The sequence below is a fragment of the Perognathus longimembris genome, chromosome 11 (genome assembly GCF_023159225.1).
Source record: "Perognathus longimembris pacificus isolate PPM17 chromosome 11, ASM2315922v1, whole genome shotgun sequence".
In the NCBI taxonomy this organism is placed as follows: Eukaryota; Metazoa; Chordata; class Mammalia; order Rodentia; family Heteromyidae; genus Perognathus; species Perognathus longimembris.
In genome coordinates, this window is record NC_063171.1 from 36,315,229 (window position 1) to 36,387,049 (window position 71,821).

General features: G+C 43.1%; 1 protein-coding gene and 1 long non-coding RNA gene across 3 annotated transcripts; one reads left to right on the forward strand and one right to left on the reverse strand.

Moving 5' to 3' along the window:
- The first annotated feature begins 29,720 nt into the window (after positions 1 to 29,720).
- Positions 29,721 to 52,972, forward strand: Cd48 (CD48 molecule). Of its 2 annotated transcripts, none has more exons than XM_048357621.1 (4): positions 29,721 to 29,884; positions 46,298 to 46,603; positions 50,742 to 51,005; positions 52,648 to 52,972. In XM_048357621.1, the coding sequence occupies exons 1-4, from the start codon at positions 29,812 to 29,814 to the stop codon at positions 52,740 to 52,742; spliced, it is 738 nt and encodes a 245-aa protein (XP_048213578.1). In that variant the 5' UTR covers positions 29,721 to 29,811; the 3' UTR covers positions 52,743 to 52,972. The 2 variants fall into 2 exon arrangements, with proteins under 2 accessions (XP_048213578.1, XP_048213577.1); XM_048357620.1 differs by having other exon boundaries at positions 29,722 to 29,884; positions 46,295 to 46,603.
- Positions 38,183 to 48,310, reverse strand: LOC125359734. Its single transcript, XR_007212611.1, has 4 exons — positions 48,300 to 48,310; positions 46,276 to 46,284; positions 40,538 to 40,540; positions 38,183 to 38,451 (listed from the first exon to the last, which is right to left on the reverse strand). It is a non-coding gene; the product is annotated as an uncharacterized LOC125359734 (long non-coding RNA).
- Positions 52,973 to 71,821: the final 18,849 nt, after the last annotated feature.

Below are 71,821 nucleotides of genomic sequence, written 5' to 3' on the forward strand. Positions count from 1 at the left end.
AAAAAAAAGACCCCGAAGGATCAATTATTAAAACAAAAAAGGGGGGGAAGCCCCCAGGACCAGCTGAGGACAGCGATGTTTACATTGAATATTTTAAATTTCTCTAAGGACCAACTTCTGTCAGCTTTCCAGAGACACTGGTCAAGCCAAACACCCTACTTAAAAGTGGAGGTCCGGTGGAAGGATCTTCTGACAGGGGAGTGGCATGCCCAAGACCCACTTATCAGTGCCGGAAGGGGTTTCGCCTGTGTTTTCCCCACTGGGGAACTGAATCCAATCTGGATACCGGCTAGAGATGTAAAATATTGTCCATCAGAATGACCACCCAAGGGCACCTGCCCTTGAGGGATGTCTCCCCTTGTTTCCTCTCAGGAAAGCAAAGACCGAGGTGGAATTTTCTAAGGAGAAACGGGAAAGCCTGCCTGCACCAGCGATGGACCCAGTGTCGGCCCTGTTTCTTCCCTGGACCCTGCCTGATGCCCTTTGGAGTAACGTTTGCTGCATGACCCACAGCCTTGCACAAGGACCAAAGGGAAATGTTGCACGGTTGTTCCTCCTTTCGCTCCCCCCTTTGCTGCTTATCTCAAGGGTCCCCATTGGAGGGAAATAGGAGCTAAAGGACTTGGACACCTTAATGTTTTATGATAAATGTTTATAATAAGCAAGGGATTGGCACCTTACTGCAATGTTTACTATGAAGTGTTTACTAACCTCAGTTGTTAAGTTACCAGCATCCTGGCTGCCACATCGCCAGGACCTGAACCTGCCCCTCTACCTCACCATCGAGGGAAGGAAGAGCCATCTGTGCTACCTTGAGCGACACCAGACTGGACTATAATTCCTCTGTTTTTTATGGACTGACCCAGATAAGAGACCCTTCATTGCTTTGTGCCTGTGTTGTAATTGCTCATGTGTTACAGTTGCTCATTGTTAGGCTTTTAAAGTAGTTAGCCGGTAAAAGAGAACGCCACGCGGTCTTCAGGCAGGAGAGAAAAGTTTATTCTACTGACCTGCTCCCAAGCTCAAGGTGCACGAGGTAGGCAAGAGAGCGAACCACCCCCGGAGGGGGGGGGGGGATGCCTTATGTAGGGCAGGGATGGAGGGGTGTGGCCAGGATGTAACTTCAGGGAAGGGGGAGGTAACTGCCTCCAGGTCTGCTGGTTACCCAGGTAACTGGGTGGAGACTTAATGGGTGGGGGCATCTGCATGTATCCCTCAGGGAGAGGACCTTACATTCCAGCCTTTTAATAGTTATGAAAAAGGGCGAAGACTCTCTGGCTGCTTCCTGCTGGCAAGGGGTGTCGGCATTAGGGGTAAAAGGCAGAAATGTGTGGCCCCTCCCGAAGGCGAGCAGCAGGTGTCCCTTGGTGGTAGATCCTTAGGTAAAGTCTCCAAGAGGTTTCCTGAGGTTGGGGCTGGAAAATAATAAAAAGAAAAATATTACTGAAATGAAAAGAGAAAAATTGGGTACTAATGGCTTGGAGGACAAAGGGATGGGGAAGAGAGGTTTGTGGAAGACAGCTGGCTCAGTGTTACTGTTACTCACTCGGGTCTTCAGGTATTCGAGACAGCTTTACCTTGGTAAGCCCAAGGGAGGAACAGGTGTACCTCAAAGTCAATGTTGGTATAGAAGGGGCAGGAGCAGAAGCCCTTTTTATTCTTGACAGATGAATCCACTGTGGCTGTCCTTGGAGCTTGACTGCAGTGGGGGTGGTCAGCAGAACCTGGTGAGGGCCTGTCCACTTAGGATGTAAACCAGATGGATTAAGGGTCTTGAGAAACACTTGATCCCCAGGCAAGATTGGGGGAGTGGGAAAGGGACCTTGATGTGGCTGAGGAAGACATTGGTCAGCATGTTGGCGTAACATGTGCCTAAGGAAGGTTAGAACAGGAAGGTAGTCTATCAGTGGAGTCTTGGTACTGTCAGTAGGGAAATTACCTAGAAGAAAAGGCCTTCCATACATTCCATACATTAATTCAAAAGGACTGAGAAAAGTAGGGCTGTGGGGAGAGGCACATAAGCGCCAGAGGTAACAGTTCTGGCCAGGATTGCTGGAGCTCTAAAGAAAGTTTAGAAAGCTGTGTCTTAATGAGTGCATTAGCTCTTTCCACCTTTCCAGATGACTGAGGCCTGTAGGGAATGTGAAGATTCCACTGGATATTTAAAGAGGTGGCTACCTGTTGAGTCACCTTGGAGATGAACGCAGATCCATTGTCAGATTGAAGTGACCTAGGTAGGCCAAACCTAGGAATAATTTCTTTTATTAGGACAGAGGCAACAGTGTCAGCAGTCTCTGATGTTGTAGGATAGGCCTCAATCCATCCTGAAAATGTATCTACCATGGTTAGAAGGTATTTCAGCTGCTTACATCGAGGCATGTGGGTGAAGTCTATCTGCCAGTCTTCCCCTGGGGTATGTCCCCGGGCTTGGTGTGTGGGGAATGCAGCTGGTCGGAGACCACCCTGTGAGGAGGTAAGGGAACAGGTAGGGCAGGCTTGGGTAATGGCCTTCAGTCGAGCAGTTAGGCTAGAGCAATGAAGTAAAGGCTTGAGAAGGTGGGAGAGAGGCTTGTATCCAATGTGTAATGCCTGATGCACATGGGAAAGGAAATTGTCTGCTTGGGACTCAGGGAGAACAAATCGTCCTGCTAGGGACCACCATCCCTGTGCCTCCTGTGAGGCTCCCTGATGAGTGAGTTCCTCCAGCTCCTGTGGGGTGTAAGACGGTTGAACTGGAGGCAATACTGGAAGTAAGGATGCTAGAAGTTGTCTCTGGGCTGCTTTCTTTGCCTCCTGGTCTGCTTTTGAGTTACCCACCTTAATGGCATCAGGTCCCGTCTGATGTCCCTGGCAGTGAATGACAGCTACCTGTTGGGGAAGGGAAGCCGCTTCTAGGAGCTTAAGAATAAGGGAAGCATTAGTAATGGGGGTCCCTTTAGTAGACAGGAAACCACGCTCCTTCCAGATGGCTGCATGTGAATGGAGAATATGATAGGCATATTTTGAGTCTGTATAAATGTTAATCCTCTGGCCCTTGGCTAGAGTTAAGGCCCTGGTTAAAGCTATAAGTTCTGCCTTTTGTGAGGTAGTGCCAGGGGGCAGAGGGCTGCTTTCAATAATGGTGCAGTCACTAACAATGGCATAACCCGCAACTCGGCTGACTGAAGGGGTGAGTGTGGAACTGCCATCAATGTATCAGGTGTCTTCTGGGTCAGGAAGGGGGGTTTCTGAGATACCTGTAAAATGGGGTGTGACATCATCCAAGGTTTCTGTACAGGAGTGGACAAGAGGGTTAGAATTGGATGGAAGCAAAGTGGCTGGATTAAGAGGGGAGCAGCTTTCCAGTGAGAAGTCAGGGTTCTCAATAAAGGTAACATGAAGCAGCTGTCGGCGGGAAGGGGAGAGGCAAGACAGGGATTTATGAGATAAAAGGTCCTTTAGCCTGTGGGGAGAGCGAATGGTAGTGAGCTGGCCAAAAGTGAGCTTTGTGCTCTCCTGTGCTAGGGTGGCTGCTGCTGCCAGAGCCCGAAGGCAGGCTGGCCAGCCTTTTACCGTTGGGTCTAGTTGTTTCGAGAGGTAGGCCACAGGTCTAAAAGAGGGGCCTGACATTTGCCCAAGCACCCCAAGGCCAATTCCCCACTTCTCAGTGACATAAAGTAAAAAGGGTTCTTTAAGATTAGGTAGAGCCAGTGCTGGAGCCTGTAGAAGCGCTTGTTTCAGTACCTTAAATGGGGTGTCGATGGGCTTTGTGGGGTCTGGTGGCTCTTTTAGGGAGCCCTTGGCTGCCTCATAAAGCGGTTTGGCCAAGGTAGCAAATCCAGGTATCCAAATGCGAAGAAAGCCCGCAAGTCCCAAGAAGGACAGAATGTCCTCCTTGGTCTGCAGGACAGAGAGAGACTCAATATAAGCTTTTCTATCAAGAGTAATTCTTCTCTCTGTAGGAGTTATGGAAAGACCCAGGTACGTTACTTCTGGCTTTGTTATCTGGGCTTTAAAAGGAGAGACTCTATATCCTTTGGCCAATAGGAAGTTAAGGAGGTCAGCCGTGTGTTGGCACGCCAACTCGAGGGAAGGGCTGCAAAGCAAGAGATCATCCACATACTGAAGAATGACACTAGGGGATACCTGGAGAGAGAGAAGGTCCTTTGCTAGAGCTTGTCCAAAAAAATGGGGGCTGTCCCAGAACCCCTGAGGGAGGACTGTCCAGGTTAGCTGTTGTGCCATGGAGGTATCTGGGTCCATCCAGGTGAAGGCAAAGAAGTCCTGACAGTCGGGATGCAAGGGAATTGTAAAAAATGCATCCTTCAGGTCCAGCACTGAGAAGTGGGTGGTACCAGGAGGTATCTGTGAAAGGAGTGTATACGGGTTAGGCACAACAGGGTGAATAGGAAGGACTGCAGCATTAATGATGCTCAGGTCCTGGACTAGACGATAGGTTCCATCAGGCTTAATTACTGGCAGAATAGGGGTGTTGAAGGGGGAGTTAGTAGGTCTGAGAAGTCCTTGTTTAAGAAGGCGGAGAATGATAGGCTTTAAACCTTGCCTATGTCTGAGGGAAATGGGGTATTGAGATGTGCTGGGGAAATGGGTAGGGTTTTTAAGCTTAATGAGAACAGGAGTATGGTGTCTAGCCATAATGGGTGTAGAAGTATCCCAGATTAGAGGGATGACAAGATCTGGAGGGAGGGGGAAAGGGCCTAACTGGGAGGTTACAGGTGGGGGTTCATCTAGAGATAAAAGTAGAATAGGAGTTGGCTGCTTGGGGATATGGAATGAGAGGGAGACTTGGAATTTGGAGAGCAAGTCTCTCCCTAGGAGGGGGGTAGGGCAGCGGGGTAAGATTAGGAAGGAGTGTGAAAACGGAAAGTTGTCTATTTTGCATGGTACTGGTCCCGTAGATGGGGGACAAGAAGGTAGGCCGTCAACACCCACCACTGAGATCTGGGAGGGAAAAGTCTTCCCTGCATATTGAGATAACACCGAAAAACTGGCTCCTGTATCCAAGAGGAAGGATACTAACTTACCGGCTACATAAAAGCACACCCTGGGCTCCTCCATTGTGATGTTCTTGGGAGCCAGTGGCCCCGGGCACCGTCATTGTGTTGCTAAGCAGAGAATCTCAGTTGGGTCGGGCTCCTCCTGCCTGCGTGGTTGGGGCCGGGGAGGGACTGGCCTACCTCGTGGAGGTGAGGAGGGACAGTCGTCTGCCCAGTGCCCCAGTTGTCCACATCTTGGGCAGGGTCCAGGCGGTGGTCGCGGTGAAGGGCAGAATTTTGCCCAGTGGCCTTCTTGCCCACACTTGTAGCATGTTCCGGATGGCTTACGTTGGGTGCTTCTTCTCGGAGGAGGCCGGATGGCAGCAGCCAGGAACTGATAGTTCTCCCTCTCGCGAGCAGTCTTATCAGCGATCTCCTGCTCCTCTCGATTATTGAAAACCTTAAATGCCATGCTCACCAGATCTCGTTGGGGGGTTTGAGGACCGTCCTCAGCCTTTTTTAACTTTTTCCTAATATCAGGAGCAGATTGGGCTATGAAATGAGTATTGAGGATTACTTTAGCCTCTGCTGAATCTGGGTCCAGCTTAGTATAACGCTGAAGAGCTTCAGTAAGGCGGTCAAGAAATTCGGCCGGATTCTCATCCCCTCTTTGGGTAATGTGTCTTAATTTGTCATAGTTAACTGGGCAATGAGCCGCTTTTTGGAGGCCAGCCACTAAGCAAGTTATCATCCTATTTCTACTTTTCCTCCCAGGGGCATTACTTTGATAATCCCAATTGGGCTCCTCCCTGGGCATGGCTGTTGCTCCCACTGGGAAGTCATTATCTACGAGGTGGGCCTCGTCCGCATGTGCCTGGGCGGCAGTCCACGCCCTTTCCTTTTCCTCCGGGCTAAGAGTGGAGGATATTATTAAATATATATCATGCCAGGTAAGGTCATAGGCCTGAGCAAGGTACTTAAACTGTTTGACATAACCATTAGGGTCTTGGGAATATGATCCCAGCTTCTTCTCAATCTGAGCCATATCAAACATTGAAAATGGAGCATGCACTCTTACTATCCCTTCAGGCCCCGCCACCTCCCGCAAAGGACACAAGGAGTTTGATGGGACTCGAGTGTCACCTGTGCGAGATCGGGTGCGAGCCGCAGGAGGGGAGGGGAGAGGAGGTGAGGGAGGGGGAGAGGAAGGGGAAGAAGATGAAGGTGCTGAAGGCTCAGCAGGAAGAGGGGTGGAGTCAAAAAGGGGGTCAGAGATATCAGGTTCCAGAGGGGCCTCAGAGCTCTCAGAAACTGTGTGTCCACATGCCAGCAGAATGGGGAAAGTCAGACATGTTTGACAGAGAGCCGGGTTATTCCTGAGAGCAAAAAAGGCCTGAACATGGACGACCTCTGACCATTTACCATTGCGGCGACAAAAACTGTCTAAATCTCTGAGAACGATATAATCTAGAGTCCCATCTCTAGGCCATTGGGAGCGATTGTCAAGTCGGTACTGCGGCCAGACCTCAGTGCAATAATGAGTTAGCCATTTTCGGTCAATGCAGTCCTTAAGGGACAAGACGTCCAGCGATTGCAGAAGGCATTCCAAAGGGGTTTCCTGCTTTGGGCGTGACTTGCAGCACCCCATTAGAACCACAGAGGGAAATAAGTTTGGCAAGAACTGAAACAAGTGTCCCCACTTTGGAGGTGACCAGGCCCTGGGCCTGAGAAGTTCTCTGGCATGGTACCACGTCCAGAAAAAGCAACAGAAAATCTGCATAGCAGTTTCACTCACCGGAGTAGAGGAGTGGTATGGACGTGGATGCAGAGGCCAGCAATGGTATTGATGAAAAGTCCCACGTGGCGTCTCACAGCAGTTTGGTTCGCGGAAAAAGGGCCGTCAGGACTGGGGATACTCCCAGAAAAAGGAGAAAAATAGATGGGAATTCCGCCTGTCCTGACTCTTAAACCCTTCCCAGGTTTCGGCACCATATATGTTAGGTTTTATTTTTTTTTGGCCAGTCCTGGGCCTTGGACTCAGGGCCTGAGCACTGTCCCTGGCTTCTTCCCGCTCAAGGCTAGCACTCTGCCACTTGAGCCACAGCGCCGCTTCTGGCCGTTTTCTGTATATGTGGTGCTGGGGAATCGAACCTAGGGCCTCGTGTATCCGAGGCAGGCACTCTTGCCACTAGGCTATATCCCCAGCCCCTATGTTAGGTTTTTAAAGTAGGTAGCCGGTAAAAGAGAACGCCACGCGGTCTTCAGGCTGGAGAGAAAAGTTTATTCTACTGACCTGCTCCCAAGCTCAAGGTGCACGAGGTAGGCAAGAGAGCGAACCACGGGGGGGGGGGGGGGGGGGGGGGATGCCTTATGTAGGGCAGGGATGGGGAGGTGTGGCCAGGATGTAACTTCAGGGAAGGGGGAGGTAACTGCCTCCAGGTCTGCTGGTTACCCAGGTAACTGGGTGGAGACTTAATGGGTGGGGGCATCTGCATGTAGCCCTCAGGGAGAGGACCTTACACTCATGTTTGCATTTGCCTTGTATTACGATTGCTTATGCTCATGTCTGCTTGATGCTCCCATTTACATTATGTTTACATTGCCCTGTGCTAGACACATGGGTCTCTTATTGTAAGCGATGGGCCAGAGCTGTCTAGGTACCAAGCGGCCTTTGGCCTTCTAGCCATATAGGAACCCCATGAGGCTTGTCACTCAGCCCCTAGGACCTGCTGCTCACTGAGGTCCGCTGGCATGAGAGAAAATTATAAGGGCTTTCTTTTGAGTGCCAATCCCACTCTCTTCCGGCAGGAAGGTCAGCCTGAAGAGCTAGGGCGTTAGCCCAAGACGGGTAAGACTCCCCATGGGGGGGGGGGCAACCTAAGACATGGCGCGCTCTCAAGTAGGGCGCCTCCTGCTGTTCGAAAAAAAAATATAAAAGAGGCAGATGTTGGGATCCATTTTCCCCTTGATGGAAGGGGCTTGATGCACCTCCCCCAGCCCTGGGGAATGCGGCCCTTCTACCCCCTCTGGATTGGAATCCAGAGGAACCGGTTGGGCAAACAGCCCCCAACCTTCTAGCCAGCCCGGCGCTCTCGAATGACGTTAGCCCTTGGGGGTCAGGTGATACCTTTCAGCCTATCAACATTCTGGCCAAACCCCTCCCTCGGAATCATCTCCCCTTGTCCTTATCTCAATAAAGTCAGTTCGCTGTAAGAAGCTGGCCCCGTTGCATGTGTTCGTTGCAGGCGATCACACATCTACGGCAGATCACGTGCTCGTCAGGTCGGAGCGACCCCCACATCCCACTCTAACTTACCTGCAGGCCGAGAGTTAGGGGAGAGGACGAAAGGAGGGTGGAAAGAAAGAAGGAAGAGGGCTGGGGATATAGCCTAGTGGCAAGAGTGCCTGCCTCGGATACACGAGGCCCTAGGTTCGATTCCCCAGCACCACATATACAGAAAACGGCCAGAAGCGGCGCTGTGGCTCAAGTGGCAGAGTGCTAGCCTTGAGCGCGAAGAAGCCAGGGACAGTGCTCAGGCCCTGAGTCCAAGGCCCAGGACTGGCCAAAAAAAAAAAAAAAAGAAAGAAAGAAGAGTCCGAGCCGGGAGGGGCAAAAAACCCCAACAGGGCCATCTTTGAAAAGGGCAAGAGTAACTGAAAGGTGAGAGCCAGCTCTGCCCAGGAGAATGTCCCACTGCCCAGGCAGGAGGCTCCTGGGCTGGCGCTCATAGAGTCAGGTAAATTCAGCCAGAGGTGCCCTGCCCCACCAATGCTGTAGCTGCCCACTCTCCAGCAGCAGGAAATTCTAAAATCAAACCAAAAGTGGCGAGCAGCTACTGGCAGCATGGAACAATCAGACGGGAGAGTAAACAGTTACCTAGACAGATAAATGGCCCCTTTACAGAGGATGCCCAATTCCCACCAGCAAACAGAGCTGAATTCCACGGCCAGCTCTGCCCAGGAGGTCGTCCCACCCAGGAGGGAGGAACTTCCCCTGGGGCAAGCGGCACTGAGGCAGGTAAACTGGGCCCAAGGTGCCCTGCCCTGCTGAGTCCTCAGCCTATTCAGAGCCAGCCGTTCAAGGCAGCAGCCCCATAGCAGCTGGGACGAGCCACAGCGCCTGAGACTGTTCAGTGTCCCCCAACTACAGAGGACACCCAAGTCCTACCTGCAAGCTGTGTGACCCACAGAGCCTCGGGATGTAACAGGGGAGGAGGGTCAGAGCACATCTACCCCCTGCAAACTGAAAGCAAATCAAACCAGCCAACCAGCAGGAAAATAGACTGTAGACCATCACAAGGAAACCAGAGACTGGAAACGGCCCACCCAAACCAGGAAGATTCCATTTTTAAAATTTTTTTTTTATTTTTTATTTTTCATTTTTGAGTTGTTGTTTGTTTTTTTTTCTTCCTGTTTTTTATTTGTTTGTTTTATTGGTTTTTTTTTGTAATTTTTTTTTGTTTTGTGTTTTCCTATATTTTTCTTTGTTTCTCTTTTCACATTTTCTTTCTTTGAAAGTACTTTCCTTTGACTAATATCTGTACTCTTTTCTGTTGTCTCTCCATGGTCTATCATTTTAACCTTGTTCTTTATGCCAATTCTACTCTTCTCCACCTTTTCACTTCACTGAAACTAAACCAAAATGATCATCCCCCATTCATTTTACTCTATTCTCTTCAATACCCCTAACTTACCCTCCTACATTTACTTCCAGGACCTACAGACTCCATTGACCCCTGGTTATCGGATAGAGGGTATCCCTGTTCAATCTGAGTGAGTCAAAGGGGTTCATAGAGAAATACCACCAGTCCAAAAAGAACTAAATATAAGAACAAAAATTGCTCGTAGAGTTATAATGGTAAATAAGTAAATACTGAATACAGGGCTCAGGGTTGGTTGTTATGTTAAAATTGTATTCTTTGGGGACACCAAATTTGCTTTTATATGCAAAAAAGAGAGGGAAGGTATCTGTACATAATTGTGAACTTCTAAGATTTATACAACAGTGCTTGGTAAGGTCTGCTTTAGGTCTTAAACGGTGCTCACAGAAAATCCTACAATTCATGGAGGTTAAACAACACACTGCTGAACCATCGGTGGGTCATTGAAGAAATTAAAACATAAATTCAAATGTTTATGGAATTAAACCAAGATGAGCACAGAAAGTACTGGCTCCTTTGGGACACAGCAAAGGCAGTACTCAGAGGAAAGTTTATATCTCTGAGTGCCTACATCAACAAACTGCAGAAACAGCAATTCAACAACTTAAGGAAGCACCTTAATCTCCTTGAAAGAGAACAACAAGCCAAACCCCAAGCCAATAGATGGAAGCAAATAACTAAAATCAAATCAGAATTAAATGACTTAGAGTCAAAAAAGCCATCTTTGAAAGTTAAAAAGATAAACAGACCCCTAGCAAATCTGACAAAAAAAACGAAGGCAGCACACCCAAATAAACAAGATCTGAGATGAAACAGCTAACATCACCACAGAAACAACCAAAATTCAGAACAATATAAGGGAGTATTTTGCAAACCTTTATGCCAACAAATTCGAAAACCTGGAAGAAATGGACGATTTCCTGGCAAAAATTGATATCCCCAAACTCAATCATGAAGATTTAAACCTTCTAAACAGAACCATATCCAATATTGAAATAGAAATGGCAATAAATGATCTCCCATCCAAGAAAAGCCCAGATCCAGACGGATTCACAGCAGGATTCCACAAGACCTCCAAAACAGAACTCACACCAATATTTCTCAAACTCTTCAATGAAATTGAAAGAGAAAGTGCACTACCAAACACATTCTATGATGCCAGTATAACCCTCATTCCAAAACCAGGCTGGGACTCATCAAGGAAAGAGAACTATAGACCAACTTCCCTGATGAACATTGATGCAAAACTTCTCAACAAAATTTTGGCCAACCGACTTCAACAGGTTATCAAAAAAAAAATCATACACTCTGACCAAACTGGATTCATCCCCAGTATGCAGAGCTGGTTCAATGTATGCAAATCAATCAATGTAATCTACCACATCAACCGGAGCAAGGTGAAGAATCACATGATTATTTAGCTAGATGCAAAAAAAGCATTTGATAAGATCCAGCACCCATTCATGATAAAAGCTTTGGAGAAACTAGGATTCCAGGGAACATTCCTGAATATAATTAAGGCTATCAATGAAAAACCCAAAGCAAACATTATTCTTAATGGGGAAAAGCTAAAGCCATTTCCTCTAAAGTCAGTAGTAAGACAAGGTTTTCCCCTCTCCCCTCTCCTTTTCAACATAGTACTAGAATTCCTAACCAGAACAATAAGTCAAGAGGAAGACATAAAGGGGATCCAAATAGGAAAAGATGAAGTCAAACTCTCTCTTTGCAGATGATATGATCCCATATCTAAAGAACCCCGTAGACTCAACTCCCAAGCTACTTGAGCTGATCAAAAACTTTGGCAAAGTAGCAGGATATAAAATAAACCCTCAAAAATCAATGGCTTTTCTATATGCCAATGACCCAAAGACCAAGGCTGAAATCAGGAAAACAACTCCTTTTGCAATAGCCTTAAAAATGGTAAAAGACCTAGGAATAACCTTAACCAAAGAAGTGAAAGACCTCTTTGATGAGAACTTTAAAAGCTTGAAAAACAAAATTAAGGCAGAACTAAGGAAATGGAAAAACCTCCCATGGTCCTGGATTGGGAGGATTAATATAATCAAAATGGCAATATTGCCAAAAGCTATCCATAAATTCAGTGCAATACCCATTAATATCCCAACACCATTTTTTAATGAATTAGAGGAAGCAATCCAGAAATTCATATGGAACAATAAAAGACCCAGAATAGCAATAACAATCCTAAGTAGAAAGAACAGTGCTGGAGGAATTACTATACCAAACTTCAGGCTGTATTAAAAAGCTATAGTAATAAAAACAGCTTGGTATTGGCACAGGAACAGGCCTGAAGACCAATGGAACAGAACTGAAGATCCAGAAATTCTTCTCTGTAAACAGCTTGCTTAACCCGTTTGTGACTTGCTTTGACCACCCCCCCCCCGCCCTGCATTGACCCCTTGCATGTTCTAGGTGACCACTGCTGTAGAATGCATAGCTTCTACCTTTAAAAACCCAACCCTACTAAGGCTCAGTGCTGTCTTTTACCATCCCAATGGTGGAGAGGAGACACTGTGCACAGCTAAATAAAGACTCCTAGCTCAACTGACTGAGTGCTGGTGATTTGATTGTCATGAGTTTGAGTCCTGGGACACTAGGCTGCTACACTCAGTGCTGGCAGTGAAGTAAGCAATATATTTCATTTTGAAAGTACCCGTGCATTTTCACTATGCCTTACTGTGAATGTTTTAAGTTTTTTTTTTTCAATTTTTTATTATCAAACATGTACAGAGAGGTTACAGTTTCATACATTAGGCATTGGATACATTTCTTGTACTGTTTGTTACCTTGTTCCTCATACCCCCCTCCCCCCTCCCCCTTTCCCTTTCCCTTTCCCCCCCTGAGGTGTTCAGTTCACTTACACCAAACAGTTTTGCAAGTATTGCTTTTGTAGTTGTTTGTCTTTTTTTTTTACCCTGTGTCTCTCAATTTTGGTATTCCCTTTCAATTTCCTAGTTCCAATACCAGTATACACGGTTTCCAATATACTCAGATAAGATTACAGAGATAGTGTAGGTACAACCACAGGAAGGGGATACAAGAACATCATCAATAATAGATGCTACAGATACACATGGGTCGTTGAAAGTAGTTACAACTGTGTTATAACAAGTGTTTCCATAACATGGAGTTCATTTCACTTAGCATCATCTTATGTGTTCATAAGGGTATAGCTATTGGGCCTTGTGATGCTCTGCTATGACTTGCCTAAACCTGTACTAATTATTCCCAATAAGGGAGACCATAGAGTCCATGTTTCTTTGGGTCTGGCTCACTTCACTTAGTATAATTTTTTCCAGGTCCTTCCATTTCCTTACAAATGGGACAACGTCATTCATTCTGAATGTTTTAAGTTTTAAAGAATGTTTGTGCCACAGTTCCTTGGGATTTGGTATTAAGGAAGTAGGGAATCTGTTACTGTGATTTGTGACTCATTACTAGGTAAGACTGTCATTTTCAAATATCACAACCTCAGAAGTAACAAAAGGAAAACCCACTGGAGATGGGGTGTCTTTAAACAGCCACTCATTTTTAAAACATGGGGCAAAAAGCATAGTTTTCTTTTTCTTCTATACAAGATCTAACTTATTTATATTTTAATTGTTGGGTGAATTATATGTACTAATAACTGAACTCAAGTATCTTCTGTATTCTTGTTGCTGACAGAGCTAATGGATTTCTGGGTCACTTTGAGTCACTTTGAGAATGGCTGTAGAAAACAGACCCTCTGTGACTTGTTTTTACCTCCTTTTCCTCCCTTACTCTTCTTCCCATCTTGACCTTCCTACAAAGGTTATGTTAGGTGCTTCTGTTGCTGCTTTTGGCTTCCTAAAGATCAAGGGCTCAAGAAAAGGCTGTAGATACCTATTTCTCCACACCTACAAACTCCAGCTGGAGAGTCAGAAAGACCAGGGCTATATATGCTATCTCCTCTCTTTTGCCACTTATTGACCATTTGCTGTGCTGAGCTTTGCATAGAAGTCACACATTAAACATTTGTCTTTAAAAAATAATAATTATTTATTGTCAAAGTGATGTACAGACAGGTTACAATTTCATATGTAAGGCCATGGGTACATTTCTTGTACTATTTGTTACCTCCTCCCTCACTTCCCCCCTCTTCCTTTCTCTCCCCCAAAGGCCTCATATATAAAATATATGCAAAACTAAAAAAAATTACATTCCTCCAAAACAAACTGCAAAGAACCAATAGCCCACTCAACAAGTGGAATAAAAACTTAAAAAGAGACTTCTCTGATGAGGAAATGAGAATGGCCAAGAGACATATGAAAAAGTACTCTACAGACTTCACAAGAGAAGAGAGAAAAATGGCAAAGAAACATATGAGGAAATGTTTAACATCCCTGGCAGTAAAGGAAATGCAAATAAAAACAACCCTGAGATACCACCTCACTCCAGTTAGAATGGCTTATACTCTGAACTCAGGCAACAACAAATACTGGAGGGGGTGCGGAGAAGGAGGAACCCTTCTCCATTGTTGGTGGGAGTGCAAATTAGTACAACCACTTTGGAGAACAGTATGGAGGTTTCTCAAAAAGCTCAGCATAGACATACCCTATGACCCAGCTATACCACTCCTAGGCATCTATCCTGAACAACAGGCCTCAAGATATCAAAAAGACATCTGCACTTCCATGTTTATCGCGGCACAATTCACAATAGCCAAAATATGGAAACAACCCAGATGCCCCTCCACAGATGAATAGATCCAAAAAATATGGTACCTATACACAATGGAATACTACAAAGCAATTAGAAATGGTGAAATATTGGTATTCGCAGGGAAATGGTCAGAACTTGAACAAATAATGTTGAGCGAGACAAGCCTAGAACACAGAAAACAAAGGGGCATGATCTCCTTGATATATGACTGTTAAGGTGGGGGGAGGGGAAGACAGTAGATACCAGGTCTTCAAAACAAAAAACTTCTTGTCAAATGGTATTTCCCACAGGTTTGGGTCAGCGACCTTACATTATGTAACTAAAACCAAACAACTACTCAACATATAAAGGTCAAAAATAGACCTCTCAGTGGATCACAATAGCTCAAAAGCTATGTATGCATGATCATATAAGACAAGGATAAGCAAACTCTATTGTTGTTATATTTAATGTCCTAGGTGAATTTCCTTTGGCATATGCCACGTGGCCACTGTATATGTTTTTGGTATACTGTATATTGTATATATGTCTACCTGATCTAGGGAAGGGAAAGAAAAACAGGGTGTAAGATATCACAGGAAATGTACACACTGCCTTATTATGTAACTGTACTCCTTTTGCACAACACCTTGTCAAAAATTTTAATTAATAAATAAATGTTTTTAAAAAGAAAAAGTGCTCTACATCACTGGCCATAAAAGAAATGCAAATCAAAACAACATTGAGATTCCATCTCACCCCAGTAAGAATGCCCTATATCAAGAAAACTAACAATAACAAATGTTGGAGGGGATGTGGCCAAAAGGGAACCCTATTTCATTGTTGGTGGGAATGTAAGTTGGTTCAACCACTCTGGCAAGCGGTATGGAGATTCCTGAGAAGGATAAACATAGAGCTCCCCTATGACCCAGCAGCCCCACTTTTGGGCATCTACCCAAAAGACTACAAACAAGGACACACTAAAGCCACCAGCACAACATTGTTCATGGCAGCATAATTTGTCATAGCTAGAATATGGAACCAACCCAGATGCCCCTCAGTAGACAAATGGATCAGGAAAATGTGGTACATATACACAATGGAATTTTATGTCTCTATCAGAAAGAATGACATTGCCCCATTCGTAAGGAAATGGAAGGACTTGGAAAAAAATTATACTAAGTGAAGTGAGCCAGACCCAAAGAAACATGGACTCTATGGTCTCCCTCATAGGGAATAATTAGCACAGGTTTAGGCTAGTCACAGCAGAGGATCACAAGAGCCCAATAGCTATACCCTTATGAACACATAAGATGATGCTAAGTGAAATGAACTCCATGTTATGGAAATGATTGTTATATCACTGTTGTAACTACTTTCAACGTGCTATGTGTAACCTTAGCTTCTATTATTGATGATCTTCTTGTATCCCCTTCCTGTGGTTGTACCTGCACTGTCTCTGTATCTTATCTGAGTACATTGGAAACCGTGTATACTGGTATTAGAACTAGGAAACTGAAAGGGAATACTAAAATCAAGAGACACAGGGTAAAAAAGACAAACGACTACAAAGTAATACTTGCAAAACCGTTTGGTGTAATTGAAGTGAACAACTCTTGGGGGGGAAGGAAAGGGGGAGGGGGGAGGAGGGAATGAGGGAGGAGGTAACAAACAGTAAAAGAAATGTATCCAATGCCTACAGTTATGAAACTGTAACCTCTCTGTACATCACTTTGAAAATAAAAATAAAAACAATTATTATATATAGCGAAAACTAGATGAGGATGCATAATCCTAACAAAAGTGATATACATAAGCAAAGCCAACTAAGGGAACAGTCAGGGGCTATCAGGACTGAGTTATCTAGGGGACACAAGACTTTTCTGGAGCTTAACAACTCATGACACATCTGCAATCTGAAGAACATCCTCTATCACCTCTAGAATTCTCAGAAACTCCATATCTTCTATTAAGATGCAAACATGGCATTGCTTAGATCCACTGTTTGTTTTTCCTTTTCTCCTCAAGTTTAGGAGGCCAGTATGTCACCTGAGACGAAGACTTCTGCCTTGTCTTTGTCCCCAAGCAACACAGTGTACTCTAGATTTTCTTCAGTCAATGGAGTCTATACTTTCTCAAAAGGAGACAGAAATTGGAGCTTATCTCTGACATTCACTCAGCTACACTCTGGTCTCTGCCATAGTGCTCACTCTCTCGTTCTCTCTCTCTCTCTCTCTCTCTCTCTCTCTCTCTCTCTCAGAGATTACTTTTACAGTCCTGGAGCCCCTCTGTAAAATGGTCTAGCATTAGACTCCAAAAGCCCCCTTTGTCCTGATCCCTTCAGAATGTGCAGTTATGTGCAGTTACTGATATGAAAATTCATTCCAATCCTCCCACATTTTTTTTGTAAGCAGGCAGGTAGAAAGGCAAAAGGAAAACACACTGAGCTCAGACAAGTGTTTATCTTTTTTCACTCTTGGTGTAACACTGTTATCACTTGGGCATGGCATCTCTTTTTTTTTTTTTTTTTGGCCAGTCCTGGGGCTTGGACTCAGGGCCTGAGCACTGTCCCTGGCTTCTTTTTTTGCTCAAGGCTAGCACTCTGCCACTTGAGCCACAGCGCCACTTCTGGCAGTTTTCTGTATATGTGGTGCTGGGGAATCGAACCCAGGGCCTCATGTATATGAGGCAGGCACTCTTGCCACTAGGCCATATCCCCAGCCCGGGCATGGCATCTCTGAGACTGGCCTGTTCTTTGTGCAATCGTGCAGACAGGAACTTGGGATAGGGCAATGGTGTGCTGAAGGGGTAGCTGCATCTGCTGTCACTTCCTGACTATCTTAGCTGCAGGCAGTCTCCATGGAATTAAAGGGCCCTTTACCTTGGAGAGGCCCAGAGACAGAGGTGTACCCTCAAAGACCTTCTCTTCCATTCCCTTTTCATTGATGGGAATAGTCTCTGTTCCTTAGGGATCCTCACTGGCCTGCTTACTCAGACATTGGAAAGATTTAGATCCCCAGAGCCTTCACAGAAAGTGTCTTGTTTTCCACTGCATTCAAGCCTGGCCCCAATACCAACTAGGGGACCAAGAGACTTGGCCTGAGGGGCCCACTATTCATCATAATAGAGTCAAGCAGTTTGATTTATTTTGCAAGAAGAATGGTAAATAGACAAGTTTCTTTTGGGCAATTCTTTTTCCATGTCTGGTGCCCACTGCATTGGAAGAGCAAGTGCCCTTGTTACCACTGACATCCACACAGAAGGAGTCCTGGACGGTGCTACAGAGTGAGACGTGCAGTGGAAACCTTCTGATTGACACAGTAGCTCCTTTTTTGGCTCTCCCTTTTCTCCCAGTCTCTTTGTTGGCTTTGTGAGGGATGAGATAAGGCAAGCCGTACTTGTGGTGGTCTCAGACACTGGAGCTACATGGGCGGAACCCTTGCCTCCCAATACCAGTGCACAATTGGCAGAGTTAGTGGCTCTCATCAAGGTACTACAATTATATATAAAGTAAATATGCCAATTCCAAATATGCCTTCTTGGTACTGCATGCTCATGCTGCCATTTGGAATGAAAGGGGATTATGAACCTCATCTAGAACCTCCGTTAAACATTCTAGACATCCTGACACTCCTGGATGCCATTCTAGCACCAAAGGAGGTGGCAGTAATCCATTGTGGGGGATGCCAGAGGGAAGACAACTCTGTCATCCTAGGAAATAAGGCAGTGGCAGCTAAGCAGGCAGCCTTGCAGGGGTATGTAGCGGGCCCTGCCTTTATTTTGATATTGCTAGAGAACAAGAACCCACCATTCTCATGTATCACTTGTTTACTAATCTTGACCTAAAACATTCAATTAATACGTTTTTCTCAAGATCATATGCCATTTTATTAGAAAAGTTAGGATAGTAACTCAAATACTGTGGCTTCAGATCCAATGGCATTAATATTATCAAGTTATCACTTATTATACACATGGAAACTGCAGTTGAAAATACAGTGATTTTTTTTTTTTTTGCCAGTCCTGGGCCTTGAACTCAGGGCCTGAGCACTGTCCCTGGCTTCTTTTTTTGCTCAAGGCTAGCACTCTGCCACTTGAGCCACAGCGCCGCTTCTGGCCGTTTTTCTGTATATGTGGTGCTGGGGAATCGAACCTAGGGCCTCGTGTATCTGAGGCAGGCACTCTTGCCACTAGGCCATATCCCCAGCCCGTGATTTTTATTTTTGATATTCTAGGCAAACAGAGTGAAGATTGAGAGGAGCTATTCTGTAAGAAATGGTCTGGAGGTGAATTTGGAGCAAATATTTAATTCTGAAACAATTTTTATTATTGTGCATCACATAATAGTTCTCTTTCCCTCTTCCTGCAAATGACCAAGCTAAGGTCTCTGGGCCAATAACTAACATGAAATGAGAAGGAATCTAGATGGAGTATAATGAGGTCAAGGAAAAATTCTGGGACATTCCATCAAGGACTATCTGAAAAAAGAAAACCTATGTTGACTAGAAAGTAAATTAACTTAAAAAAATAAAATTTGTGTCAGTTCACTTGGTAATCATTCCCTCTTTGTTGAGGCATTATTTTTCTTTTCTTTGTGCCAGTCCTGGAGCTTGAACTCAGGGTCTGGGCACTGTCCCTGAGCTTCATTGGCTCAAAGCTATGCTCTACCACTTGAGCTCCAGCTCCAGCTCATGCCATTTCTGAGTAGTTTAGTGGACTTAAGAGTCTCACAGACTTTCCTGCCTGAGCTGGCTTTGAACCACAATCCTCAGATCTCATCTTCCCGAGTAGCTAAGATTACAGGCATGAGCCATCAGTGGCTGGCTTTTGTTGAAGCATTTTGACCTCTCTTCTTCCTAAGACTTCTCATTCTCTTTTTCTCTCTCTCCTGTCTATAAATGTCTCTAAGTTTGGTCTTAGACTTATTAATTTCTTTATGATATTTCTTAGGTGCTCTTATCTATTATTTTGTCAGTACTGGGTTTTGAACTCAGGCCATGTGTTTGAATCTCCAAGAACATTCCCAGCAAAAGGCTTTTGCACTAGAGGACATGGCTACCTCTTCCTTAATATCAACTCAGTGCTACTTATCAGCTAGAACTTCTTCATACCCTCTGGGAAGCGCTATTCTCTATCTCTCCCCTCCCTGACCTTCCCTGTCTTATTATTTTTCCTATATAGTTGGCCATATTGAAATCTAAGAAATATCTAAAGAAAAGCATTGTCTTCTTTGTTCGTTCACAGCAACTGGAAAAGTAGTGCCTTTGTTGAGTACATGAGTGAGTGAACGAAAAAAGAATTGAGAAATTATGATATCCATGTTTGTATTGAGAAGAAAACCAAGAGCTTTCCCCTCTTGCCTACTTTATGGCTTGTTGTTAGTCCTTTGGTGATGGTGGAGAACAATACCATGTGACTACACATGAGGTAGCAGTGAGAGGAGATGGCCCTGTTGTAGCTGGTCCTGTTGCGCGGTACTCTTGGAGTTTTGTTGAGTTCAGAAATTTACTCAGGCATCTAGAGTTCAGAGCTGGCCTGAGCACAATTTCACCAGTTCTGAAGCACAGAAAGTGGAATGGAGGGTAGGAAAGCAGAGAAGCCTTGATCATTCCCAGTCTACACATTCACAAGCAGAACTCCTTCCACCTGACTCTGAAGAATTAGAAAGTAGACTCTCACCAGGCATAGTTGACTTGAACCTCTCTTCTACTTCTGTATCTCAGAACATGATTCTTCTCTGAATTCAGCCTTCATCTCTCCTGCCTGTGATCAATTCATACTTGGTTGGAGAAGAAAACATTTATAAATAGTCTTTGAAATCTATTTAACCCCTTTGAGAAGATGGGACACAAAGGAGGAGTGGTGGAAAAAATGTTCAGTGTTCATTGTTGGCCCATGTAACAAGGCCTGGCTGTATTTCACATTACTCATCACACAGCTCTCCAGCTCATTCCTCCACTCTGGCCATGGTATGTGATGACTATGCAAGAGTCTAGATATCCCCGTCACACTACCTAGACTAGAGAGCACTGGTTCTTCTCTGTACTTCTTATTTGGCTTTGGACAAGTCACCTTTAATTCTCTATTCTTTGGTTTCCTCATCTGGGAAAGTAGTCCACAGTTTCAAATAATAAGTGAGATGACTGGTTTACTTCCTGAGAATATTACTGCATAGTCAAAGCTGTAAACAGGTCTATTTAATGGGAGCACTGGAGGGTAACCAACAGTATAGTGTAATAACATATATACAATGATATAAGAACTGTAAATGTAATTTAATAATAGCAGAGAGCTACTGTCTAGTTCCTTCATTATGTATCCTTGCCTCTAATGATTATCCCTGAAATTCTGTAAGATCCAAAAGGGAAAGAGTTGATGGTACCTCATTCTAGACTATCTCAACTTCCAGAAAGCACCTGTGAGAGTTAGCCAACTGAAAATTTAAGGGACAGGCCCTAAAAATTCCCTGACTCTGAGGTTAACTTACCAGTTTAAGAACTTCCCTGAAATGCATCAAGTACAAAAACTGACAGCATATACAGAAAGTTACTATACTCATAGTTACTGTCAACTAGAGAGAGTGGAAGCAGACTAAAATCATTCAAAACATGAGACACCTAGGCAGGGAAGAAGATAAATATGCAGCTGTTAACTGTCCTTTGCTCATAGATAAACAGATAGCATTCCCTCTTCCTGGCAGTGATATGTGATATTTATATACATGGGGCATTGCCAATAGGGAAGCTCATCAGAGTCTTAGCATCCAGAATCAGTGCTGAGCTTCTATCACATAGGCATAATTAAATGCCCACATGGCTAATCTCTATTTTGAACTCTCCAGATCACAGAGCTAATACTGTGTGATCCATAGCCCTGACCCTAAATCATGTTACTATCTGGCTGTTGCAAATGCCCTGGCAAACACAAACTTTCCCACCAGTCATGACATTCCAGAGACTTCGAAATTATCTCTTGGAAGCTGAGGACCTTTTCTTTGAAGATGTTAATTTTTCTTCCAATACTGGGGGGTGAATCTAGAGCCTCAGGCAGTCTAGACACGTGCTATATACCAAGCTGTATCTCCAGCATTGAAACTAAATTCTTAATTATACAGGATCTTTAAAAAGGTTGATAAAAATCTCTATTTCCGCAAAGTCGGACCAAATAAAGAACAAAAATAGAGTGCTTTAGGGTTGGTTTTTTTTTTTTTTGCTATTGTAACAAAATACTATATTGTTTTTATTATAACAAAAATACTATACAGTTTGTTCTATTGTTTGTTTGTATCTATAAATGTGGATGTACAAATGCCTCATTGTATGCTGATTTACATTTCTTTAGATATATGCTAGGAGTAGAATAGCAAGGTCATGTGGTAGATCTATTTTTATTTTATTTAGGACCCTCCACACTGACGTCCATGGTGGCTGCACTAATTTATATTCCCATCAATGGTGTATAAGTGTTCCTTCCCTGCCACCATTCACCTTGCTGTGCATTTTCACCAGCATTTTTATTGTTGCTTCATTTCCTGGATGAGAGCTTTCTGAACTGAGTAGATGGAATCTCCATGTCACTCCTTTATAGAGAAGCATTTTGAATATTTTTCATGCATTTATTAGTTATTTGTGCCTGTTCTTTGGAGAATGTCTGTTTAATTTGTTTGCCTGGTCATTAACTAGATTATTTGTTCTTTTGGTGTTTAATTTTTGAATATGTACTAAATGTTAAATCATTGTCAGATGAATAGCTGTCAAGGATTTCCCCCCATTCCAAAGGTTGTGTCTTGCTTCTGTTGATTGTTCCTTTTTCTATGGAAGATTATTTTAATTAAAAAATTAAAGTTATACTTTTCAATTCTTTCTCTTATTTCCTAAGCTCCTGGAGTCCTATTCAGAAAGTTGTTACATATGTTTGTCTCTTAGTGTGTTTTCCTTTTGCTTTCCTATAGTAGGTACAAAGATTCAGATCTTACATTAAGATTTTTGATCTAGCCGAGTGCTAGCAGCTCACACTTGTAATCCTAGCTTAGCTCTGAGGATTGTGGTTTGAAGCCAGACTGGGCAGGAAAGTCTGTGAGATTCTTATCTCCAATTAATTATAGAAAAGCTGGAAGAAGTGTATGGCTGAAGAGGTAGAGTGTTAGCCTTGAGCGAAAGGTGCTCAGGGACAGTGTCCAGGCTGAGTTCAAGCCCCAGGACTCACATACACACATGTGCACGCATGCGTGCACACACCCCCACACCCCTTTGATCTACTGTGAAATGACTTTAGCATTTGTCAAAGGTGATAGATATCATCTAGTTATTGTCTTCTACATGTGGGTGTCCAGCTTTCCTTAAATTACTTGTTAGGAAAACATTTCCAGTTTTGATATAGAGTATAATATCCAGATATTCAAAGCCCTTCAGTTATCTCCCCTCATAAGCCTTTAGGATCAAATCTATACTCTTATTAATGTACACTAAAACCTTAGCAATCTGTGTCTAGTTTCTTTATCTAGTCTTTATTTCAACCATTTCCCAGAATTTCCCAGAATTGAAATTCTTTGACTTCAATTTTGTGCCTAGTCATTCTTCTCATTTAACGAACTTTCTGTTCTTCAAGAAAATCAGGCCTTTTCACTTATTTCTGAGAGAAAAGAAACCCTTTCTATGTGACCTTATGACTCTCATTTCATAACCACACATGAGCAGGGCTTTGGATCAAATTTACATATCCCCAGTTGTAGCTCAAGAAAGATTCAAGTGGCTATCAGAGTGAAAAGATACTCTACAGAACTGGGAGAAAAACATCTTTGCCTGATATTTGTCCTACAAGGTACTCACATGTTTCTTCCCTTCCTGTCTATTTAACTGGTTGTTCTTATTTTCTTCTTCACAATTCCTTTCTTCTGATCTTAACTGTTATGTTTATCCTGAGATACTTGCTGGGTCTCCCTATTTTAGTTTCTGTGAGAAGTCCTCCAGGCTGGAGCCTACTCAAAAAACTGCAGTATTGTACTTCCCCTAGAGACCCAATGACAATCACACTTGCAATAGAGGAGTTCTAGAGTTGGTGGAAGTGGAAATAGTGTGTGTTAGCTTTTGCTTACTAAAGCCTCAAATACTTCAGCAAGACACTAAGCAGCCCTTTGGACAATCCAGACGGGAGGACTACATTCTTCTCTCTGCTCCCTGCATCTTCCAGATTCTCTTACTATTCCTTCTGTAGCCTGAAGCCTGGAGGTGCGGCAAGGATTTTTTTCTACATGCTAGCCCCTTGTTCACATCAATTCCTGGAAGATAAACTCAGTTCCCATCTTTGATCTTATTGGTTGGGGAAATTTATTGTAATCACTTGGCTTTCTCTCACTTTCCATGTACTTCCAAAGCTGTGTTCATTAAAGCAGTCCTGGGTCTTTTTTTTTTTTTTTTTTTTTTTGCCAGTCCTGGGGCCTGGGACTCAGGGACTGAGCACTGTCCCTAGCTTATTTTTACTCAGGGCTAGCACTCTACCTCTTGAGCCACAGCACCGCTTCTGGCACTTTCTGCTTATGTGGTGCTGGGGAATAGAACCCAGGGGTTCATGAATGCTAGATTAAGCACTCTACCACTAAGCCACATTCCCAGCCCCACTTGGCTCTTCTTGATTTACCAAGGTGTCTGTTTCTTCCTGTCCTCTCACCAAACCCCTCCTTAGACACTTTTGGATTTCTCAGGGCTCCATCTTTATTAAGTTCCTAATTTCTGATTCATTTGACTCTCTAATATTGTTTCCCAATTCCTGCAGGCACATTTCAGACTCCTTGGTGACCATGACATTGGTAACTCCAATGGCTGTGCACACCATAGTTAAGCATGCCTGCTTTAATATTGGGCAGATGTGGGCCTGAAGTTTGATTCTGATTTCAGTAGGCAAGCCAGTTGACTTCTCTGAACAGTGAGTTTTTCTTCTGCAAAAAGGGAATAATGCCCGTTGGTGTCTTCATGGGGAATGTTGGAAGTTACATGAGATAGTGTAGGTAAAGGGCCTAGCAAATACCAGTCTAAGTGAACAGCTCTATCATTATCATCCTCTTAATAAAGGCCGGAAGAGAGTATGCACAATGCCTACCAGATCAGACATTTCAGGAACGTGAATTTTGATTAAAGTAAGACCAGAGGATTCACTCACAACCATGGGGTGGGGGAACCTGCTTCTTTTCTTGGACTTAGTTATGCATCTGCTCAAAGGCCCCAAAAGATGGCCTGCAATACCAGTGCAGCCTTCCTGGGGAAAGGAAGAAGCTTCCTCAGATTAAGTTTATATCCCATTCCTTTGTTTTATATATCAAGCCATATTTGTGAGTATCAACACATCTATGCAGATCTTTGAGCATTATATTGGATTCTGTTCACTTCTCATGAAAATCTTCAAGGGCTATCTGGTGTTCCCAATTTCACTGCTGGGTAAAAGCACATTCAAGACAGTGACACAGTTTTCTTGGCATGATGTAGTTTATTGGTACAAAATAAAATCTTGCTTATTATCTTAAACTAAGATGGAAGAAAAGGTCGAGTCTACACAAACAGATAGACTACCCATTCTCCAGATCTGGAAAGGTGCACACACAGGTCCCCAGTGGGACACAGATCCAGCCTCTGAATACAGCCTGCCACTCACAGACTTGCCCACTCCCCCGCCTCAGACTCTGACATCTGTTCAGCCTTCCTTTCCCTTCGAAAAGAGCCTCAAACTCTTATACTTCCCATTTGTCTCTGTGTTTAGTCACTTTTTAAAAATTGTGTGACAAAAAGGCTTGAAATAAACAAAAGAGGGAAGATTTATTTTGGCTCCAAATTTCAGAGGGTTCAGTCCATTATCACTTGGCCCCACAGCCTTGACGGAACAGGATAAGAGTGTGGAAGTGGGGAGGTTGTGTGGAGTTTCTCTATATTGCTGCAAACAGGAAGCAGAGTGAAACAGAAACAAGCCAGGGACATGACACGGCCCCAAAGGAACCCTCTACCCCCTAGTGACTTCCTCCAGCTAAGTCTCACCTCCTAAAGTTTCCAGAACTCCTCAAAACGATACCACCAGCTGGGGATCAAATGTGGGAGACTCCTATTCAAACCCTAACAACTGCAGTAGCCAGTCCCCTCTCCACTTCCTTTCCTGAGGGTCAGTACCTTCTAGTCTCTGAAAAGTCTCTATGCAACATAAATTAGAAACAATGAAAGATGGCTTCAGTAAGCACAGTATATCTATATTAACAAATGTTAAATTTCCATTCAGTATCTTATTTTTTAGTTAATTGTACAAAATAATGGGATTCATCATGACTGTAAAGTTTGCCAAAAGGAAATTCCCATTTATTAGGAGAGAGAGAGAGAGAGAGAGAGAGAGAGAGAGAGAGAGAGAGAGAGAGAGAGAGAGAGAGAGAGAGAAACCAAACTGCAGGCCTGAGCAAGAGGAGGTAGGCAGGGCAAGAGAGTTTATGGGGTGGGAGAGGAAAGAGATTATATAGGGGAAGGCAGGGAAGGCCATTTCTCCTAAAAGGACCTAACAATGACATTTTCATACTCCCCCATCACCCCATCACTCTTTTGTCCCCGTCCTTTGTCCTGTTTATTCTTCTCTCCCCAAATAGTTTCCCTTCTGCTTGCATTGTTTTTTTACTTTTTCAAAAATCTAGATTCTACAAGGAGAGAAAACATGTAATATTTGTCTTTTTGAGTGTGGTATATGTTACTTCATGATGACTTCCAGTTCCATTCGTTTTCCTTCAAGTAACCTCATGTTGTTTTTCTTGGTAGCTGAATAATATTCTATTATTGATACCTTATTTTTGACAAAAGCTTACTATTCTGGGACAGTGCTCATGGTAGAAGTAACAAAAGTCATATATAAATTACATTCATCATAGGACCCCAGTTATCTATCTGTACGGTTCATAAGCATAGAAAAAGACACTGGAAGGAAATACTTTGTGTTTTGTTTCTGGACAGGATGATTTACCATTTACTTTTCACTTTCCATGACTTTTTGGTAAACTTAAAAAAATAATTTCCATGTGTCCTTTTGAACTAGAAACACGTCTACAATGTCCTCATTTTGCCTGGCATCTTGTATTGTTCCTGTGAGAGCTGCAAATTTAATTAAATGATAAGAAATATACCAGAAACATTGAGTCCAGAGCAGGTGGTGATGATTCTGGGAGGGCCAATAAAGGGACTAAATCCTGAGCTACTTTCTGAGGATGGTGCATGGGCCATCCTTGGAGATGTCGAGAAGGGGAGAGAGGTACTTCAGGAAGAGGAAACAGCGAGCACACAGAAGGAGACAAGAGGGTATGTAGGCTTCATTGACTTCACACACAGAGGGCACAAATGAGCAAAATGGCAATAACCATGTTAACACCCTCATTCATACTCTATCTCACTGCCTCACCATCATGGGGCTCTTGTGCAGGTCACACAAGTTTTAGAAGAAAGGAAAAAAACTTTAAATCAAGCCTTTATTTTGTTTCTTTCCATTTATAGATTCTTTCCATTTACAGATTCTTAAGAGTAGCCAGACTCTAGGACATCCATTCAAGGAGCTGGAGAATAGACCTGGGAAATAGGCACTTTGAGGTTGAATGGTCCTAAACATGAAGCCAGAGGAAAGTTTGGGATAAGAAAGAAGGAAAGGGAGGGTAGACAAGCATTGTAAACATGGGCTTAATCACTGCTCACTACCCTTTCTTTCTTTACAGTAAAGATTATCTCTAGTCTTCTCTACCTCTTCTCTACCTCTCTCTACCTCTTCTCTACCTCTCCATCTGCTCTCAAGAACTTAGAATTTAGTCCTGCTTTCTGTTTCTCCTTCCTCTTTCTAATTACAGTAGGTGAGGAAATGGTTTCTCAGAAACTTCTGGGCCCAAACAAAGCACACCCACAGGATGTTTCTGTCCTCATTTAATTTCAACCTCTCCTCTTCAGTTCCTTTTGATGGTTTACTTTAAAATTTATTCTAGGTAATTCCACTTTAACTTTGGTCATTTATTCCAGTCACATCTTTTCTAGTATGAAGGATTTCTGTCTCCCACACTGGGAGAAGAGGCAAAGAAAAAATAGCAAGGCATCAAGAAAGAAAAAGTAGAGCCTGGTCAAGACTGATTTGTGGTAGGCAGGGTCCAAACTCCTAATCTTGGCATCCTCATAGACATGGAGACTAAATGGAGGATTGGCGGGAATTGCAGCAAGAACTTGGGTCTATCTGACCCTGAATTTAAATAAGATGCCACTAATGGTAACTGCCCGCCCACCCCAGAGTTGAGCCAGTTTCCCTTTGACAACCCTTTGGGAAGGATGATTGCTTCCATTATAGTTCACAGGTGGAAGGGAAAGGGTGTTTTATTGCTCACCTTCACTCTGAGAATGAGAAACGTCCTCCCTTTTGAACTGATTACAAATACGCTGTGTTAGGGACTGTGGCTTACCTGCCTAGTGAGTCCCTCCAAGACAACTGAGTGGGAAAATAATTCACTTCGTTAGCATCAATGAGTTAGAGAAAATGGTCCAAGTTTCTTAGAGCAACAGAGTAAGGAAGCCATGGGGGGGAGGGGGGCAAGTAGTCTTTTGTAGTAGACTGATGTAAAGGGTCAAACAGTGAATTTATCATGAGGGTGAAGTGCCCAGAATTCGAGACCCCTGTGACGACCCTCAGAGTAAGGAGACCCGATGCACAGGCAAAGGGACTTTATTGAAAGCAAACTTGAGCTAGGGTTGTCCTCCAGCACTCGGGCGCAGTGGGTGTGGACGAGTGGCCCCTAGCGCTCAAAGCGGGGGATTTTTAAAGACAAAAAAATCATAAGGAGGGGTCGCATGAGTTCATATGCATTTAGCGTTACAGGATTGGTTACTGGAGAATGCATGATTGGTTACATGATTGGTTAGGAAGTCTGGGGGGGTCTCTTGGTTCCGTATTTTTTTTTTTTTTGGCCAGTCCTGGGCCTTGGACTCAGGGCCTGAGCACTGTCCCTGGCTTCTTCCCGCTCAAGGCTAGCACTCTACCACTTGAGCCACAGCGCCGCTTCTGGCCGTTTTCTGTATATGTGGTGCTGGGGAATCGAACCTAGGGCCTCGTGTATCCAAGGCAGGCACTCTTGCCACTAGGCTATATCCCCAGCCCTTGGTTCCGTATTTTGACTCACATCTATGTTTGCCGGCATCTGGTTTTTCCTAACTACCGGTTACTTTATGATTAAAGCATTCCAGAACATTCCCCCAAGGTGGAGTAGTTTGTTTGTTTGTTTGTTTTTGGCCAGTCCTGGGCCTTGGACTCAGGGCCTGAGCACCCTCCCTGGCTTCTTCCTGCTCAAGGCTAGCACTCTGACACCTGAGCCACAGCGCCCCTTCTGGCCATTTTCCATGTATGTGGTGCTGGGGAATCGAACCCAGAGCTTCATGTGTTGGAGGCAAGCGCTCTTGCCACTAGGCCATATTCCCAGCCCCAAGGTGGAGTAGTTTTATTGCTGTTCTCGAAACTCAGCCAGAGCCTCTTTCTGGAAGGGTTTCTACGGTCTTTGTCACCCAGCTGTCGTAACCATATTGTTTGCTTCCATGGGAAAGGGGAGGGGGGGGGGACGAGGGGACAGCAAGCAGCAAGCAGGTTTACAGAAGCAGAATATGCGGTTAATATCAGTTAATAAGTTTTTCACTCCTTCAAGGGAAGAAGAGCCTGGGGTAGGAGATACTGCACTAAGGCAATGCCGATCTGAATTCTCAGATTTCTGCTCTGCATAAAAATCTATCCACCATGTTTTAGCTTCTGAATTAATAAGAGCAATTTCTTCCTTTGATTCTTTGTCAAGGACTCGCAATCCTTTCTGAGCACTGACCCCTCTGAGAATCCAATAGAAGCCGTGAATCTTCTCCCTACCCCCCCTCCAAAAAAATACCTATACATATGATTTTTTTCTGTTGCCATGGTGTTTTCAAGTTTAGACACACACACACACACACACACACACACACACACACACAGAGGGTGGGGGGGTGGGGGAGAACATATTTGTTAGGTTTTTAAAGTAGGTAGCTGATAAAGGAGAATGCTACACGATATTCAGCCAGGAGGAAAAAGTTTATTACCAAACTGCTGGCCTGAGGCCGAGATGATGCATGGCTGGAGAGAAGGTTTAGAAGGGGTGACCCTTTCCTCTGCCTTATCTAGGGCAGGGGTAGGAGAGTATGGCCAGGTGGATTTGGATGTGACCTCAGGGAAGGGGGAGGTAACTGCTTCCAGGTCTGTTGGTCACCCAGATAACTGGGTGGTCTTAACCAGATACAGGGCAACTTCCTGGGGCCATCCCAGGGCAGACGTTACATTATTCAACTTCCTTTTCTGGTTTCTGAGTCCCTCCCCCAGATGCTGGGTGGAGAGAAAAGTTGGTGTGTTTTCTTTCTACCAATGCTTCTTTTAAAGTAGTCTGATCTACCCCTGCTCTCTGCTATCTCCTGCATTCCTGGGACGCTCTGGAAAGAAGCATGTACTCTACAAGAAGGAACTGGCTTCTGGCTCTGGACCTACTATTGACTCTCCTCGTGACTAGCATGCAAGGTACTTTCCACCAACCGTCTGCCTATGCTTGGGTATAGGAGGCACGGGAGGCATGATCACAGGGGAAAGGAGATGGGGTGTAGCCCAATCCTGGAAGTAGGGCTTATCTTTTGCAGAAGCTTCTCCCATTATTGTAGCAGGAATATGGTACGTTTGGTTAGCGTGTGTGTGTGTGTGTGTGTGTGTGTGTGTGTGTGTGTGTGTGTGTATTTGTGTACGCCAGTCCTGGAGTTTGAACTCAGGGTCTGAGCATTGTCCTTGAGCTTATTTGCTTAGGACTAGATCTTTACCATTTGAGTCGCAGCTCTACCTTTAGGCTTTTTAGTACAGATAATAGTCTCCAGGACTTTCCTGTCCAGGCTGACTTCCAACCTCAATCCTCAATTCTGAGCCTCCTGAGTACAAGGGCTTACAAGTGTGAGCTACTGGCACTCAGCTACGCAGCCTTCTTTCATCTTGGAGAATGAAGTTCTATCTCAAAAGAGTTGGAAAACCCAAGTGGACATGACAAAAGTGACACCTGAGATGGTGAGGAAGTAGGCCCCTTAGGCTTCATCCCATGGTAGCTGGCATTTCAGAGAAGTGTTTTTGTATTTTAAATAAGAGGAAGTGCTACACTAAGAGTTGCTACTTTAAATATTTAGATGTGCAGCGTTCCTTTAAACCTTCTTTGAGTTTTTTTTCATGTGCAGGAAGTTATGTTCTGAGATAAATGAGTGATATGATAAGGTAAATAAAAGGATAAGAGGTATCATTTCCCCAGAGGTTTGTCATTACTGTAGGTAATAAACTTAGAAAGGGCTGCTCTACCGAGGATTTCTGGATACAGTTTCTATCAGGCTCCAAGAGGAAATCCAAGATGCCTTGGTATAAAAGAAACCCCAAACATCTATCTATTCATTAAGAGCTCAGGTCCATTCTTCTGCCATAGCTCATCCAGGTTCTCCTCATGTGGCCAGGGCCTGAACTACTTTTCCTTTTCTATTATGGCAGCCTAACCCTCTTCGATCAGGAACTACCTTACCAGGCCAGCTGAAAAAGAGTTAAGCTTTAGTCTTTCTTACTATTTCCCTAAATAAGTACTGTTAGGTTTGTATTTATTTATTTATTTATTATTTTTTATTCTTATTTTTTGGCCAGTCCTGGGCCTTGGACTCAGGGCCTGAGCACTGTCCCTGGCTTCTTTTTGCTCAAGACTAGCACTCTGCCACTTGAGTCACAGCGCCACTTCTGGCCATTTTCTGTATATGTGGTGCTGGGGAATCGAACCCAGGGCTTCATGTATATGGGCCAAGTGCTCTTGCCACTAGGCTATATCTCCAGCCCCCTGTTAGGTTTTTAAAATAGGTAGCTGATAAAGGAGAATGCCACATGGTATTCAGGCCACGCGGTATTCAGAGAGAACTGCTGGCCTGTGGCTGAGGTGAAGCAAGGCCAGAGAGAATGGGTGACCCTGGCCCAGCTCTGCCTTATCTAGGGCAGGGGCAAGAGGGTGTAGCCAGGTGTATTAGGATGTGACCTCTGGGAAGGGGGAGGTAACCACCTCCAGGTATGTGGGTTACCCAGTTAACTAGGTGGAGACTTAACCAGGTGGGGGCAACAGCATGGAGCCCTTCCGGGGTTGACCTTACAAGTACTCGGGTATTTTTTATTTTTATTAAAGGGCTTTGATGTTCAGTACCAGGTGTATAATGAACATGAGGCAGTTACAGAGCATCAAAACATTGAAATATGAGTCAGTAATGTCTGGAGGAATGTGACTGATCATTTATACTGGGCTTCTCAGAGGAGTGATCCTTTGATCTGGGCTAGTCTATGGCTATGTGAGTGTAAGGACATGTGGTCTTCAGAGCCCTTTGTAACCATGTGGGCTTGTGGGGCTGCCTCAATTGGTTCAACACTGCTATGGTGTCTGACACTGCTATGGTGTCTGAAGTAGGGATGAAGAGTGAAGGTAAATCCTACTTTGAGGCAGCAGTGACTCCATTTTGAAACCGTAGCCATCTTGTTGTTTATGTTAAATTGTAAAAACTAGACTTGTTTGTGCTGAAACTGTTGAAGCTGTAAATTCCTTAAACAAAGCTATCTTAAAGTCAGCTCTGTGCCTGTAACCTTGTGCCGGGCTAAATGTATACTTCTCCTTTGTGGAGATGCCAAGCTTTTTATCCCCTTATGTGTTCCCTTTCCACTCTCTCCCTTGGTCGCCTGACCTGCGGGCAATCCAAGATGGAATGGGGGCCACAGGTAGCCTCAGTTGCGTGTAGCTGCGAAAATGCCCTCCACCCCGCCTATATTCGCCAAGGAGGCCAGGTACGCATGGGCTCTCTGAGTAAGCTTCAGGAGCTTTTCAAAGTTTTATTCAGGGGAGGGTTTTATATAACAGTAATGGCGGCAGGAAGAGGAGGGACTAACTGGGTATTAATGATTGGCTAATGAACTGTACATCACGGTGATGTCACGGAACTTCCTGCAGAGGCAGGGACCACAGTCCCCCAAGGACCGGTCCCCAGCGCCATTAGGAGACATGTGCTCACAGATGAGAGGCGGGGCTGGTTTGGGGGAGGTTCCAGACCCAGGGAGAAGGTAGGAGTGGCTAGCAGCCAAGCAACCGCAGGTCTTAAAGGTATAGCCATCCCTGACAACCTTGGGCCTGCATAAGCTTTGAGAAATAGCCATGCTGGCCAAAGATAAACAGGCACTATGAGCCCACTCAAGCTGCCAAATACTTCACCTGGCAGGGCAGGTTGTCAGAACCCAGACAACTGAAGGAGTGTTTTGGTAACTTCTGTCCACCCTGGAAAGTTTTTACCCCCGAGCCAATCAGAATTGTGCCCAAACCCTAATCTTGCTTGAACACCTGGTTGCTGTAACTTTGTGGTTTTTGCCTTTATAAACCCTGTAAGATTTCAGCTCGGGGTCCTCCTCCCTATCTCTGTTGTGTCGGTGAATGGGATAAGACCCAAGCTGCAGCTTACCTGAATAAAGCCTTGCTTTTGCATTTCAGAATGTCTGGCTCTCGGTGGTCTTCTTGGTGGTGGTCCTGCGACTTGGGCATAACAGGGATTGATAAGGAACATTGGCGGATGTGAATATTAACTGTTGGGAAAGACACAGTGCCAGAAAGAGAATATTTAGATATTTTCTATAGTCTGGTTAAAAACACCTGGCCAATTATTCTCTGGATTTTCTTGGTATTTCTTTTTAATCGTTTATTCTGCTTTGGGTGCAATGTGCAGGTGACTCCTGGTCACTATGCACAATGAACTTTAGACACACCAGCCTTTGTCAAGATGCCCTGGGCTTCAACCCCAATCTACACTGTGGGACTTCTCTATAATTCATAAAAATTTCCTGAGCCTCAGCTTCCTCAACTCTACAATGGGTCTACTAACATGCTCTTTTTCCTTTGAGATACTGCTAATAAGATCAAGTGAAATAAAAAACATAAAGTTGCAAATGTGGCACACACATAACCTGAGACAGATAAAAGGATGGAATAAGGATAAATAAATTTCAAAGCCAGAGCTCTTACTTGAATCCAGACCTGAATTTCCATCTTTTAGACTTCTTTTCTAGTGTCTCTAAACATGTGTTCAAAGTTTGACTCATTATCTTTATTCTGGCTGTCTACTGCTGTTTAACAAGCTTTCCCGACAGTATGGTTAAAAATAAGAGCCACCACTTATTAGGCTCAGGAGTGTGGGGGATGGGGAGTTGTGTTCAGCACATTTCACCCAGGACCTCTCACATGCTTCAGCAAGATCGTGCCTGGGCTTATTATTATTATTTTCACTCACATGGCTGAGGCCTACCCCAAGGAAGACTAAAAAACAACCAGAGGCCTGGTGCCACCTAGTGGGCATTGGGTGTCCCCCTCAACCAAGATCTATGCTTTCAAGTTTACACTAAGCCCCCACCCCCCATAAACCCAGTCCTATTCCTTCTTCCTATCTTTCTTCTTCCAATGATTTCCCCTCTTTGTCCTATCATAGCTTAAGCTATTTTCCTTTTTCAATAAAACAGAAACCATCTCTTTACCTTTCATGCCCCTTTACATAATGCCTTCTTCACATTTATTCTGCAGTGTCTTAAAAGAATGGTTGATTCCTGTTTCTCCTTCCTGGCCTTCAGGTTCCATTGCAATGATTCCTCCTAAGCTCATTACATTTCCTATCTCAGGAAACAGCACCCTCTTTATTTTGTCACCCAACATATAATTTATGCTCTTGATATCTACTGATAATCTACTTACTACAAGGATTTGTGTATGTTGAGCTATTTGATTTCATCCAAAACTCCATGTAACTCCACAGCTTTAAGACTCCATAGCTTTAAGACTCACCTCCTTTCTTCCTTAGGAGTTTTACTAGTAACCTGAGAACTGTTTCTAAAATAATTAGAGCTTCTTCCTTACAAGTTCTTTCTCTTTGGGGGGAATGATCTTTGGTGTGGAATTGTGACTTTTTTCCCTTTGGTTTTCTTTCCTTTTTCTTTCTTTTTTCCTTCCTTCCTTCCTTCCTTTATTTCATCTTTCTTTTTTTTTTTTTTTGAGACAGTCTAACAATACAATTCATACTGACCTAAAATCCACTACGTATTCCAGACTGACCATGAAATACTTGTTCCTGCCTTGGCCTTCCAAATGCTAGGATTGCAGATATGCTCTGCCAAGCCCAGCTATGACTTTTTCTGATATGGGCAAAAGCCATAATTTAGATTTTGTAGACAACATAGATGGGCACAAGCAGGATCCTATTTGTTCCTATTATAAGCGTCAAGTTAACACTGTTACTTTATCCTATGTATCCAGACATATCACCAACTGTTAGAATTAAATCAAAATACTACTTCCACTTAAGGTTACTGTCCCTGCCTTCTAAAAGATGGAATTTGGGGGGAAGGCATGGCAAGATTTTACCTACAATACATACTGTTATGCCCATGTCGCGAGAAGACCACCAAGAAGACCACCGAGAGCCAGACATTCCGAAATGCAAAAGCAAGGCTTTATTCAGGCGAGCTGCAACGCGGGCCTCGTCCTACCCACTGACACAGCGGAGGTTAGGAGGAAGGCCCCGAGCTGAGATTTCACAAAGCTTATAAAGGCAAAAACCCACAGGTACAGCAATCAGGTGTTCAAGCAAGATTAGGATACGAGTACAAATCTGATTGGCTCAGGTCTCGAGGTATTTCGGGGTGGTTAGAGTTAAGCATTCCCAGGTGGTTAGAGTTAAGCAGGGAGTTTCCTGACCAGCTGGGCCCTAATAAGCTTGTCCTGCTAGCCAGGATAATTGGTGGCCTGGGTTACTCATAATTTAAACAGACAACAAAACAGGGACTGCCTGAAAATGGGGTTTACTTTACCTCTTCACATACTTCCTTATTTCTCATTAAGAAGTCTTGGCCACCTCAGTAGATGAACGGATCAGGAAAATGTGGTACATATACACAATGGAATTTTATGCCTCTATCAGAAAGAATGACATTGCCCCATTTGTAAGGAAATGGAAGGACTTGGAAAAAATTATACTAAGTGAAGTGAGCCAGACCCAAAGAAACATGGTCTCCCTCATAGGGAATAATTAGCACAGGTTTAGGCTAGTCACAGCAGAGGATCACAAGAGCCTAATAGCTTGCCTCTATGAATGTATAAGTTAATGCTAAGTGAATTGAACTCCATGTTATGGAAACAAGTGATATATCACGGCTGTAATTACTTTCAACATGCCATGTGAAACCGTAGCTTCTATTGTTAATGATCCTCTTGTATCTCCTTCCTGTGGTTGTACCTGCACTATCACTGTATATTATCTGAGTACATTGGAAATTGTATATACTGGTATTAGAACTAGGAAACTGAAAGGGAATACCAAAATTGAGAGACACAGGATAAAAAGACAAATGACTACAAAAGCAATACTTGCAAAACTGTTTGGTGTAAACCAACTGAACAACTCATGGAGGGAGAGGCAAAGGAGGAGGGGGAGGGGAGAATGAGGGACAAGGTAACAAATAGTATAAGAAATGTATCTAATGCCTAACGTATGAAACTGTAACCTCTCTGTACATCACTTTGACAATAAGAAAAAAAAAAAGAAGTCTTGGCCAGTCATCATGACTAATAATCAGGACAGTCTTGTTAAAACTGTTACACAAAGGTGGTTAAGGAAAGAAGAATCAACATTCTGTGCATTACTACTTCCCTCTGTCATCAGACTGTGAGTTTTCCATCTCCTAAGCATATGACGAGTTATGTTGGCAAATCTGCCAAGGATGACCTAGGTTTGTAGTTCATTAGAGCTAAGGTAGGGGAATTTTATCCCTTGGGGAAAATATGGCAATGCCTAGAGATAGTTTTGGTTGTCACAATTGGAGAAATGTTGTTGGTACTGGTGGAGAAAGCTCAGGGATGCTGCTAAAATACCCTTTGAAACATAGGAGAGAGACTCCCAAAAAGTATTATTTGGCCCCAAACATCAATAATGTCAAGACCAAAAAAAAAAAAAAAAAAAAAGCTGACCTAGGATGCCTATTGTTTTCCCTTCTATTCACATGTAAACAAGAATGAAAGTAAGTTTGGAATCCAATGTTTAAAGATTTTTAAATCCTGGAGAAAATGTCTTCCTAGGGTGTATGTAGTAAGAAGCCAGACACTCTGAGTTGCTGATCTCACAGCCTAGCCTTACCAGGATCATTGTGGTTTGCAATAACTGTTGTTTTAACTAAATTTATTGTTTGGGAGCAATGATGGTGTTCATTGAATGGATAGAGGGATGGTTGAACAAGGAAATAAATCCTGAAACAAAAGATGAATGAACCGTGAAAATCCTGGGAACCTAATTATTTTGATTTTTCGGTTGTTGAAGAGGATGCTAGTGGAAATGGTAGACACTAGAAAGTGAACAATTAGATATATGTGATGTTGGATAATACAAGTGAGTCTTTTGTGTGACAACATGTGACATTCCATGTGATATGGAAGACTCCCTCTCTCTTCTACATGTAGCTTTTATTCTGCTTCTCTTCTCTAGATTACAGACACCATCATCCTTCCTGCTCTACAAGAAGAATCAACAGACCTCCCTTCATTTTTCACTTCCTACTTACTATCTTTGGCTTGAACTCAGGATCTCGAGTTCTCTCTTGGCTTTTTCACTCAAGGTTGCTGTTCTACCACTTGGACCACTTCCACTCCCAGCTATGTTGATTAATTGGAAATAACTGTCTCATGGACTTTTCTACCAGACTAGCTTCAAATCAATCCTAAAATCACAACCTCCTGAGTAGTTAGGACAAAGGTATGAGACACTGATGCCTAAGTCTAGCTATTGTCTTTCCTTTATGCTTTCCTTAACCAAACCAGGTTTTTCAGAACCTAAATCTAATACATAGTTGAGGGTACTCTAAAATGATTAGCAGAACATACATATAAATAGAAACAAAAACTCATTCAGTTAGAATGAGAAGAAATTCCAACAAATTGCTGATAACTACTACATGAACCATGAAAATCAGAAAAATGGCACAGCAATGTAACGAAACAACTCCATGCTTCTAGAGTATTTTGCCACTGAATAGCTCTGGCTCCTTTACACTTCAAGCCTTGCTTCTCTTCTTCTCTCTCTCTCCTAGACCACTTGCCTGAGGATGTAGAGGTGTGGCATCACAGAGAGTGGGGGATTGGCTCATTACCACATCCTCACCAGAGTGACTGGCAGTCCCTCCCACGGAAGAGTGTGCGCCACATGGTATATTCCACCATGCTCTATTTTCCATCTATAGTTCCTCTTAGGTTGCAAAATAGCCACTAGTTGCATCATAATGCAAACAGAAATGTGATGAAAGGGATGTTAAACTAGAAAGAGGAAGTGGCCACTTATCTGGGTTTAAAATCGTGTTTGGTAAGACATCAGTATGTGAAGACACTGTGAAACCATGTGAAGACACTGTAAGGGCTGTCCAGGGGCTCACAAGAGGCTCTAAACCTTCAGTTTCATTGCTTTTGATAGTTGTGCCTCTCATCCAAAGTTTCTTAAATAAGCCTCAAATAGTTTCCATTTTCTTTACTTTTTTTTTTTAAGTCATGGGGCTTGAACTCAAGACCTGAGTGCTGTCCTTGAGCTCTTTTGCTCAAGGCCAGGGCTCTACCACTTTGACCCACACGTCCAGTTTTTGGGGTGGTTAATTGGAGATAAGAGTCTCATGGACTTTACTGCCTGGGCTGGCTTTGAACTGCGATCCTCATATATCAGCCTCCAGGTGTGTGCCACCGGTGCCTGGCTCACTTTCTTACCTTTTAAAAACTTGCTTTTAAGTGAATCATATGCAGCCAGGGTGGTATGCACCTGTAATGCTAGCACTCAGGAAGCAGATGCAGGAGGATCAAGAATGTGAATCCAGACTGAGCCACACCACTGGGCCTTGTCTCAAAACAACCAAAGGCTGAGGTGTAGCTAAGTAGTAAAACACTTGCCAAACATGCACTAGTCCTGAGTTTGATCCCTAGCCCATTCCCCAAATTCTAAATATATCAAATACATCTTTACCCACTATCCCCAACTCTCCCTCTGTGTGTCAATTAATATTCATTCCTCTTGTTCACGTCACATTGTCCTCTCTGGCCTCTTGGCTACTGTTGGAACACAGCAGGCACATTCCCACCCCAGGAACTTGCTCTAGCTCTTCCCTCTGCTTGTTTCCCTCTTACCCCAGACAGACTTCCTCTCTACTCCTTCAAGTCTTTTTTTTTTAATTTAATTTATTTATTAATTGAACACAATTTTTTTGACAAGGTGTTGTGCAAAAAGGGTACAGTTACATAGTAGGGCAGTGTGTACATTTCTTGTGATATCTTACGCCCTGTTTTTCTATCCCTTCTCTAGGTCAGGTAGACATATATACAATACACAATGTATCAAGAACATATACAGTAGCCACATGGCCAAGCCCAAGAAAGTTCACCTAGGGCTTTAAATGTAATGTCGATATTAGACAATATGTTGACAGTAGTCTTATATGAACGTACATACATAGCTTTTGAGTATATGTTGAGTAATTGTTTGGTTTTAGTTACATACTGTTGGGTTGCTGCACCAATCCTGTGGGGAAACTATTTGACAAGCAGTTTTTGGTTTCACAGACTTTGTCTCTACTGTCTCTCCGTCTCCCTTTCTTAACAGTCATATATCAGGGAGATCATGCCCCTTTGTTTTCTGTGTTCTAGGCTTGTCTCGCTCAACATTATTTGTTCGACTTCTGGCCATTTCCCTGTGAATAACAATATTTCACCATTCCTAATCGCTATGTAATATTCCATTGTGTATAAGTACCATATGGTTTGGATCCATTCGTCTGTGGAGGGGCATCTGGGTTGTTTCCATATTTTGGCTATTGTGAATTGTGCTGCGATAAACATGGAAGTACAAATGTCTTTTTGATATCTTGGGATTTGCTGTTTAGGATAGATGCCTAGGAGTGGTATGGCTGGGTCATAGGGTAGGTCTATATTGAGCTTTTTGAGAAACCTCCATACTGTTCTCCAAAGTGGGTTGTACTAATTTGCACTCCCACCAACAATGGAGAAGGGTTCCTCTTTCCCCACACCCCCTCCAGCATTTGTTGTTGCCTGAGTTCAGAGCATAGGCCATTCTAACTGGGGTGAGGTGGTATCTCAGCGTTGTTTTTATTTGCATTTCCTTTACTACCAGGGATGTTGAACATTTCCTCATGCGTTTCTTTGCCATTTTTATATCTTCTCTTGTGAAGTCTCTCTTTAGCTCCTTTGCCCATTTCCTAATTGGTTTATTGGGCTTGGAGGGGCTTAGTTTTTTTAGTTCTCTGTAGATGACAGATATCAGGCCTTTGTTGCTGTGCTGGTAAATATCCTTTCCCATATCGTTGGCTGTCTTTCTATTTTGGTGGCTATGTCCTTGGCTGTGCATAAACTTTTTAATTTGTAGTAGTCCCATTTGTCGAGTCTTTCCCCTATTTGTTGTGCCCCTGCGACTCTATTCAGGAAGTTCCTTCCTGTGCCTATAAGTTCTAGCGTCTTTCCTACTCTGTCCTTCAGTAGTTTCAAGGATTCAGGTCTGATATTGAGGTCCTTGATCCATTTTGAGTTGATCTTGGTGCATGGTGATAGACTTAGTTCTACTTTGAGTTTTCTGCATATGGCTGCCCAGTTCTCCCAGCACCAGTAGTTGAAGAGGCTATGTTTATTCCATTGTATGTCATTAGCTCCTTTGTTGAATATCAGCTGACTGTAAGAGTGCGGTTTTATTTCTGGATCTTCAATTCTGATCCATTGGTCTTCCAATTTGTTTTTATACCAATACCAGGGAGTTTTTGTTTTGATGGCCCTGTAGTAGAGCTTGAAGTCTGGTATTGTGATACCTCCTGCCCTGCTTTTTTTTTTTTTGCCTAGAATTGCTTTGGCTATTCTAGGTCTTTTGCTGTTCCATATGAATTTATGGATTGGTTTCTCTATTTCAGTGAAGAATGTGGCTGGGATTTTGATAGGGATTGCATTGAATAACAATTTGGGCAATATGGCCATTTTCACTATATTGATTCTGCCTACCCATGAGCATGGGAGGTCCTTCCATCTCCTTGTGTCTTCTTTGATTTCCCTTATTACATTTTTATAGTTTTCACGTCCTTGGTTAAGTTGATCCCTAGGTACTTTATTCTTTTTCTGGCTACTGTAAATGGAATTGTTTCCATAATTTCCTTTTCTGTTTGTATATTGCTGGTGTACAGAAAAGCTGCTGACTTTTGTGGATTGATTTTCTATCCTGCTACTTTGCAAAATTGGTTTATTAGGTGTAGGAGTTTGGGTACTGAGTTTTTTGGGTCCTTCAGATATAAGATCATGTCGTCTGTGAATAGGGATAATTTGATTTCTTCCTTGCCTATGTGGATCCCTTTGGTGTCCTCCTCTTACCTTATTGCTATGGCTAGGGATTCCAGCACTATGTTGAAAAGAAGTGGGGAGAGTGAGCATCCTTGTCTTGTTCCTGAGTTTAGGGGGAATGATTTAAGTTTCTCTCCATTTAATATGATATTAGCAGTTGGTCTGTTGTATATGGCTTTTATTGTTTTGAGGAAAGTTCCATCTATTCCTGTTCTCTCCAAAGCTTTTAATAGGTATGGATGTTGTATTTTGTCAAAGGCTTTTTGGGCATCGACTGAGATAACAATGTAATTCTTAATTTTTGATCTGTTTATGTGGTGAATTACATTGATTGATTTACGGATGTTGAACCATCCTTGTGACTATGGGATGAAGCCTACTTGGTCATGATGTATGATTTTCTTGATCAGTTTCTGGATCCTGTTAGCTAATATTTTATTGAGGTGCTTTGCGTCTGTGTTCATTAGTGATATTGGTCTGTAGTTCTCTTTTTTTGTTGGGTCTTTGCCTGGTTTGTGAATGAGTATATTAGCTTTGTAGAATGAGTTTGGGATTTCTCCCCCTGTTTCTATTTTGCGGAAGAGTTTGAGGAGTACTGGTATTAGCTCCTCACTAAAGGTTTTGTAGAATTCGTTGGTGAACCCATCTGGGCCTGAGCTTTTCTTTGTTGGGAGGTTCTTGATTTCCTCCTGTATCTCACTGTAAGTTATTGGTTTATTTAGTTGATTTATTTCTTCTTGGTTCAGTTTGGGCAGTTTGTACTTCTCTAAGAATTGATCCATTTCTGTAAAATTATTGTTTTTTAGTGAGTAGAGGTTCTGGAAATAGTTCCTTATGACTGTTTGAATATCGTGTGTGCTTGTTGTAATTTTTCCGGTGGAGTCCTTGATTTTACATATATGAGTCTCTTCTCTTCTTTTTTTTGTAAGTCTTGTGATAGGGTCTCTCAATTTTATTTATTTTCTCAAAGAACCAGCTTTTAGTCTTATTTATTTGTTGAATGGTCTTTCTATTTTCAATCAGATTTATCTCTTCTTTAGTCTTTGTGATCTCTCTCCTCCTAGTCGTTTTAGATTCTGTCATTTCTTGTTTCTCCAGTTGTTTTAGTTTCATCATGAGGTTATTCACCTGCTCTGCTTCCATTCTTTTAATGTGAGTGCTGAGGGCAATGATCTTGCTCCTCAGTACTGCCTTAGCTGTGTCCCATAGGTTTCTTTGTGATGTATTTTCATTGTCATTGTGGCTTATGAATTTGTTGATTTCATCTTTAATTTGGTCTATGGCCCAAGTGTTGGATAGCAGTGTGGGGTTTAGCCTCCAAGAGTGTGTCTAGCCTCTGTGGTATCCTTTGTTATTGAGGGTTACCTTTAATCCACTGTGGTCAGATATAATACATGGGATGACGTCAATACGTTCGTATTTGCTGAGGTTCTTTGTGTGGGCTATGACGTGCTCTATTTTGGAGTGTGATCCATGGGCTGCTGAGAAGAAGGTGTATTGGGTCTTTGTAGGGTGGAAGATTCTGTATAGGTCTGTCAGATCCATTTGGAATATGGTGTTACTTAGGTCCTCAGCTCCCTTGCTGATCCTCTGGGTGTTGGATCTGTCTCTTGGAGAGAGTGGGGTATTAATGTCACCCACTATGATTGTGTTTGCTTCTATCTTGTTCTGTAATTCTGTGAGAATTTGCTTGACATATGTAGGGCCTCTTTTGTTCGGTGAGTATACATTTATCACCGTGACGTCTTGATTCTGGATTTTTCCTTGTATTAATATGTAGTGTCCTTCTTTGTCTTTTTGAGTTGATTTTAATGAAAATTCCAGCTTGTCTGAGATCAGGATGGCTACGCCTGCCATTTTGGTAGGTGCATTTGCTTGGTAGATCTTGCTCCATCCTTTCATTCGGAGCCTGTTTTTGTCTCTTGCTGTAAGGTGGGTCTCTTGTAGGCAGCAGATGTCAACTTTTTGTTTGCGGATCCATTCTGCCAGTCTGCTCCTCTTTATCGGAGAGTTTATACCATTTATATTTAAAAAGATCAAGGATAAGGATGTTTTTTTCTCCTTCCATTTTCTTATTGGGCTGTTTTTCCTCTTTTTTTTTTTTTTTCTTGTCTTTAGTGAGCTGTTCTTTCTGTTGGGCTTTGGCTATTGTAGTTTCTTTCTGTTTCTGTCTGTGTGTCTTGTACGATCTCTGTTGGGTGGGGCTCCCCTCTTAGAATTCGCTGTAGGGCTGGTTTTTTATTCACATACTCCTTTAGCTCCTCTTCGGTGTGGAAAGATCTCGTTTTCCCTTCGAATGTGAACTCCAATTTCGCTGGATATTTGATCCGAGGTTGCATATTGTTAGCCTGAAGTACTTGGATGGTGTTCTTCCAATCACTTCGTGCTTGGTAAGTTTGTGTGGAGAGGTCTGCTGTTATTCGAATCCTCTTCCCATTGTAGAAAATTTCTTTCTTCACTTTGGCTGAATTCAGAATTTGCTCTTTAATCTTGAGATCTGAAGTCTTGAATATTATGTGCCTTGGGGTGGTTTTTCTGGGGTCTTGCCTGCCAGGTGTCCTATAGGCTTCAGTTACCTGGATGGGGTCCCTTGTGAGATTGGGGAAGTTTTCTGCAATAACTTTATTGAGAATATGATTAATCCCTGGTATTCGACTCCTTCTATTCCAATTATGCACAGATTATATCTCTTGTCTTTGTCCATTAGTTCCTGGATTAGTCTGCCCTGAAGTTTCACCATTTCTTGGAGTGTGGTCATTTTCTGGTTGTTTTCAGCTGCTTCATTGTCCAGGCGAGAGATTCTGGATTCCACATGGTCAATTCTTTGTGCTGTGGATTCAATTGCAGAATTTATGGATGTCAGAGAGCTATTTATGGTTGTCAGATCAGCTCTGATCGTGGAAATTTCTTCATTTAAAGAGTTGTATTTTAAATCTATTTTTTCATGCATTTCAATTCTCAGGATGTTAAGGTCTTCTTTAAAGAAGGCTTGCATTGTATCCATTTTTGCTTCCATTTCTTTCTTGGCTTCCTGGGTGTCCTTCAAGATTTCCGCTCTAAACTCCTGGACTTGTTTTCTGATTTCATTTCTGACGCTTTCCATCATTCCTGTTAACATGGCCTCATTTGCTTTTTTATTCTCCATCCCCTCTTCAGTCGTGCTGCTTTTTGGAGCTGGCGAGTTGGCTTGCTCTTTGATGAACTGTGTTATGTTTCTTTGTGATTTGTGCATCTGGAGATCTGTGGATAGCTTCTCAGGTTTGGTTTGTAGCTCTTCCCTCCCTCCTGTGTAGGTGCATCAACCAGAGCAGGTGCTGCTGCTGTGGCCCCGCCCACCTGTGCGGGGTATGCCTACCAGAGTGGTGCTGTTGCCGGGGGCCCCGCCCACCTGTGTGCTGTGTGCCTACTACAACAGGCGCTGGCGCTGTGGCCCTGTCCACTTTAGCGGGGTACGCCTCCCAGAGCGAGCCCCGGGTTGTTGGGTTGTGTTTGCGCCCTCCCGCTAGTCCGTCGTGGGGGGCGGTATATGTGGGGCCCAGTGGGATCAACTGTCCGGGTGCGGGTTAGCACCCTCAGACTGTGCCTCCGCTGAGAGGGGGGGGCGTGATCAGGCCGAGGTGTCCCTGCTGTGCTGGTATTGCCCTCCAGTGCCTGTGATTTTAGTTGTAAGAGTCCGCAAGGTCCAGGCACTTCGGGTGGGGTTTGCACTGCCAGCCATCCCCCGGCCCCTGTTGGGAAGGGGGCAGGGCCGATTTGGCCAGTTCAGGCTCCTGGGCGGCCTTGGGGCTGCTCCGCCCTTCCCCTGCTAAACTCCTGTGACTTCCCAGCACCTGATGGGAGCTTCCCGCCTGATTTGGGGGTTCTTTGTTCCCTCGGGGTGGGGAGGGGGAGGGAGGGAGATCTAGCTTCTTTGTAGGGTTTGGGTCTCTGATAGCTGGTCTCCCGTTGGGGGAGGGGGGCAATGGGGGACTCACTGGTCCTGGATTGTGTGTGTGTCCCGCGCAGCCGTTGGTCCTTCAGGGGGTGGCGAAGTGTCGTGGTGGCGTCCCCGGCTCCCCCCTTCTGCCACGCTGGGTTCTCCAGCCGCCGTCCATTCGATCCCGGTGTGGACCCAAACTTCTCGTCACTGCCGTCGCCGTATGTCTTGGTCCGCACCCTCCCTAGAGTCTGTGGGGTCCCGCTGTCTGGACTCTGCACTCCTGGCAGCCTGTCTACCAATCACCGGGTTCCCCTTTCCCAGCCTGGCCCTGTTCCGGCCAGGGTCGGCTGGTGGGCGGAGGGTGCCCCGGAGATTCTCCGGCTCCGTGTAGGTTTTCGGCTCTTCTTTTTTACTCCTTTGTGTTTTCCTGCGTATCTCCACTGCTTCTGGCTGCTGGTTTTGATGGGTTCTTGATGGGGTTTTGGGTGTTGGAGTTCCCAGCTCACTATTCAGTTGGAGCGAGTCGGGGTGCCTCCCTACTGTGACGGTGCCATCTTCTGATCAAAGATGCTCAACTTTGTGACCCTGACGTGATTTGGACACGCAACCTTCTGATCTGGAGTCAGACGCGCTACTGTTGCGCCACGAGGCCCTGCTCAAGTCTTTATTTAGATATGGACAACATTAAAAACATTATCTGCTATCCATCACTCCCTACCAGTACCTATGAGTCCCCTTTGTCTAGTTTAGGGACTCTCTTTTGATATAGAAAGCATCACTTCCCAACACACTATATCGTGGACTTAGTCCTTATATTTATCACACTGCGATCTCAAGGCTCTTTGCTATTCAGTTCATTGATGTATCACAAGTACCTCAAATAATGCCTGGTCCATGGCTTTCACTAGCCTTTAAACATCCTTTGACTCAGTGACCATCTCATCCCAGGAGATTTTCCTAGTATTTCCTTCACCCCTTTTCTCTACAATCTAGATAGAGGTATAGTTCCAAATAGGAGAAGCTCTCCCATATTCTATCAATTTATTTGAAAAATCTCTTGGTATGAAAGTAAGGGGGAGGCCTGGGAATATGGCCTAGTGGTAGAGTGCTCGCCTCATATGCATGAAGCCCTGGGTTCGATTCCTCAGCACCACATATATAGAAAAAGCCAGAAGTGGCACTGTGGCTCAAGTGGTAGAGTGATAGCCTTGAGCAAAAAGAACCCAGGGACAGTGCTCAGGCCCTGAATCCAGGACTGAACCTAGGACTGGCAAAAAAAGAAAAGAAAAAATGTAAGGGGGAAAACCAGGGTCAGCTCTGTGTCCTTTCTCTTTATTGTCTGGGGATAGAAGTAGCCAGATAAGAAGAAACTCTCCTTGATCTTCAGGCTTACTTCTCCAGTTTCAACTTTGACTGAATTTCTAATCAGAGGACTAGTAGCTCTGATGACAACAATGCATACTACCCCATAACCAAAATCCCTTCCTACTTCGCTGTTCAACCAGTCCAATCTAAAGCCTGGCCACTGGGCAACATTGCTTTCTCCAAGGTGGAGCTCACTCTCTCTCACTTTCACCAGCAGATACTTCGGAACCTGACAAGATTGTGCTATCTGGCAGCAATGTGACTCTGCAAATCTCCAAAGGACCACCAGGCAATGCCACCCATGTAACTTGGCTCTACACCACCAATCAAAAGATTGTAGAACACAATCCCAACATACCTCCTAAGTACTTCAATTCTGTATTTAAGGACAGGGTCAAGCTTGATCTTCAAAGTAATGCGCTGCATATCTATCATGTCCAAAAATCGGATAGTGGCACCTACTACTTTAGAATCTTGAAGAATGGAGAAGAAATGCAGTGGGAGATACCCCTGAAGGTGCTTGGTGAGTTAAGTGAGACAATGGCAACTTCTTCCAGGACCCTGGGAAGATACTGGCAGTTATGGGAGACTCTTTGGGAGAAAGAGGAAAAAAAAACTCAGGACAGGCTTAAGTCACTCCCCTTGGAGGCAGGTCTACCTGGGAGTAAGCCTGAGCTAGCACACACCAACATTTAAAACCCTTGTTTTGCCTAGAATCCAACCTGCTTATGAGGTAGAGATAAAAAGGATCATGATATAAGGCAAAAGTTAGCAAGAATTTACCTCAAAAACTAGCCAGGCAGAGTGATGCAAGCCTATAATCCTACCTCACAAAAGTCCATTCAGTCATGAAATTATCAATGAATGAGTCCATTGATGAGGTCAGAGCCTTCACTGTTCAATTCCAAAAGTGCCACTAGATGGGAATAAAGATTTTTAACATATAATCCCTATCCTCCTTTCTCTGGAGAAAGGGGAAGGACAAATAGAAACATATCATAGCAAATAGAGATTATTTCTTCTATATTTCGTCCATCCATATCAGTTCTGAACTTATCTTTTTTGTTGTTGATGGTGATGATAGTGGTGGTGGTACTAAGATTTGAATTCAGGCCTTCAGCTTGCTATCATTTGAGCTGTACCTCTAGCCCTCTTAAACTCATCTTGATGCATTGTTGAACTTGAACCTTTTCAGACTTGTGGGAAAGATATTTTTTAAATGATGGCACAGGAGCCACTAAGGAGGATTTTGGTGTTGTTTTGTTGCTTAACTTGCCAGAATGATATGGAAGAAAACACCCCAGAACTCCCAAAACCACTTGTACATACAGTAGATATGGTATGGGAAATAAGGATTATATTTGGAGTCAGTCAGAGCTGGATTCAAAATTCTGGGTCAGTGATTTAAGTCAAACACAGAAAGATAAAAACGTGTGAAAGCTAATAAAGTTCATCTCAAAGAAGTAGAAGGTATGGTAGTGGTCACTAGACATTAAGAAGGGCAGAGGAGAAAAAGAGAACTTGGATAATGACTTTCAAACTCAGTTAAGTTGAAAGAATTGGGCCTAGTTCTGTAGCATGGTAGAACAACTGTATTCTACCACTATTTAATGTATATTTCAAAGTAGCTGGAAAAAAGCTCAAAAATGCCCAATACATAGATTTCAGACAGGTTTGAAGAGAAGAATGTTGATTTCCTCATGATACATTGTATATATGTGTCCAGTTATCACACAATACCCCATACATGCATGCAACTACTATGTGTCACTAAAACTTGAAAAAATACAAAAGTAGAAAGATTATCTTTATGACAAGTTACAAAAATCAATTCATTGTATTTTGCCAAAAAACAAAAAAGTAGAAGATATTTGAAGGAACTGGGACTATTTAGAACAATTCAAGAAGTATAGAATATCTAGAAAAGGCCAAGGGAGGATTTCTGAGACTCAGGAGCAGTCTAGACAGGCAGGCCTAAGAGTCTGTGGACTGAATCTATTGATCATGTCTCAAGAGAAATTTGATGAGAGACAAATGGATTTAACCCACATGGCTCAGATGTGTGTGTCTGATCTAAATATTTAGGTCAGGTGGAAACAGAAATTGGTAGACGGTGAAAATGAAAAAAAATGCAAATGCAACACAAACAGATGTTGCATATTTTCAGGTCCCTGCCAGCCAGGTGGTTCCTGGTCAAAGAGGCCAGAGTCCCTTCTCACTCACTCTCTCTATATCATGTGGCCTGAAATTCAGAAGATCCTGGAAACAGGAAAATCTCATATGGTTTTGTTCTTATAAATGAGCTCTTCAAGGCCACACATGAATTAATCAACAAAATTTAAAAGCTCCTATTTGTACTATTTACCAATATCTACAAAGTTCTGCAATCATAGCGGATTCCAAGTTACTAAAGGTTTTCACAACCATATGGCACAGTTTTTGAATATCGAAAAATCCATAGGGGGCTGGGGATATGGCCTAGTGGCAAGAGAGCTTGCCTCGTATACATGAGGCCCTGGGTTCGATTCCTCAGCACCACATATACAGAAAACGGCCAGAAGTGGCGCTGTGGCTCAAGTGGCAAAGTGCTAGCCTTGAGCAAAAGGAAGCCAGGGACAGTGCTCAGGCCCTGAGTCCAAGGCCCAGGACTGGCCAAAAAAAGAAAGAAAGAAAGAAAGAAAGAGAAAGAAAGAAAGAAAGAAAGAAAGAAGAAAGAAAGAAAGAAAGAAAGAAAGAAAAGAAAGAAAGAAGAAAGAAAGAAAGAAAGAAAGAAAGAAGAAAGAGAGAGAGATCCAGTGCTAGCCTTGAGCAAAAGGAAGCCAGGGACAGTGCTCAGGCCCTGAGTCCAAGGCCCAGGACTGGCCAAAAAAAGAAAGAAAGAACGAAAGAAAGAAAGAAAGAAAGAAAGAAAGAAAGAAAGAAGAAGAAAGAAAGAAAGAAAGAAAGAAAGAAAGAAAGAAAGAAAGAAAGAGAGATCCATAAGATGGCCTGGCTCCAGCATATTATGCTGTGGTAAGACCCTTGAGATGTGGGGGGTAAGGACCCTAGGATGTTCTGAGCAAAGGAATCACGCTTCAAGGCAGCTCCATGCATGTACTCAGTAGAATACTTGACTAACATGTTTAAGGCCCCAGGTTACATCCCCAGTAGTGCCCAGAAAAGAGGAAGGAAACAGCTTGAAGCCAGACCACTCCAGCTGATTCCAGTGCTATGCTGATCATGAAGAAAGTGTAGGAATGTTAGTCTAAAAGCACAGAAACTGGTGAAAACCAGTGCACAAATCATGCCATAAAAATGTATAGAAAAAGCCCACACATCTGGCAGTGCTTAGTGGAGGAGGCAAAGCTTGAGTTCAGGAGACCACACTGTAGAATTTTCCTTGTCCCCCACCCTATACATACAGCCAGAGACAACCTTATCTGGTAAACTCTCTGTGACATTTTAATTCTAATCAGTATACCTAATACTGATTCTGCAGGTATTTCCCCCTTGACTAAGATGGAAAAATTCTACAGGGTTTTAGGTAAACAATCCTTATCCCAGGACCAGATACTGAGCAATAGGACAACGCTTACACTACATAAAAAGCACTTGTTTTTCAGGCTGGGTATGGTAGTGCATGCCTGTAATCTGAGCACTCTTGGAAGCTGAGCCCAGATATTTGCAAGCTTGAACTACAAAGCAAGACCTTGTCTTAGAAAGAAAGAGGGAGGGAGGGAGGGAGGGAGGGAGGGAGGAGGGACAGAGGGGGAGAGAGGAAAGAAGGGAAGAAGGAAATAAAGAAATAAAGGAGGGAGGGAGGGAAGGAGGGGGAGAGAGGAAAGGAGGGAAGAAGAAAGAAATAATGAGGAAGGAAGGAAAAAAGAAAGAAGGGAGGGAGGGAGATAGGAGGAAGGAGAGAGGAAAGGAGGGAGGAAAGAAGAAAAACAATGAGGAAGGAAAGAAAGGAAGGGAGGGAGGGAGGGAGGGAGGAGGGACAGAGGGCAAAAGAGGAAAGGAGGGAGGAAGAAAAATAAGAGGAAGGAAAGAAAGACAGAAGGAAGAAAGGAGAAAGGAAGGAAAGAAGAAAGAGGGAGTGAGGGAGGGAGGGAGGAAAATGTGACAGATGTTGTGCTATCCAAGTCAATCAACCATTCAGCACTGATGTGTGTGAGGAATTATAGGAAGTATCTCTGCAGCTCTGTGAGAGTCCCAAGAGATGGAATTTCCTCCAGGTGGCTCTGCAGAGGGCTTTGCCATGTGCAGGCAGGACCTCTTATTTGGACTCTTCCTGAATCCAAGTTAAAAAATACTTGAGGGAGGGACTGGCCCCAAAGTGCAGCTGTGAACCACTGTTGGAGCAAGGCCCTGGGCATTCAGACATTTGGGACGCAGTCTGACCCAGGTTTCTGATCACACGTGGCCCCATCACTCTGTTTTATTCCTAGTTGTCTGTAATGGAGTCCAGCCCCCTCTCCGGCACACAGCCAAATAGTAACTGGGAGTCTGAAGCCTCCTGAGATCAAGGCTGCTCATTGGCTCCCTCTGTTGGAGCCACTATGACACTCCTTCATGTCATGTTCATGGTCCCTCCCCTGGTTCCTTTTGTTGGTGAAACCTTCACAGCATAAATGCATAAATTCATCACCTGATTCTACAACATGTGTACACCTTATTTTCAGACCCTGTACTCACGCCTATCATAAACATTGAGAAGACAGAAGAATTGGATGGCAACTGTTATCTAAGGCTGTCCTGTGTGGTAAATCAATCTGCGGACTACCTTTGGTATAAGGACTCCGTCCCCTTTCCCAAGGAACTCCAGAGAAATACACTTGAAGCCACCGTGACGCCACAGAACCAATCCAAATCATACTCCTGTCAAGTCAGCAATCTTTTAAGTAGCAAGAATGATACAGTTTACTTCACTCCACCCTGTACTCTAGGTAAGAAATGTCTCCGAATGAGCTGAGAGACTTGAGTTCTACTCCTGGCTCACACCTCCCCACCAGCTTGCTTTGCCTTTGTGAATCTCAGTGTCCTCACCTGCAAAGGGCATTTGACATGAGATCTCCGATATCCCTCCTCTTCCTCCACTTTGACAATACATGTTCTGAAAAATCTGAAGCTTGGGTAATCATAGGACATTCTGAGCCACTTCTGTGCTAGCTCAGACCTACATAGGCGCTATTGACCTACACAGGCAGCTAAACTCATGGTCCCATCTTGGGTCAATCTTGTATTGTCACTTAGTACTAAACAAGTTATACAGCTTCTCTAAGTCATGTCCTTCTCAAATGTAAGACCTAAAAACAGATCTTATTATCTTAAGAGGAATAGTAAGACAAGACATGTAATCTATCCAACACTGTGCCTGACAAGCCCTCAAAGAAAGAAGGCTAAATCAGGCTTAGTTTCCTCAAGTCCGGAGGCCCTTAGATATGGAGGACCTGTTAACAAATTTGAATCACAATCTCCAGCACTCTAGCCTCATACTTCTATACCATAAAGTGACTTTTCTGAGCCCTAGAATACATATTCTTCCAGAATAACCTATATTTGCAGGGCCAACACTTACCTGTGATCTCTGTCATATGTAGGCCTCAGGGATCCTGGCTCCTGGGAGCATTGTAGTTTCATGGTCTTCCTGGACTCTGTCTTCCCCTTCATCTGCATTGGTTTCTTTCCCTCTGTTTCTGCAGCTGAGTTATAGAATTTGTATGCTCTTCCCAGTTAACAGATAGTATCTTTCTGGCCTCTACTAATAATACACTTATTCTCCACCATCAGAGATGCACTGTGACACATTGGTGTCTGGCTGTGAGACCATAGTTAGATAGGACAAATCCAACATCACTTCATATCAATAACACATTCTGAGAGCTAGAGAAAGGAAGATACCTAATCCTGTCTCTTATAAAAAGGGACTGTTCATATTCAGAAAGCACAAAAGCAACAATATAAATACTTCAGTTTGAGGGGTAGGTTAAATCAGTCTTGTCACTTTGTACTGCTGTATTATTGTCTAAAAAAGATCCCTAATCTACCCTATTTTATAACTCATTCCCCTTTTCTTATGATTTCTCCTTTCTCTCTGCTATTCTCCCCTTCCTTTCCTCTCCATTCCTTTTCTTTTCCTTTCTATTTCTGTTTCCCATCTGCCTCCCAGTTGGTATAGATACTTAGTGGGATGGAGAAACAGAAGAGGGCATGGTTCTTCCTTCCTGGGAATCAGCTGTGCAATACATGGTAGAGTCATCTGTCTACACCTAAATTTACTCTTCCCTCCCTCATTCATGCATGGGATTGATTCTTTCCCAGGCCCACAGAGATATCAAGCCAACCTTCAAGCACAGGATTCAGCCCAGCCTGTGATACTTAATAGATTTCTTCACTCTTTCTGCTCTGTATCTGGGGAGGCTTTTGTAAGGAGGAGGGTGCTCCCAACACATAGGAATTGGACTCAGGCTCCAAGAGACTGCTTTCCTTGCTTTAAGAGTTCCCATGCCAACATCTAGCACTCCTAGCCCTCATCAATACATCAATCAAGACACCTAAATGTTTATATCTATTTTATGGCTCTTTCAGCTCGATCCACTGGAGTAAAATGGATGGCAAATTGGCTTGCGGTCATGATGCCCACTATTCTTGGCCTTCTACTTATCTCAGACGAACTCTTCTGATTCAAGAGTGAAACATCAAGGCCAGAGGATTTTACAATAATATTCTTAACCAGGACAGGAGTTCTGGCTATGTGGAATGGGAGAAAATGTGTTGTTGAAGCACATCAATGAACTTTAACAAATTGTGGTTATTATTACATTTTATATCTCCTAGTTGTTTTCTAACATCCTATAAAGATTCTAATGTATTCCCTCCACCCCCAAAAGTGACTCTACTGTGCTAATTTTTTTTTTTGAAAAAAAGGTTCTATTTACGTATTGCATGGCTGGAGATTGAACCCAGTGTCTAGCAACTGCTAGACAAGCATTCTGCTGCTGAATTACATGCCCAGCCCTGCAAATGTTTTCTTATATTTTAAAATAAACATTCAATATGATGATAAAAACAGATCCTGAAGTTGCTTTAAATATATCAGACAGTGCCTGCACCATCAGCCTGGAAAAACTGGAATGTGGAAGATACAGGAAGAGGAGAACCCTGGGATCATAGGCTCCTGGGTACCAACACAGCCAATAATTTAAATTATGCTGCCTCCAACATTTGTGCCAACCTCTATGCCAAGCTTCCTGGGATTCCAGCTATCCCAAGATGCCTTTCATGTCATGCTCTGAATTCCTTTCCAGTAAGCTGATCAGAGAACTCATCTCCTTGGTTCTTCTGTGAAAATGAAGTCAGGCTTGCTCCCTGACAAGTATGCAGCTTTATAACCTCAGAAGGATCTTCGTCTTCAGGCCCTTCATGGAAACCTCCCTATATGTATCACCTGTTCTTCAACTGCCAAGATGGGCACACTTCTCCAAGCAGCATAGCCATACTAGTAGTAACTTGGAAACCTGAGGCAAATCCCACATGAGATGCCCCAGGTCTTCTCTGATACTCCCATCTCTTCAAGGCAGCACTAGATACATAATGCCTGAAATCCCAGGCAGAAATGAACACATAGGCCCCTTCTTCAAAATTCAAGGGAAAAAAATACAATTAAAAACATTAAAATAGGACAGTGTTCAAGTGGTAGAGCAACTGCTTAACAAGTACAAGGCTCTGAGTTCATACAACACTCCCCCTTCCACACAAAAAGCATTAAAATATGAATCTTTTTCCTTTCTTCCTCAGTTTCTTTCTACAATATTCTGTTCTATGATATGATATTTTGTTATATTTTAGTATTTTATTTAGTGCTGTTCTAAGTAAAATAAAACCTAAAATTTGAATCACTATCACGTATTTTATCATCCATACTGTACCTAAGTTGCAAGTTTGAAATTCAAATATAAGACCATTTCATTTATATGTGGAGTTATTGTAATTGCTCAGTTCATATTATATGGCTCGTGTATGCATTTGTATTTTGCTCTTATTAGAACCGTATGAAAATTGTAAAAGCCAAACATCGATGTTTTTGTTTTACTTCTTTTTTTTTTTTTTTTTTGGCCAGTCCTGGGGCTTGGACTCAGGGCCTGAGCACTGTCCCTGGCTTCTTTTTGCTCAAGGCTAGCACTCTGCCACTTGAGCCACAGCGCCACTTCTGGCCATTTTCTGTATATGTGGTGCTGGGGAATCGAACCTAGGGCCTCATGTATATGAGGCAGGCACTCTTGCCACTAGGCCATATCCCCAGCCCTTTGTTTTACTTCTTGATGCACACAGACATCTATGAAAATCAGTGGCATCCATGACAAGACTCCTTTGGACTTGCTTTGAGCCTCATGAACACCCACGCACTGCGGGTCTCCTGGGATGCTGTGGTCAGCATACCACGAATAATATATGTATGAATAGGGGAACAATACATCATGGTGGATATGCATATCATGTCTCTTCTCTTATGTGTGTGTTTCACTGTCCAAATGAATTCACTTCAAAAGCACAAATTGAAAGATAAAAATATTTAGAATTTCCACTTGGTGACAGCAAAGTACTATCTCAAGTGTAGCAATCCTTTGAGAATTGGGCTTGTGTGACAGACACACAGCCCTTACATGTGTTCACAAACTAGATTCTCCTCAAGGACACCTTAAACTAAGACAGTACAGAGGATAGAGTGGTTCAAACTTGTAATCCCAGTTAATCAGGAGGTAGACATGAGAGAATCTTACTTTAAGAACTGCATGGGCAAAAATGTTAATGAGATTCCATCTCAACAAACTGAATGTGGTGGTTCACAACTGTAATTCCAGATACATCTGAGGCATTGGTAGGATTGTGGTCTGAGGCTGGCCCCAGGGCAAAAATGCAAGACCCTATTCAAAAAATAACTAAAGAAAAAGAAGAGAAAGCAAGTGAGAGAGAGAAAGGGGAGAGAAAGAAGGCTAGGGTAGTAAATCAAGAAATAGAGTACCTGCCTAGCAAGTATAAGGCCTTGTGTTCAAACTCCAATACTGTCAAGAAAAAAAATAATTCATAGTGTAAGAATCAAACTTCCTTCCTGTGTGTTCCCAGACTTGCATGTCTCTGTATATCAAAAATTAATGGGTTGAGCTGGATATGATTGTGCATGCCTTTAATCCCAGCAATAAGGACACTGGAAGCGTATTGAGTTCCAAAGATATGGGCTAAATAACAAGATCCTATATTTAAAAAAAAGTCAAACCAAACCAACCAAAGCATTCAACTAAACAATAACAAAAAAAAAAACCCTCAAAGTGTCAGGAGGATTGCTCAGTAGTAGAGCTTTTGCCTAACATGTGTGAGGCCTGGATTCAATCCTCAGCACTGCAAAACAAAACAAAAATATCTTAGCAAGTTAGTGGGTTCACTACTTAGTAAATGCAAGCCATTCACCCTTGTGAAAGAGCATATTCTAGAGTTTTCCCAAAATACTTACCAGTAATAACTTGACTGAAGTCTCAGGACAAGTTGCTGGCTCCACATTTTCTGCAGCAGTGCCCTCTGCTGGAAGTGTATGTAAATATGAAATCTTGGATCTGTGCTTCTCAAACGAATTTACCAGTCTATCTCTAAGGGAACATATTCAAGTGTGGACCCTGCATCCAAAAGGAAAGGGTGGGGCCTGGGATTCTGTCATCCTAACAAGATCCCAAGAGATTCCCATGGACTATGTTTTTGAACAGCAAAGCACAAAGCATCTCTGAGTCCCCTGCAATTTCTGACTTTCCATTTTAAATCTCCTTTTAGAATTTGCTTTTCTCCTCTACTTCCTACCCTGCTCAGTTCCCAGCTACCACACTCTTTCTCTTCTCAAGTCAAAATTTCTAGTGTTTTCTCCCAGGTTTCATGCTCTCCAAGGCACCAACTTTGCACCCTTGAGGTCAGCTTATCCCACAAAAGCAGCCCGCACAAGGGCAAACTGGGGCAGCCTTCATATCTTGCACTGCAAAAATGGCCTAGTTTGGGCTCAGGTGGTGGGACCGGTTAAATAGACCACATAAATTAGACATGGCCTCTGAGATCATTGAGGTCATTCATTACCACTGAAATTGAACAAGTATCTACCCAGGCTAGGGGTTGAGACCTTTGGCTAGAGCTACTTAATGTGAACCAACACTGAGCACATCCTAGGGCAAACTTTGCTCTGTGCTTACATCCTTGCCTGAATGTGTCCTTTAAGGAATGAAACGATGAATAGAGTGTGAATAGACTATGAATAGAGGGACTGTGAATAGAGTGTAATTTTCCAAAATTTTTCATTGAAGAGTTGGACTTTAAATAGCTCTGTACACATGAATCCCATATAACTGTTGGTGAAATTAAGAAGACTTAAAAGGGTTCCTGATTGAATCTTATTTGTTCTCATAACTCAATATTGCTCCCATGGCTTGACCCATTGATTACCCTCTACCCTCCAGGTGATAGGCACCTGCTCAAACAACAGGTTTCTGGAACCAGGCTTGCACTACAGAACTCTTTGAACCCTCCAGCTACTTGGAACCTTGCCCCCATCATTACCCTCTACTTAAGTCCCTGCCCCCATTTATGTGCCTCATGTCTCCTGACTCTCTTCATGACTCTCCTCCTGACTCATCCGTGGCATCCCTCTTCAACTTTCCATCTGTTGAAGTCAGCGTCTCTGCCTGCTTTCATCCTTCCAACCCTTTTGAATCTGTCCTTTTGCCTAACAGATGGTCCTGAATCCCGTATACTCTTTGTCTAGAAATAAAAGAAATAACTTCCTTTAGTACCTTTGGGCTATGTTCAGGTACATTTGTTAAAGTGACAGTCCCTGAACCCCATGGGTGTGCTCTCCCCTACCCTACTGCCACTCCCCTCCTCTTCTCCGTCTCTCACCTTGGAATACTGCATAGTGTGGGAAAGGATGGATTCCACCCACAATACCTGTACCAAATGGAAAATGGTAGCCCCAGGCACTCATTCTGTTTCACCAGCTGCAGCCTCTGTGCCCTAGTTGGACAAGCTAGCTATATATAGCCCTTTCTCTTTGCCCTGTTTCCTCCTTGACCCCAATTTATTAGTCTTTGGTCCTCTCTGATTCATCATCTTTGTATTTTTCTTCTCCCAATTTCTCTCACCTTCATTCTTTAATCCTATTGAGAGCAGAGTTTTAGAATCCAGGTCCAAACTCCTGGGATTCCATGTCAGATCCAGGCATTTCCTCATATACACCAAAGAAACAGATGTGTGATGCTGAAGGGCAGAGAAAGGAGGTTTGTCACATGACCCAAGCAGCCACGGGAAGACAGCACTTCAGTTCATCTTTAGCCATAATTATGAAATAGACATGAGCCTTTGGGTTAAATAGAGACTTAGGGCAGAGGGTGAAAGGTACGCATATTCAACATTCCCAGTGGCAAGAGTGTTCTGGGGGTCAGAAATAGTGAGCAGGTGGTCTGGAGTCTCATTGACTCAGGATTGGTCAGGCGAGGGTCTGGCTGAACATCATCTAAGTCCTGGTTCTCAGAAGGTTCTTGACTAGTTGTTACTGTTATCACTAGAGGGAAGCAGTCGGGTTCCCATGAGGTGCTTCCTCCTGTTCCAGGATATAGCCTCATCATTATAGGTGATTGTCCTTCAAGGCGCTGTTGACCCTTTAGGGGTAGTTTCTGTCCCTTGTCATGAAGTTGGTATCAATCAGTCCCATCCTTTCCAGGACTCAAGGTGATTGCAAATTGACTGCAGAGAGAATGGCTTACAGTAAAAACACATACCAAATGGAGTCAGAGATGTCAAGTTGTTCTCCTGCTTTTAGTTATGATGTACAGGAATTCCATTGTGAGAAGCAGAGAAACCACATTTTGAGAAGTCAGATTGGGAGTCTTTATTGGAGAGCTGACAACTACAAGTAGACTTTTGTCACAAAGACCTGCAGCCTAGCACAGAGCTTGCACAAAGCTCTTTTTTTTTCTTTGCCAGTCCTGGGGTTTGGGACTGGGGCTTGAGCACTGTCCCTGGCTTCTTTTTGCTCAAGACTAGCAGTCTACCTCTTGAGCCACCACATCACTTCTGGCCTTTTCTGTTTATGTGGTGCTGAGGAATTGAACCCAGGGTTTCATGCATGCTAGGCAAGCACTCCATAGCTTAGCCACATTCCCAGCTTGCACAAAGCTTTCCAAGACAAAAACCACATGTTTGGGGTGGGGACACAATTCCAACAGAAGCAGACCATATAGGGAAAACTCAGAGACAAACAAAACTTCCCTACGGCTAAACAGTATGGTATCTGCATATTCTCTGAAGTAGAGCTCTTCTTACTCTCCTGGAACTAAGCATTGGCAATTCAAAGAATGGCTTGTCTCACCTCTAGGCTTTTGAAGCTGGTTGAAAAGCCCTCACCACGCAGCTAGACTCAGGATGGCTGTGGGGACAAGGCATGTTGCTTAGACCCAGTATCCTTATTTCAGTTAATTTGTGGACCCAATTACAGAGTCGGTACTTTTCAGCAAGAGCAATACATATCTGTCATATTGTCATCTGTCCATCTTCTCACATGTCTAACTACATTCCATTCCATCCTGCTAACATATTTCATTGGTTCATTGGCCACTTGTGCTACCTTTTTTTTGGCTTGGCCTCTGATGCTCCAGCTAGGGGTTTGCACAGAGCCTGCTAAGTGGTGCCTTGGTTGGCTCCTTTTCTCCCATAGTAAAATAGAAAAAAAAGTCTCCCTAACAAGTGCCTCCCAATGACCTCTGAGTACTAGGGCCCAGCTCATACAAAGGCTTCCTAAGAAGGACACATCACAAGGAACACATTGGTTGGATCTCTGGACACATGTTTACAACAGAATTCCTGAAAGGACTTTTCTCAATGTCTCATTACCTAGAGCCAGTATAAAGAGACTTCACATTCTAAAGAGAGCTACAAATTAATTGGGGATGTAATCAACTCTAAGACGTATTGAGAGATGGACTGAATGGGTTCAGTTCATTCCTCATCCTACTCCATATAAACAGAGGACTAAGTCCAGAGGACAGGAAAGGAATCCTCAGGATCAAAATAAATTGCTAGAGTAGGGAGAGTCCTGTGACTTCTCTCTGCCCTCCCCATGGTGAGAGGAATGCCACTTGAGATATTCAAGGTATGCCAAGGAAGGGGAGGCTAACACCTTATTTCCTGGTCGGGCATTGGATCTGTTGATCTTCTCTAAGGTAGAAACATAACATCAGAGGAAGACGAGACACAGCCTGTACAACTACTGTTTAGCAAGGCAAGGATGCAGGAGTTGCCATAGTGGACACTGTGATGGAAGTCAGGCTTCCAATGTCTTGCTACTCAAGCCGCTAGGTAAGCAGATCTTGGCAGGAAGAGGTTGTATGGTACATTGTCAGTGGGAACCAAGTGAGAGGAGGACCTCTCACTTGTGTTTCAGCACACTTTTCAGTGGAGCGTTCCCTACTTCCATCCTCATCTTCTTTCAAAACCCCTGTCTCACTCCCCTTTGTGTTTCATTAATAAGACCATGCTTAGATATCTGCTACACACAGAACCTGAAGACCAATATCATCTAGAGAAACAGAGCCACCTCACAGCCAGGTAACCAAGAAATCATTTGGCCCTCAAAGCCCTGCACTGTATCATTTGAGGAGCTTCAATTTGATGAAGTAAATGAGGAGGGGAAATATCAGACCATACCCTCTTCCTTATTACAGAGGTTTAAGCCATGAGACAGCTTGAGTTAAAGTGACGGGAAGAGGCACAAGGGGAGTTTTACAGTGAACTGTACTGTTAAATTACTGGAAGTGATAAAAATGAAACCAAGGGATTTGCTTAAAACATCCTTCTCTGATAATGGAAGGCAGATTTGACTTGGTCCTCTGGTGAATAGGGGGTGGAGGAGGAGAGACTCTAAGGTTAGCTCACAACCAACCAGATCCAGAAACTTGATTTCGGGCTGGGGATAGTGGCAAGAGTGCCTGCCTCGGATACACAAGGCCCTAGGTTCGATTCCCCAGCACCACATATACAGAAAATGGCCAGAAGCGGCGCTGTGGCTCAAGTGGCAGAGTGCTAGCCTTGAGCGGGAAGAAGCCAGGGACAGTGCTTAGGCCCTGAGTCCAAGGCCCAGGACTGGCCAAAAAAACAAACAAACAAACAGAAACTTGATTTCAAGATAACTATGTAGAAGTGTTTACTGAGCAGCTGCCAAGTTAAACACCGTTCTTAACACAGAAAGTAGGCACCATTCTTGTCTTCATGCAGATTACATTCTAGACTGGAAGATAGCCATAAGAAAAATTACTAACTTAATTTCAATTCCAACAACAGATATATTTGTCAAAAATGACTTAGCAAAATTATTGAGAGCTGAGAAGAAGTAAATCCTAAGGACTGGCTCTCATTTTGAGGGCCAGAGAGCACTTTCCATTGGAATCTTGAGACTGAAAAATGAGAGGTATTAGCCTGGGGAGTGTGTGCTTGGAAGAATCTCAAGGAAGAGGAAAGAGAGTCGATGAAGGGTTGCCCTGGGAAGAAAACACAATCCTAGTTGCTAGACAGAGTTGGATTAAAAAGTTTATCTAGGGCTGGGGATATAGCCTAGCGGCAAGAGTGCCTGCCTCGGATACACGAGGCCCTAGGTTCGATTCCCCAGCACCACATATACAGAAAACAGCCAGAAGCGGCGCTGTGGCTCAAGTGGCAGAGTGCTAGCCTTGAGCGGGAAGAAGCCAGGGACAGTGCTCAGGCCCTGAGTCCAAGGCCCAGGACTGGCAAAAAAAAAAAAAAAAGTTTATCTAAATAAAACTACTGCTTTATTGGCTGAGTGCTAGTGGCTCAAGCCTATAATCCTGGATACTCAGGAGGCTGAGATCTGAAGAATGGGCTTCAAAGCTAGTCCAGGCAAGAAAGTCCATGAGACTCTTATCTCCAATAAATCATCAGAAAACTGGAAGTAGAGCTGTGGCTCATAGTGGTAGAGTCTAGCCCTGAGCAAAAGAGCTCAGAGACAGTGCCCAGGTCCTGAGTTCAAACCCTATGGCAGATAAATAAATAAGTACATACATCCATACATACATACTGCCTTATTTACAGATGGCAAGTAGAGTCAACTCGGGTGGTAGCTTTTGAAAAATAAGCTAATTTTCAAAGAAGCTAATCTGTTCCTTAAGTGTAATCATTCTGAGATCATAATTTCACTCTAGTTAGCATCATATCAAGAAGAGAAACCTCATTTCGTAATGAAACGGAGGCATGTTATTTCTTAGGAAAAATGGTAAGAAAATCGATTACAAGATCTAACTGGTAAGGTACTCAGCTAGATTGGAGTAGACCTACTCCTCTAGACTGGGTTACCTATCCCCACTCCAGAACCAACTTAAATTGAGCAAGAGGGTATTTCAGTCAACATCTAGATAATTACATTTGCAAAAGATAAAGGATCAAAAGGACTGTACCTTGTTCCTGTACCAACTGGCCATATGGAAAATATACACACACAAAAAAGGTGAGGAGTCCAGTACCTGTGACTCATATCTGTAATCCCACCTACTCAGGAGGCTGAGAGGATCATGGTTTGAAGCCAGCCTGGGCAGGAAAGTCCATGAGATACTTATCTTCAAAAAACTACTCAGAAAATGTGAGAAGTAGCACTGTGGCTCAAGGGGTAGAGCACTAGCTTTGAGTACAAAGAGATTTGGGAACAACACCCAGGCTCTGAGTTCAAGGCCTGGATCAGAAAAAAAAAAGGTGAGGGAGAGTTACTGAAAGATTTGTGAAGTCACTTGACAAGTCAGAGGGAAAGCTAAGTACCATCTGTCTAGCTAGCAACATTTAATGGGTTAGCTTTTAGATTGAGCAAAAAAGCTCAGGAACAGCATCCAGATTTTGAGTTCAAGCCCCATGACCAACATAAAAGAAAAGATGGAAAGGAATTAAGCAGAAAAAGGAAAAGAACAGCAGAATTGGAGAAAGCTTCCGTAAAGTAACAGTAGTTATGTGTGGGTGCTGTCCCACCTCTCTTTCCATTTTGGATAAAAGCTTCTCTCTCAGCATTGCTATCTCTGAAGGGTAAGGACACAAAGCAAAAGGATTTTTATTGTTGTTGTTATATATGTCAGTCCTGGGGCTTGAACTCAGAACCTGAGTACTATTCCTGAGCATTTTTCATTTTTCCTCAAGGCTAGCACGCTACCACTTGATCCACAGCTCTACTGGATTTCTGATGGTTAATAGAAGATAAGACTCTCATAGACTTTACTGCCCAGGCTAGCTTAGAACTACAGTCCTCAGATCTCAGCTTCCTGAGTACTTAGAATTACAGATGTGAGCCACTGGCACCTGGCCTGCAGGGGATCTTTTTATTGCTTAATATATATTGCAGCACTGGAGATTGAATCCAGTCCTTGCATTTGCTAGGCACCATCCGGGCCATATCTCCAGCTCCCCAAAAGGATCTTTTTAAAATATAAGCTTGATAACCACATTCCCATGATTAAAACCTTGAAAGACAGGGCTCTTAGAAAGACTGCACCTACTACTGATCCTTACATGACTTAGTTTCTTGTGTTTCTCCTGTCTTATTTCTAGATGAGTCCTTCATTTTACCGATGCTCTGCCCTTTCTATATTTGCAGTTCCCTGGAACTCAGTGCCTTTATTTAAGCTTTTACACTTACCATAATTCTCCTTCCTCTGTTAACTGGCCTAACAAACTCTTACTTGTTAAGATTCCAACCAATTGTCGCTTCTCCAAAGTTCAACACTTTGCAGGAGTAGAATGCTCTGTTTCCCCCATGCACCAAATCTTCACACCCACTATGTATGTGATAGAAATGATAAGTTATGGAAAATACTTTGAAATCATCAACAGGGAAGTCTACAAAATCTGCATTTCCCCATTTTCTTCAGTCTTAGAAAAACAAGAGAGGGAAGTGGTCTCTCAAGCCCATTTGGCCCATTACCAGCAGACCTGAAGCTGGAAGTCAAAGATAATTTTTCTTTCTACAGGATACCCCCTCTGGTTTGACCCGTTGTGTATCTTATTCGTGAGAGTGTCCAAACTTCTCTCAAATTATAGACTGTTGAATTGTGCAGGCCCCTGTTAGTGTGGGCAAGATTGGTGACTTATTAGCTCTGGAAGAGTGTGCTGGAATGAACATTTAGGTCTTCAAGTCTATTACCTAATACTTGAAACCACCCTTAGAAGACTACATAGTATAAGGGAAAGAACATATTCTTTGAAGTCATATAATTGGGTTTGGTGTCCCAAACCTACCATTTACCAGCTTTAAAACTTAGGAAAAGTAAACTTTCTAAGCCTACAGTTCCTTGTGTAAAAAAAGTAGACAATCTTTTTTTAAATCAATTTTGAGATGATTTCAGTAAGTCATTCAACACCTTCTGGTATACAGTAGGTAGGTGCTCATCTAGTGTGTTGCCTTCTTTGGTCCAAGACTACTTTCTCAGCACTCAACTTTGATTAAATCATGACAAGGTCTCCTAGTCTAAATTTCTCCAAGCACACTATGTGATAGAATTAATAACACAGTTTCTGTGTCTCAAGTCATACCTTCTTTTTACTTTTGCACTTATCAGTCTTCCTAATCAGAAGTGTGTACTAAATACAAAGTCTGCCCCTGGGTCTGACCTGAACAACAGACGCTCTGCTCTTAGAGGAAATGAGAAGTTAGAAGGTAACTGGGGAAATGTAAATTTAGTGGCTAAATTGGACTTCCCTGGGTCTGGTGACTTCCACGATGCCTCTGAAATATAATTCCAGTGACGATGAAGAGAAAAGGGACCAGTTTTTCTTTGAACAGTAGCTACAGTCAGTATATTCATATACACCTTCAGCTTTTACTGTATGTCAGGCATGTTAGATTGGGGAAACATGAAGATTAACAGGCCATAGTGAAACCTAATCAGGAGATGGGTATAGTACTCTTAGTCCCAAGAAATCTGGTTTCTTCTTATGATTTTTTTCAAAACTGGCTTCTACACAAGTCCTTCCGAGTATTAGCTTCTAAGTCTAAGCTTTCTCAAGATGAAGGAATTTAAAAGGGGAATTCTATTTATTGTGTTTTTTGTTTGTTGCTTCTAAGTTATTCCTCTCCTCAGAAATTCATTCTCTTTAAATATTCCTGGGAATCTTCATTTATGGATAAATCATAAATGCTTCAGAAGTTGAGCATATCCCAAGTAAACAAAGTTTATATTCCTTGCTTCCAACTTTGTTCCAAAATTTTCCCTACCTCCCATGGTACCTTTCTCAGAGAATGACATTGCCAATTTCCAGTAGACTAAACCATAAGTGTAAAGGCCATAATAATAAGACCTCCTTTGTATCTTATATCATTTAGACATTAAACCCTGCCAAATCTACCTTTGAAAGAACCATTGAATGGACAATACCTGCCAGTGTTGCAGCTGTGCTGCCAGCTGCTGCTGCTGCTGTAGCCTCTCAGTGTTCTTGTCTCAGGAACTGAACAAATTTCAAGACAAGGAAAAATGAATGTGAAGAACTTTATTCAGAAGAGGACTGTCCACGTGTGTGTGTGTGTGTCTGTGTGTGTGTGCTTGTATGTTCTAGTATCACTGTCTGTCGTCCTATTTTCTTCTCTCAGAAGAGAGAAACAAACCTAGGGGTTTGTATCCTGTGCTGAGCTTTGATTGATGGCCCTTAGTAATTAGGTGTTTTGTCAGTCAGGTCCCACAACATTCTGATTGATTGTCAATTCCTAATCAGGTTCCTTTTGCAAATCATCTCCTGAGGGTCAGGGTAAAGTTACTAAAACTAGAAGGTGCTAGAGATAGGAAGAGGCATGATGCTTTGAACCAATGTTTCTTTGTCCTCTGGCTTCTGCTTGGTAAGCCAAAGTGCTGTCTTTGGGTACTGGGTCCTAAATAACAAACTTTCAGCTTTGGGTGGTAAAATGTGTGAGGCTTACCCAATACTCAGGGACCTTCAGGACTTCCTTTTGCCAGACATTGCTTTCAACCCATCTCTACCCATTTTGGAAGAGTTCTTGGATTTTTACCATTTCAAAGGATAAGATAGATTTAAAATGTCCTTCTAAGACTTCAAAGTAGAAGGGATTAGGTGGCCTTTCCCATACCTCCTAACCCTGTAGCTTAACACTGAAAAAGAGGTATGGTACTAAGGGAAAGTATTAGCCTTTTCACTTTAATTCCTGGTTTAACTTCAGAATCTTGCTCTTTTGGTATTTGTTGAAAGCAATACAATTGCACTGACTCCTTGCCTATCTATTCTGCGTCAAGCCACTTCTGGTATTGAGGAAAAGTTGCTTTGATCCTGAGGGAAGATGAATTGAGCATCAGCACATAAGAAAATAGAGTGGAAAAGGGTAAGACTGGAAAAGCTTAGCAAAATGTTAAGATAAAGCTTTTATAGAGTTACCCCTAGAGAGCCATAGAGAGCTCAATTAAAGCATGTAGTAAAGAAGACAGCCACGAAACTTATACCAATAACATCAAATGTGTCCCTATACAGTGACATGTAGTGATAATGTGCCCTCTTCCCACCCACTGCCTGTTTGAGGTCACATAGCAAAAAATAGGAGCCATTAGATAAGACCAACAACTGGAGCATAGTCAAAAAAAGAATGAAAGGGGGGGGGAAAAAAAGGAACAAAAGATTAGCCAGATAGTCAGTACAACAAAACTTAGGATAGATCGAAATCCCAAGAATGTAGCCCAGAGCATATACATACACACCTTCCTGAAGGTGGAGCAGTGCTTTGCTTGCCCTTCTGTATTCTTTTGAATGTATTCTGTTCTTGCTGGATAATAAATCTGCTAAAAGCTCACATTTGAATTACCCTTAAATTCTTTTCTGAGATGAAGTCAAAACCTCTCTTGGCCTGAGTATACCTTTCCCCTCCCTCCCAACCCCGCGTTCCCCAAGGGACCTGCTTTGAACCTCATAATCACAATGCTGTCAATTGCATTCCCTACCTAGGTAACTTGCATTGAACTGTTTTATAGAAGACCAGGTTTTACCACACCATGACTTATCCTAGGTCATAAATGAATGCCTGTGGGTCCAGTCCATATTCACCCACATTCTTCTTTGGCTACACTGTCTTCCCCAACTTCACTGGTGTTAAATTTTCATTATCATAAGGACAAATTTGAACTCTTGGGTCCTTTGAGAGTTCTCACATACAGTGATCATTCAAGGAATAACTAGAGTTGTATCTAAGTTCTCAAATAGAGATTTATGCAAACAGATAAAGGAAGTATCAGGCCCATGGAGCTTCAATGTATAACTCAGAATAAGGAGAGCAGAGGCATGCTTCTGGCAGCCCAAGATGTGTCTTCATAGAAGATTGCCAGATTTGTAGGAGATTAGAAACAGTGACTGCAGACTTGGGTCACTGGCCTGAAATGACCTAGAAGATAAAGAGCTCAAAGGTTGTTATGCCAAGTCGCGAAACCACCACCAAGAAGACCACCAAGACTCAGACATTCCAAAATGCAAAAGCAAGGCAAGACTTTATTCAAGCGAGCCGCGGCCGGGGCCTGGTCCTACCCACCGACACAGCGGAGGTTCAGAGGCAGCCCCCAGCTGCGATTACACAGGGCTTATAAAGGCAAAAAACAAAGTTACAACAATCAGGTGTTTAAGCAAGCAAGATTACGGGTACAAATCTGATTGGCTCAGGGCTCGAGGCATTCTAGGGGCAGTTAGAGTTAAGCATTCCCAGTCGTTAGAGTTCTCCACTGGCTGGGCCCTAATAAGCTTGTCCTGGGTTTGCTCACAGGGCCTGCTTATCTCAGGTTTACGTGGTAAAGTGGGGTTCGCGTGGTAAAGTGGGGCCTGACTTCAAAGTCTGGCTCTTCATTTACCCCCTTCAAGGTAAAGGAAGATGGAAGATAGACATGGAAGAAAGGCTAAGACCAATACCAGGGAAGTTCCTAAGCAGACTGGAATGACTACAGGAGGTCAAGGATCAAGACAGAAGGCACACGCCCAGAAAGGGATGCTAGAACAACACATAGAATCACAGCTATTCTCTTACTCAGGTCTCTTCTAGTCCAGCCTTCTTTCCTCTGGATATTAAAGGCTGTCGCATTCTCAAATTATTCTGATCTCATGACATAGCACACTTGTGTGAGAAAGCTAAGGACTCATAAGTTCATTTAAACATAATAGGAAGTAACATCATTGCTTACCTGTTTTTGGACTTCTGTCATAGATTAGGGTTATGCAATAGTGTGAGAGTCCTCTTAGGAGGAGAAGCACATGCTATGAGATACTGGCGTGTCTATGCAGAAATCCCTGCTGGACAGAGGATCACAAGAGCCCAATAGCGATGCCCTTATGAACACATAAGATGATGCAAAGTGAAATGAACTCCATGTTATGGAAACGAGTTATATCACTATTGTAATTACTTTCAACATGCCACGTGAAATGGTAGCTTTTTTGTTGTTGTTGATGATCCTCTTGTATCCCCTTCCTGTGGTTGTCTCCATGCTATCACTGTATCTCATCTGAGTACCCAGTGTATATACTGGCATTAGAACTAGGGAAGAGAAAGAGAATATCAAAATGGAGAGATAAAAGATAAAAAGACAAATGACTCCCAAAGCAATACTTACAAAACCATTTGATGTAAACCAACTGAACAGCTAGCTCATGGAGGCGGGGAGGGAAAGGGGAGGGGGAGGGGGGAAATGAAGGAGGAGGTAACAAATGGTACAAGAAATGTACCTACTGCCTTATGTATGAAACTGTAACCCCTCTGTACAACACTTTGACAATAAATAAGTAATTCTTTTTAAAAATCAATAGAAAAAGAAAGAAGTCCCTGCTGGAGGCTTTCAGTTTAAGGACAAGTCAAGTGTACAACTTGGTCATTTGAGCAAGCATTTTATACTCTAGACACTTGCAGTGTAAATGAAATGAGGACTCAACATTTTAGTGACCTTCTTCTGGGTTTTGTCATCAGAAGTGAGAGAAAAGAGGCATCCTTCTGAAAGAGAATGTAGTCTTGATTATAATTGTTATTTGAGATTAGCCTCAATATCTTGTGTTTACTTATGATGATACGCAGGGGCATTTTTAAACTTGAAATTGCATGAATTCCAATGTTGGTTTTGGACTTGAATTTCTCAAAAGGATAAATTGAGGTGACAAGAATCATTCTACATAAAGAGGACTCTATAGATATTTGATACATTCTAAATAAATAATATTTGGGGGTTGACTTTACATGCTCTCACAAGTGGATTTGGTGAGACTGAAATAAGTGTTAAAAGAGTAAATTAGTTGGGACCCAGGGCCTCTTGGATAGCAGGTAGAAACCCAATGCAAAAGAGATTTCGCTTGAAAACATTTTGCCTCAGCCACTGCCTAATCCTTTCTAGTCTCGATGGCCCGGGGGAGAGAATTTGCAGAAGGCACCCAAGTAAGAATAAACAACCAATCAGAATGTTATGGAATCTGATCAATACAGTGTCCCCTTCCAAAACATCTAATTATAATAGGGGTAACCAATCAGAGCACAGTCCAGGGTATAAAATCCCCTAGCCTCAGAGCTAGGAAGAGAGGGAGAGAAGGTGGGAAAGAAAGAAGAAAAGAGGGAGGTAGAGCCAATGAGGGAGTGAGTTAGAAAAGAAGCAAGCAAGAAAGCCAGAACCAAAGCCAGCTGGGGAAGATGAAAGGATGGATGAAGCCAGAGGCAGTGGCATATATTTCTCTTCACATGAAGTTCTTTATACTCATCCTTGGCTTTCCAGGACTTCATTCCTCAAGACAAGAATTCCTGAGAGAAGAACCAGAGGAGGCTAGTGCATCCGCAGAGCTGATGGCCATGGAGCTACAACCCTGGCAGCCATTATCTGTGCTGAGCTGCAACACTAAATGGGTCTTGCCTGCTAGAGGGTGCATTCTTCTCAGCCTCTGCCAGCTGCTGAGCCCAGAGGACTGTGGCTCCTCCTACTGAAATAACAGCAGAAAAGTCTGCATCAGTGTGGTGAAAGGTTCCCTTCATATTTTCGCTCTGCTTTACGTTCTTGGTTATGATTTCATTTTATTTACTTTATTTCACTATTCCTGTTCTATATTGTGTGCTGCTATTTTTCTTTAAGAAATAGGATAGTCTTGGCTGAAAGTTTTTACTTTCTATGGAGATGACAGATATTTACTACTAATAAGATAGAGTAAAACTGGGAGAAATAAAAGGGGAGAGAGAGAGCACCCCTTGGCATGCACAGGGTAAGAGCTGAAAGCTTTGAGGTTCTCAGTTTTGTATATTAGGACTTTCAAATACTCAGGGCCGTAAGCATGCTAGGCAGGCACTCTGCCACACGAGTCATGCATCCTGCCCTTTTTTGTTGGAGTTATTTTTCAGATAGGGACTTGCATTTTTCCTGGGGCTGGCCTTAGACTTCTATCATCCTTCCTCTGCTTTCTGTTTAGATGAGGCAACCCCACCTTGCTGGGGTTATTGAATGAGGCAATGGTCTTGGGCTGGCCTTGGGAGGCCAATCTCTGCCTCCAACATAGTGAGAATGACAGGGGTGAGCCATTCCATCAGGCTTAGGACTTTTAAATAGGCATTCCATAAAAACCAGCTCTTGTTTTCAGTTGTTAAAAGTTCTCAAGATGTCAAAATGTGCTTCTGTCTTGAATTCATGCTGCAAAGTTACTGTTGCCTCTAATAGAGAACCCCCCAGGAATTAACACTCATTCACGAGCACCTGAAGCCTTCTGTTCCCTATCTCCGAGGAATGCCCTTGATGTGGACCACACAGTACTACTTCCACCACATCCTCAGATGCAGCTACATGGTGATCATTTAGTCACCATGCCCACTGCTAGGAAACAATAAATACAATGGGTGTCAAGTATAAGACAGCTACTACATGCCAGACACCACACCACATACTTTACTTGAACTTTTAATGTTTAGTTCTCTCAACAGCTCTGAGATGCTTCCTCATCTTAACTCTGTTGCTCATGAGGAAAGAACAAATAAAATAAATTAAACAACCTGCCTAAGGAGGCATGATTTAAGATCAAGACTCAGGTCTTGATATTAGGATTTGCACTCTTGTTTGATCATAGAGCCAGAGTTCTGGCCCAGTCTACCACACTGCTTAGAAAGAAAGATTTGGAAATTTGCAAACTTGGAAGAAAATATGACTTTTACTTTATTTATTTCTTGGAACTTATGTTTAATTCTGGGCCTTGTACCTGCTAGGCAGATACTCTACCACTTAAAACAACATCCCCAGCCCTTTTTTTGTATTACTGATGATTTTTTTGTTGTTGTTTTGGACAGGGTCTTATGCTTTTTTTTACCCCTCAAGCTGGCCTAGGACTACAATGTAACAATAATAGAAAACTGTGGTAGATTCTGTTTCTTTTACTTTTTCTTCTTTCAGTACTGAAAATTGAACCCAGGTCCTCATGCGTACTAGGTAAGCACATTACCATTTGAACCACATCTCCAGCCCTGCATTTTCTTTTTCTTTTAAAGATCAACTAATTAAAAAAACTGTTTTTTGTTCCAGTCCTCGGGCTTGAACTCAGGGCCTGGGCTTTTGTGCTAGTGTGTCTTAGTACTCTGCCACTTTGAGCCACAGCACCATTTCTGTTTTTTGGTAGTTAGTTGGAGATAGGAGTCTCATGGACTTTCCTTCCCTGACTGGCTTTGAACCATGATCCTCAGATCTCAGCCTCCTGAGAAGCTAGGATTATAGGTGTAAGCCACTGACTCATGGCTTAAATTTTTTTGAATTAGCATACATCAGTAATACGCGAGTGTTACATTAAAATTCCACAAGTACACACAGTGTGCTTTGAACATGATCACTTCCTCCATTATATATATATATATATATATTTTTTTTTTTTTTTTTTTTTTTTTTGGCCAGTCCTAGGGCTTGGACTCAGGGCCTAGCACTGTCCCTGGCTTCCTTTTGGCTCAAGGCTAGCACTCTGCCACTTGAACCACAGCACCACTTCTGGCCGTTTTCTGTATATGTGGTGCTTGGGAATCGAACCCAGGGCCTCATGTATACGAGGCAAGCTCTCTCGCCACTAGGCCATATCCCCAGCCCCTCCATTATATTTTCTTTTAAGCTTTTTTTTTTTTTAAAGCCAGGTACCAGTTTCTCATGCCTATAATCCTAGTTATCTGATGGTCCTGGCTTGAACCACTCTAGATAGGAAAGTCCATGAGACTTTTCTCTAATTAATCACCAAAAAGCCAGAAGCGAAACTGTGGTTCAAGGGGTAGAGTGCCAGCCTTGAGTGCCTTGAGTGCCTGGCCCTCAGTTCAAGCCCCCTAGTACTACAAAATATGTACATGCATACATATATACATGCATACATATATTAAAGTAAAATAAAATTCTCGTTAATGCTCTATTCCATTTGCAACTTTAAAAAGAGGAAGCATCCATTAGGATTCTGCTGAGAGAAACAACTGACAGAGAGAGAGACAGAGAGAGAATGTGTATACACATATGTGTGTCTGTACATATAAACAGATTTATTATTCGGAACTGGCTCATGTGATTGATTATGGAGACTGAGAAGTCCTTTGATCGGCACTCCACAGTTTAGTGACCCAGGAAATCCAGTGGTGTAATTCTAATGCAGGTCTGAAGAGCTGGGATGGTGAAAATCTCAGTCGAAGGGCATGAGATAAATAAGATGTTCCAACTCAAGCAGTCAGACAAGAAGCTAAATA

Bases quoted from the DNA above. Each gene is read 5' to 3' on its own strand.
- Cd48 (XM_048357620.1), top strand. From the start codon at position 29,812: ATGTACTCTACAAGAAGGAACTGGCTTCTGGCTCTGGACCTACTATTG. The intron at 29,885-46,294 runs GTACTTTCCACC...CACTTTCACCAG, and splicing joins CCTCGTGACTAGCATGCAAG to CAGATACTTCGGAACCTGAC. The intron at 51,006-52,647 runs GTAAGAAATGTC...TGGCTCTTTCAG, and splicing joins CACTCCACCCTGTACTCTAG to CTCGATCCACTGGAGTAAAA.